Genomic DNA, 68,365 nt, shown 5'->3' on the forward strand with positions numbered 1-68,365 from the left:
TTCGTCCAGTGGAGAAGAACACTTCTTTGTTAGACCAAACATAGTCTTTGTTTAAAACATTGTCATAAAAACATCTTGCGTGCTTTGACGTACTTAAATGAAATTGCTGAATTGCTGAAATATTATTTTGCTTATGATTGAAGGTTTCATTCACACACACACATACATATGGAATTAAGATGTGATTTGCTGACCTAGCACATAGACACAGATATCAAAATGATGTCACTCACTCACACCCTCCCATAGACACACACACACACACCCCTCTCTGAGGTCACATACAAACACACACACATATTTGACAGACACAATAGCCGTTTGGAGAGATTATGATTTGTTATAAAAGGTGTTTGTAATCTTTCATCTTTGGCGAGAATACTGTGAATAAACAGCAGTTAAACCGATCTCTGGTTCTCTGTTTTTTTGCGGTGTTCCATCCCAGACGTCTGGGTGGTACGAGGGCGGGGATCCCGATTGACTGTTTCAGACTGGGTTGAACCCCAACATCGTCCGTCAAGCTATCCATCACTATGGCAAACAAGAAAGGACTCAAAGCAGATCCTTGATGGAGTCCCACCTTCACCTTGAACCATTCAGTTGTTCTAACTGCACACCTCACTGCTGTTTCACTGTTCTCATACATGTCTTGCACCACTCTAAAATACTTCTCCTTCACTCCACTCTTTCTCATACAATACCATAACTCATCTTTTGGCACTCTATTGTATGCTTTCTCCAGGTCTACAAACACACAATGTAGCTTTCTCTGGCATTCTCTGTACTTCTCCATTAACATTCTTAAAGCAAAAATTGCATCCGACGTGCTCTTCCTTGGCATAAACCTGTACTGCTGTTCACAGATTGCTACCTCTCTTCTCAATCTCGCCTCCAATACCCTTTCCTATAGCTTCATGGTGTGGCTCATCAATTTTATTCCTCTGTAATTACTGCAGCTCTGTACAACTCCATTATTCTTGTATATTGGGACTAGCACACTCTTGCTCCATTCATTTGGCATTTTCTCATTCTCTAGGATCTTATTAAACAATCTCGTTAGGAACTCCACAGCCGTCTCACCCAAACGTCTCCAAGCCTCAATCAGGATACCATCTGGTCTGACTGCTTTCCCAGTCTTAAATCTTTTCATGGCTGCCCTCACCTCATCCTGACTAACCAACTCTGCTTCCTGATTTGCTGTCTCCAATGAATCTGACCTTTTCTCTCTTGGATTCTCCTCATTTAATAAATCCTCAAAGTACTCTTTCCACCTTCTTAATACACTCTCTTTTTTTTGTCAGCACATTTCCATTTACATCTTTCATCACTCTTACCTGCTGTACATCCCTCGCTTCCCTGTTTCTCTGCCTATCTAGTCTGTACAAGTCTTTCTCTCCTTCTTTGGTCTCCAGTCGTTCATACAACTCCTGGTATGCATCTGCTTTCACCTTTGCTACTGCTCTTTTTGCCTTCTGTCTCATCTCTCTGTATAACTGCCTGCTTTCCTTGTCTCTCTGATCATCCCAATTCTTCTTTGCTAGCCTCTTCTCTTTTATAATTTCCTGCACTTCTTTGTTCCACCACCATGTCTCCTTGTCTTCCTTCCTCCTTCCCGATGACCACCTTCCTTGCTGCCTCTCTTACAGCAGTAGTATTCCAATCTTCTGGCAGACTTCCATGACCACTCAATGCTTGTCTCATTTCTTCCCTAAACTCCTTCTGATGTTCAACCTCTTTTAGTTTCCACCACTTAATCTTCAGCTCCACTATTTCACGCTTCTTCTTTTTCACTTTCAAGCTCATCCTGCACACGACCACTTGATGTTGTCTAGCTACACTCTCCCCTGCCATCACTTTATAGTCTCCAATCTCCTTCAGGTTACCCCTTCGGCAGAGTATGTAGTCCACCTGCAATGCCGGGGTGGCCCTATATTTAGCCGGGACCATCCCCGGCCCAAACCATCAATGGTGGCCTGCTTGGAGCATGGGGAAAATAATTTTCACTAATTTTGGTCACTGATCTTATTCTTGCATTAATCATCAATTCAACTGCACTCTGCATTTTCACATGGCAGCCCAGGCGCTGACAGCATCGCAGCAGATTAAATAGGCGCTACCAAATAAGGAAATTCTCCCCTCCCCTCTATTGCAGTTGGTTTGGTCCAAGACTCCTCCTCTGTATTGCGGGGAACTTAAACAACATTGGCGCGAAACAGCGCGCGTCAGTGATGGAGGGCAGAAAGAGGCCAGGTGGAACCGAAAGGGCGAAGCTTAAAAAAAGGAAGGAGGTGGGGTGGCAGCAAAATGTGCCAAATTGACAGATATGTTCTCAAGACCAGCTGGTAGGTTACGAAAGATATGGAGTATGATAACCCTGTTTGTCGATTTTATCAGTCTATGCTAGGCCTATAATGTGTCGATAGTTTGCGATGTCAATTCAGCTTTTTGATGTCATGTGAAATCTCGCAATTTACACGGTATAGATGTGGTGTATGTCTTAATTCTAAGAAGAACCGGACATTGCTTTACATCCCAGTTATTAACAATTTTAGATGAACAGGTCCCAAATGTGCTGTTGCGCGTTATTTCCTCATCCAGCCTATTTCATCTCGCTGTCACACCGTGCATTTCCACAGGCGTGCGCACATTGTGGTTATGAACACATAGGCCTAGAAGTCATATTTGATGTTAAATAATTGTTGTTAAATATATAACTTAGAGGAGGTGTATGCGTATGCCAATATTCTAAGCAGAATCGAACACTTGCTTTAGCCTACATTTCATTTAACCATTTTTGAGTTGCCTAATGCGCCCTCACGCTTTATCTGCCGGTTGCTGAGTACCCAGCATTGTTGATTTGCCATTATTTTCGAGGCGTATGCGGCATGTAATGCACAAGCATTGGTTCAAATGCACGCGAGATGGGTGCTTTCGTTATTTTAAGACTATGTGACTAAAAATGTGTTGTGTAATTCATCTTAAATAACGCGAAACAATCAGCCATACTCGCTGCTTTGCTATTTGGAGTGGCAGTCAGCTGGATTTCGCCCCCGACGTAAAAGTTCATTCCCACACCCGGGCCGAAGATGCCGATTTCTGAAGATGCATGTCCTTTGGATGTGTTTTCAAATATTTTCACTAAAGAACTTTGGGACATGTTGGTGACACAGATAAATGTATATGCGGATTAGACACGCGGCCACACACCATCCAATTTTAAGTGGAGCCCCGTCTCATACTAGATGAAATCGTTCGTCGGTCTCTGCATTACGTTTGTGGTCATTAAACTACCGTGTAATGGAAGTTTTATTAACCCTAAAGTAATGCAGAGAACGACGAACAACATACATTGTCACTACCTGAATTTAAACCAAATAAAAAGCATTGTGAAAGAACAGTTATTTGTTTTATCTTTTTTAATGTACTCAAATTCCTCCTCCATTTCAAAGTGGCCTGAATGTGAATTAAACTCCCGGACTGAAAACAGAGCCCACTCCGGCCCTGTCCACCTGTGTAGATCTTCCTCCACTCTTAAACATCACCTTGTGCTGCTCTTTCTTCTTGAAGTATGTATTGACTATTGCCAATTCATCCTCTTTGAAAAATCAGCCACCATTTGCCCTTCCACATTTCTCTCTCTTACACCATATCTGCCCATCACATCCTCATCTCCTCTGTTTCCCTCACTAACATGTCCATTGAAATCTGCTCCTATCAGCACGCACTCCTCCCTCTGTGTACTTTCTACCACTTGATCCATCTTTTCCCAGAAAGACTCTTTCTCTTCATTCTCACATTCAACCTGTGGGGCATATGCACACACAACATTGATTACCACTCCTTGAATCTCCAACTTCATGCCTATCACTCTATCTGACACCCTCTTCGCATCAATCACACTGTTGACCAACTCTCCCCTCAAAACAATACCAACATAATTTCTCTTTCCATCGACTCCATAATAAAACAACTTGCATCCATCTCCAATGTTCTTGGCCTTGCTTCCTTTCCACCTCATCTCCTGCACACACAAAATGTCCAACTTCCTTCTTTCCATCATACCTGCTAACTCTCTCGCTTTGCCAGTCAATGTTCCCACATTCAGTGTTCCTACCCTCAATTCTAAGCTCCTTCTGTTCCATCTTTCACGCTCTCTCCTAGTATGCCTCCCCCCCTTTCTCCTTCTCCGTTTTGGCGCAACAGTACCACACTTTCCACAGGCACCCTGTAGACCAACAGTACCAGAGGCGGTCGTTGGTATTTCTCTTTTCATTCTGCATGTTAGATTTGGCAGTTTTACGCTGGATGCCCTTCCTGATGCAACCCTCTCCAATTTGTCTGGGCTTGGGACTGGCACCAAGAGTATACTTATGCACCCCCAGTGGCTGGATTACTTAAAATATATTGAAATAATGTTGCTAAAATAACAGAAACAAAATGTATAATTGGTAATTACTTGGTGTAGTAGCTTTTCAATATTTTCCAAAACAGTGGACAGATTTTAACATGAATAACAATGATCAATCAATCCATTACAGATGAAAAGAGACATTTTAGAAACACATTATCACATGAAGTAAAACCTTAAAATATGTATTTGTAATCCAAAAATATTTCATTTCAGCAAATATTTTACACATTGAAAATATTTTTCTTATTTCAATTTGTCTTTTTTTCTCACTAAAGGTAGCATTGTCTAAAATTTAAAGGAATGGGGAAAGGAAACAACATCAGTTTGGATGAAAATGTTTTTATTGTCTCTATAATGTATCAACAGTTAGTAAAATCATATGTTATGACAACAGATATAGATAAAAAGAAAATCCAGGCCTTACAAATTTCAGGATATCAAAGTACTGTAAAGCAAATTATGAGGCAATTCTTAACCCACTCCCAAGGGTCTGATCAATTTGGGAGCTAAAGGGTCCTATAAAAGCCTAAACAGAGGTAATGGTATTTAGGGAGGGATGAGAATGAAGTTTCTGTACACATGGCTATTATTCACTCAGGTGAGAGCAGTTGATCTTTCATGCAGCTTATTAGGCCTGCACAATCCACCTCAACTCACCAAAGATGGTGATGTAATGATTGGTGGTCTTTTTTCCTTCCATGTCAAATGGGACCAGACAACAAATGTCTTTACATCTGAGCCAAGGCAGGCAAAATGCAGAAGGTGAGGGAACATTGGGGGAATTTGAATTTGTTGAGGAATGAGAGCATTGGTTTCAGATGTACTCATTTTAAGAAGATTGGAGATATTTTCTTGAATTATTTGCATTACAGCATACTACTGTATATATAAACGTCTTACTGTATGATGCTTATGGAATTCATTAGAAAGATGTGTAGTTTTGTTTTCTTGGCCTTGTAGTCTAAGCCTCCGTGAATTTCAAAGTGCACAAACAATGTTATTTGCCATTGAGGAAATCAACAACAGAACTGATATTCTTCCTGGTGTAAAAGTGGGTTATAGAATCTATGATGCATGTGGATCAGTAGAAATAACTACAAGATCTGCCTTGTCCTTGGTTAATGGCAATGGAAAAAATGAATCTCTAATGTCTTGCTCCAAGTCTGATACAGTTCAAGCAATCGTAGGTGAAACATCTTCCAGTCCCACTATTGCCATGTCTGCTACTGTGGGGCCATTGCACATTCCTGTGGTAAGACGTCAATAATAATAATAATAATAATAATAATAATAATAATAATAATAGAATGTACACTCTGGATGATAAATTAAGAATGTTTAATCATGAAAGTAAAATATTATATGTAAATTATATGTTATTAAAATCTATGAATTGCAGGTCAGTCACTTTGCAACATGTGCATGCTTGAGTGACAGGAAGAAATACCCATCTTTCTTCAGAACTGTTCCCAGTGATTACTACCAGAGCAGAGCTTTGGCTACATTGGTCAGGCATTTTGGCTGGACATGGGTAGGAGCCGTATGCAGTGATAATGACTATGGGAACAATGGCATAAATGAATTCATCATTGCAGCCAAAGAAGTGGGAATCTGTGTTGAATATTCCATGCCATTCTTTAGGACAGACCCCAGAGAAAAAATTCTGAAAGTAGTTGATATTATCAAGGCTTCAACCTCCAAAGTTATTGTAGCATTTGTCTCATATTCTGACCTTGGGGTTCTTCTAAAGGAAATGGCCTTACAGAACTTGACTGGGTTTCAGTGGATTGGAAGTGAGTCCTGGATTTCTGATATAAACCCAGCCATTGTGCAATGGCAGCATCTTCTGATCGGCTCGATGGGTTTTGCTATGCCAAAAGCTCAAATTAAGGGCCTAGGGCAATTTCTGACCAAGCTTAATCCTGCTTCTGATGCAGCTATTTACAAAGAGTTATGGGAGACAATATTTGAATGCAAGCTTCCCACCAAAGAAAATACTGAGATAAAACAAATGTGCAAAGGTAATGAAAGTCTCAGTCAAGTTCAAAATCTTTATACAGATGTTTCAGAATTACGAGTTGCAAATAATGTTTACAAGGCTGTTTATGCTGTGGCTTATGCCCTGCATAACAGATATAACTGTTCAAAGAGGGACAGTGGGAAAGAAGGTCACATTTCATGTGCAAACATAACAGATAACAAACCATGGCAGGTAAGTATAACAAGATAGCATGCTGAAAATTATGTACTTATAACTATGATGGGAAAAGTTTGCAATGCTTAATTTAGGTTGTCAATGAGTTGAAGAAACTCCATTTCACAACGGCAACTGGAGAGGATGTATTCTTTGATGAAAATGGAGACCCAGCAGCAAGGTATGAACTGCTGAATTGGCAACAAGGGAAAGAGGGTAAAATGGTGTTTGTTAAAGTGGGCTTCTATGATGGCTCATTGCAAACACACCTTCAGCTGTCATTAACCAACATCAGTGTAACCTGGGCCAACAACAAAACACTGGTAAATCACAATATTTTATGCAAAGCTAATATTTACGACATATTTTAGAATATATAATTATTTTTTTTTTTTCAGGTGCCAGTATCTGTGTGTAGTCCAAGTTGTCCCATGGGCACAAGGAAGGCTGTGCAGAAAGGAAGGCCAATCTGTTGTTTTGACTGTATTCCTTGTGCAGAGGGGGAAATCAGTAATGTCACAGGTATAATGAATAGTGGTTAGCTTCAATAATGCATGAAATTAAAAAAAAAATGTTTATTTGGTTAATAAACATAATGGAATTGAAAATGGCTCAACTGCGATTAACTCTATTTTTATAGATTCTCTCAGTTGTATGAAGTGCCCACCTGAACTGTGGTCTAATAACAGAAAAGATACTTGTATCATAAAGCTGGTGGAATTCCTGTCATTTGAGGAAATAATGGGAATCATTCTGGTATCCTTTTCTTTGTTAGGAGTGTCTTTCACCATCTGCATTGCTGTAATTTTCTTTAAACATAAGGACACACCAATTGTTCGAGCAAATAATTCTGAACTGAGTTTCTTGCTGCTCTTCTCTCTGACTCTCTGTTTCCTCTGTTCACTTACATTCATTGGTCAGCCTTCTGCATGGTCCTGTATGTTGCGCCACACAGCATTTGGGATCATATTTGTCCTCTGCATCTCCTGCGTTCTGGGGAAAACAGTAGTGGTGTTAATGGCCTTCAGGGCAACACTTCCTGGTAGTGATGTCATGAAATGGTTTGGGCCTCAACAGCAGAGACTCAGTGTACTTGCCTTCACTCTTGTACAGGTCATTATTTGTGTACTGTGGTTAACATTATCCCCTCCTTTTCCCTACAAAAATATGAAATACTATAAGGAGAAGATCATATTAGAATGTAATGTAGGCTCAGCTATAGGGTTCTGGGCCGTGCTGGGTTATATAGGACTTCTTGCTCTCTTCTGTTTTATTTTGGCTTTTCTGGCCCGGAAGCTGCCTGACAACTTCAATGAAGCCAAATTTATCACTTTCAGCATACTCATATTCTGTGCAGTTTGGATCACCTTTATTCCTGCTTATGTCAGCTCTCCTGGAAAATTCACTGTAGCTGTAGAGATATTTGCCATTTTAGCATCAAGCTTTGGTTTACTATTCTGCATATTTCTTCCAAAGTGTTATATAATCATACTGAAACCAGAGAAGAACACTAAAAAGCAAATGATGGCTAAGCCACCTGTTAAATGATTAAACTGTCTAGATAACCAATTTTCAAATGATTGAAGTTTAAAGTATGCACCTTATTTAAAGGCATATCCTAGTTTAAATGAAGGCCTTCAAAATGGGTTTGCACAAAGAGCTACAATTTCAAAAACTGTAGGAAATAAACTATCTATTGTCTGACTTTGTAGTAGGATTTGCATTTGATTAATGGTCCATGCATTCAGTATGATTTCATAAACATGGTGTATTTTTGCATGTTATTGGAGGCAGGTTTTCCCAGAAACTATTGCCTTTCTTTAAATTATTTTGTCCCCAGCTTAAGCCATAAAGTGACCCTGCTGACATCAACCATAATCTGAGCAACTGAAGAAAATACAGTTATCAAACCACACACCACATGTGCATTTCCATCTATTCTAAGTGTACTCTTAATTGCCTGTCATCAATAAAAGTGCCTATTCCCATGCAGGTTAGTGGACTGGTTTTTATAACCTTTGGTTTAATTTCCTACATGGAAATCTGATTTAATCTTTGACAAATTCAGCAACTGGGTCCTGTCCAATATTGCTGTGCTCTAACACACTTCATATGCATATATCCTGTGAAATTATTTGAGTGATGAGGTAAATTTAAAAGATCCAAAATCATACTTATTTCCACCAGTCGATTTCAGCTGAAACATATATTAATAAGTAAGACAAAGACCGAATAAAGTGTTCCGTCAAAGTTGTTTTTTGCTTGTCTTCGTAAAAATCCCCCAAACAAACTAAACAACTGGTTGAGCTGGTCAAGGACTGTGACCAGGTTTTATACATATTTATCATATCATATATTTATCATATAAATATAATGAGAAATAAATTGCATTGCCATATTTATTATTGCAGTACATAAGAAAGGGCACTGGAAGAAAAGCTACCCAACAGCAATGATGCCACTCTAACAGGTAACCATGCAGCATGCCACCGTCATATTATCTTATACTTCGTCCTCCAATTCTAAAAATCACATACACAATAGCTTTTGAATCTGTTCCTAATAAGCGAATGTGTTCACCTTGCAAAATAATAAATGATGGACCACAAAACCAGGGGTGGCACAGTGCTGTAGTGTTTAGCACTGTCACCTACCAGCAAGAAGGTCCTGGGTTCGAACCCAGTGGCTGATGAAGGCCTTTCTGTGTGGAGTTTGCATGTTCTCCCCGTGTCTGTGTGAGTTTCCTCTGGGTACTCTGGTTTACCCCACAGTCCAAAGACATGCAGGTTAGGCTAACTGGTTGCTCTAAATTGACTGTGGGTGTGAATGGTTGTTTGTCTCTATGTGCGATGACCTGGTGACTTATCCAGGGTGTACCCTGCCTCTTGCCCATTGTCAGCTGGGATAGGCTCCAGCTTGCCTGCGACCCTACACAGGATAAGTGGCTACAGATAATGGATGGATGGACCACAAAACCATGATCATTGTCTGCTACTAGGATGCAATCTGCCAGAAAGAGAGTCTTGTTTACAAAGTCCCTTTTGGTTTGAATTACCAAGTTGATGTTTAACCTGCAGGTCACTTAACTTTTCACAAATCCACATCACAAATATCTGAAAATGTCACATTCGAGTTTATTATTATTATTATCTATCTATCCATCCATTATCTGTAGCTGGTTATCCTGTTCTACAGGGATGCAGGCAAGCTGGAGCCTATCCCAGCTGATTATGGCTGAGAGGTGGGCCACACTCTGGACAAGTCGCCAGATCATTGCAGGGCTGATACAAAGAGACAAACAACCAGTCACACTCACATTCACACCTATGGTCAATTTAGAGCCACCAATTAGCTTTACCTGCATGCCTTTGGACTGTGGGGGTAACTGAAGCACCCAGTGGAAACCCACGCAGATACAGTGAGAACATGCAAACTCCACACAGAAAGGCCTCCTTCGGCCACTGGGCTCGAACCCAGAACCTTCTTGCTGTGAGGTGACAGTGCTAACCACTACACCACTGTGCTATTATTATTATTATTATTATTATTATTATTATTATTGCAGGACAAGTTTCCAGTCATGTTTGGCAAGTGCCTGTGTGTCTTTATGCTGTGAGAGTTGGCCCACAGGTGAATGGAAGCCTGTTTCGAAAAGATGCGAGTCTAATGGTTTGACTGCACACCATCCCCACCAGGAAAAATTATGAACAAAACAAAGAACAGAGTACTGCTTACCCTTTTGGTACTTTCAACCAAATAAAAAAAAAAAAAACACATTGGGGACATATATTATTTAAATACCATGTTCCTATTGAGACCTAATATATGTTTTGAAGTTTTATTTTCAGATAAACAGATATGGGAAATGTAGTGAACTCTATTTTCTCCTTTGGTCTTCCACTCTCATCCTGTAACTTGCAACAGTGCTTGGGGTCAAATTTGGTCCTATTCACAATTGCAGCTGGAAAGATAGAAGGAGTGATAACATTCCATGTTTGCCAGAGAGATTGTGTCTTCACATGAAAACAGAAATCACACAATGATGCAGGTTTTTATGCTAGGCTACCACTGACACTAAATGTTTTAGATTAAATGGAAATCAAATATCAAACATGTCACTTCAGATATTTTGAATCTGAAAATGTTGACAATTGATAAACGATGAATATACTGACAGTGAAATGATGCATGCAATTTAAAGTGCAGAATTTTTTTTTTTCTGCAAGAAAATATAAAGGAGTTGCTGAAAAATACAGATACAGAGGTGATTGGGGAAACATTGTCAATATCTCTTTTTTGTTGTTTTTTCATTCTTTAACATTCATGAGAAACAGTGTGAATATACACAATCATCATGTGGAATTTTAGCTATGTGGATAAAGTTTGGGTAATAGGCCTTCATTCCCTTCATCTTCATGTACACAGGCACAGATTGGTACAGCATGAGCACATAACTGGTAGCACTCCGATTACAGCTAGTGCTTGATTAAGTCCAATATAATCAAGTGCAGGACTACAAAGCTCTTCATGAACTTTAGAAATTATTCTCTGTCACGACAGAAAGGCACCATCCAGTGAAGAGTGTACTCACACCTCCCAAAAAAGGTGTTTTGGCGATGTTAATTACTCCTACGGTGTGTGTGTGTGTGTGTGTGTGTGCATGGTACCCTGTGAGGGATGATTGGCCGAATCAGGGCATATTCCTGTCTCACTTCCAGCGTTCCTGGGATAGACTTTGGATCCACCATGATCCTCAACAGAATAAAGAGTTCATAGAACATAAATTAACGTTTGAAAACAGAAGCTAAATACTAATTGAAAAAATGATGCTAAAAGAGCAGAAAAAGAAATGATAATTGTTAATTACTATATATTGGAGCTGTTTAATGTTTTCCAACATGACTCTTACCTGAATAGTAATGATCAATCAATCAATTACAGATGAAAAGAGAAGTCTTAGTACAAAACTTAATACATGTATTTTTAATAAAAAATATTTCAGTTCAGCAAACATTTTCACACTAAATGAAAATTTATATTTGTTTTTCCTATTTCAATTTGTCAAATAGCATCTGCTGAAAATTCAAGGAATGGAGAAGGAAAATAACATCATTGCTGAAACTCTTTATTATCTCTATATCAACATTTGGCAAAAATCAGATGTTATAACAACAGATATCAATTCCAATAAAATCCAGGCCTGTAAAATTCAAATATATCAAAGTACTGTAAAGCAAAGTATGAGCACATTCTTAAACCCGCTCCCAAGGGTCTGATCAATTTGGGAGTCAAAGGGTTCTATAAAAGCCTAAGCAGAGGTAATGGTATTGAGGGGGGATGAGAATGAGGTTTCTGCATACATGGCTATTTTTCACTCAAGTGAGAGCAGCTGATCCTCCATGCAGCTTATTAGGCCTGCACAATCCACCTAAACTCAGCAAAGATGGTGATGTAATGATTGGTGGTCTCTTTTCCTTCCATGTCAAATGGGACCAGACAATACATCTTTTTACATCTGAGCCCTGGCAGCCAAAATGCAGAAGGTGAGAGCACATTAGGGGAATTTGAATTTGTTGGGGAATGAGAGCATTGGTTTAAGATGTACTCATTTTAAGAATATCAGACATATTTTCTTTAATTATTTACATTATGGCATACAATATATAAACTTGTTAATGTAGTACTGCTTATGGAGTTCATGAGAAAGATGTGTAGTTTTGTTTTCTTGACCCTGTAGCATAAGTTTCCGTGAATTTCAAAATGCACAAACAATGTTATTTGCCATTGAGGAAATCAACAACAGAACTGATATTCTTCCTGGTGTAAAAGTGGGTTATAGAATCTATGATGCATGTGGATCAGTAGAAATAACTACAAGATCTGCCTTGTCCTTGGTTAATGGCAATGGAAAAAATACATCTGTAATGTCTTGCTCCAAGTCTGATACAGTTCAAGCAATCATAGGACAAGCATCATCAAGCCCTTCTCTTGCCATTTCTGCAACTGTGGGACCTTTGCATATACCTGTGGTAAGACTTAGAAAAAAACCCCTCATTTTTTGATGGTAAATTAAGAACATGTTTAATAAGGAAAGGAAAGTTTAATGTAAATGATAAGTGATTGAAATCTATGTATTGCAGGTCAGTCACTTTGCAACATGTGCATGCCTAAGTGACAAAAAGAAATACCCATCTTTCTTCAGAACTATTCCCAGTGATTACTACCAGAGCAGAGCTTTGGCTAAGTTGGTCAGGCATTTTGGCTGGACATGGGTAGGGGCCGTATGTAGTGATAATGACTATGGGAACAATGGCATAAATGAATTCATCATTGCAGCTAAAGAAGAGGGAATCTGTGTTGAATATTCCATGCCATTCTTTCGGATGGACCCCAGAGAAAAAATTCTGGAAATAGTTGATATTATCAAGGCTTCAACCTCCAAAGTTATTGTAGCATTTGTTGCATACTCTGATTTTGGGTTTCTTCTAAATGAAATGGCCTTACAGAACATGACTGGGTTTCAGTGGATTGGAAGTGAGTCCTGGATTTCGGATATCAACCCAGCTAGTGCTCAATGGCAGCATCTTCTGAAAGGATCCATGGGTTTTGCTATCCCAAAAGCTCAAATTAAGGGCCTTAGGCAATTTCTGACAAAGATTAATCCTGTTACTGATGCAGCTATTTACAAAGAGTTATGGGAGACAATATTTGAATGTAAACTTCCCACAAAAGAAAATACTGAGATAAAACAAATGTGCAAAGGTAATGAAAGTCTCAGTGAAGTTCAAAACCTTTATACAGATGTTTCAGAATTACGAGTCGCAAATAATGTTTACAAGGCTGTTTATGCTGTGGTTTATGCCCTGCATAACATACTTAACTGTTCAAAGAAAGACAGTGAACAAGCACGTCACATTTCATGCGCAAATATAACAGATAGCAAACCATGGCAGGTAAGTATAACAAGAAGATAGTATTGTGAAAATGATGTTCTTATATTTATGATGGGAGAGTTTGCAATGCTTTATTTAGGTATTCAGTGAGTTGAAGAAGCTCCATTTCACAACTACAGCTGGAGAGGATGTATACTTTGATGAAAATGGAGACCCAGCAGCAAGGTATGAACTGCTGAACTGGCAACAAGAGAAAGATGGTAAAATAGTGGTTGTTAAAGTCGGCTTCTATGATGGCTCTTTGCAAACAGATCTTCAGCTGTCATTTAACAACATCAGCATAACCTGGGCCAACAGCAAAGCACAGGCAAATTACAATACCTATATGCTCAGAATATATATCTCTCTTTGTCTCTATATACAGTATATACATACAGAGACTGGTACCTGAAAATAAGATATATATCATATTTGCAGGTACCAGTCTCTGTGTGTAGTCCAAGTTGTCCCCTGGGCTCAAGGAAGGCTGTGCAGAAAGGAAGGCCAATCTGTTGTTTTGACTGTATTCCTTGTGCAGAGGGGGAAATCAGTAATGTCACAGGTATAATGAACAATGTTTTGTATCAACGATGCATGCAAGTTTCAAAACTATTTTTTTCCATAAACACAATAGAATTGCAGACACCTAAACTGTTATTCCTTTTCTCCTTTCATAGATTCTCTAACTTGTACCATGTGCCCACCTGAACTGTGGTCTAATAACAGAAAAGATACTTGTGTCATAAAGCTGGTGGAATTCCTGTCATTTGAGGAAATAATGGGAATCATTCTGGTATCCTTTTCTTTGTTAGGAGTGTCTTTCACCATCTGCATTGCAGTAATTTTCTTTAAACACAAGGACACACCAATCGTTCGAGCAAATAATTCTGAACTGAGCTTCTTGCTGCTCTTCTCTCTGACTCTGTGTTTCCTCTGTTCACTTACATTTATTGGTCAGCCCTCTGAGTGGTCCTGTATGTTGCGCCACACAGCATTTGGGATCATATTTGTCCTCTGCATCTCCTGCATTCTGGGGAAAACTGTAGTGGTGTTAATGGCCTTCAGGGCAACACTTCCTGGTAGTGATGTCATGAAATGGTTTGGGCCTCAACAGCAGAGACTCAGTGTACTTGCCTTCACTCTTGTACAGGTCATTATTTGTGTACTGTGGTTAACATTATCCCCTCCTTTTCCTAACAAAAATATGAAATACTATAAGGAGAAGATCATATTAGAATGTCATGTCGGCTCAGCAATCGGGTTCTGGGCCGTGCTGGGTTATATAGGACTCCTGGCTCTATTCTGTTTTATTTTGGCTTTTCTGGCCCGGAAACTGCCTGACAATTTCAATGAAGCCAAATTCATCACATTCAGCCTACTCATATTCTGTGCAGTTTGGATCACCTTTATACCTGCTTATGTCAGCTCTCCTGGAAAATTCACTGTAGCTGTAGAGATATTTGCCATTTTAGCATCAAGCTTTGGTTTACTATTCTGCATATTTCTTCCAAAGTGTTATATAATCATACTGAAATCAGAGAAGAACACTAAAAAGCAAATGATGGCTAAAGCACCTATTAAATGATTAAACTGTTGAAGTAGCCCATATTCAAATGATTAAAGTATACACCATATTTAAATGCATGTTCTAGTTTAAATGAAAGCCTTTAACATGGATTTGCATAAACAGCTACTATTTCCATAATTGTAAATAATCTGCTATCTATAGTCTGACTTTGCAGCATCATTTGCATGTAGTTAGTGGATAATGCATTAAGTATTATTACATATCCATGGTTTGTGTTTTTGCATATCTTTTGAGACAGTTTTTATCACAAAATATTGCCTTTCTTTAAATTATGTTGGTCCCCAGCTTAAGCCGTAAAGAAACCCTGCTGACATAGACCATAATCTGAGTAACAAACAAACAAAGAAACAAACAAATAAATAAATAAATGAAAATTAAATAATTATCATACCACACACAACATGTGTATTTCCATACATTATAAGCATATTGTCAAAGGCCTGTTATCAATAAAAATAGCTGTACCCATGCAGGGTAATGGACAGGTTTATATACCCTTTGGTTTAAGTTTCCTGCATTGGAATCTGATTTAACCTGTGACAAATTCAGCAACTGGGCCCTGTCCAAATCCACTGTAATCTAACAAACTTCACATGTATATAGCCTAGGAAATTATTACAGTGATAAATTTAAAATATTCAAAATCAGACTTATTTTCACCAGTCTATTACAGCTGAAAAATATAATAATAATAATAATAATAATAATAATAATAATGTAGTGGGTCCCGGCTTGGTCTCCACTGACAGATATATAGATAATCCTCTGAAAGGAGCTGGAAATATAAGACAGAAATCAGCGAAGCAGGACAACTGTTGCCCATTCTCCATTCATCTGGATTATGTTTATTCTCACTTTCATTTAACCTTTTCACTGCAATCATGAATTATTTATGTTATTATGTCTGCATTAAAGCACTGGTATTAACCATTTTAGATAACATTCACATTAAATGTATATACTTTCATATTTTCAACAAATAAACGTATCAAAATTTGTATCAAACGAAAGATAAACATTTTCCCTTTTAATCATGTCATCCGTCCATCACCAATCATGTATACACTTTTCTCTCAAACACACATCTTCATTATCTCTCATCAAAAGAGTATTTTCTTTATCTGTACATAAAGTACATTAAGTGCTCACTTAATATAACAGAATAAATCTCTCTTGCAGTTAAACTAGTTCACATTTACACAACTGAACACAAACTGAAATAATAAACATGGCTGACTCATAGCTTGCCGCTTTAACCCGTGAACTTATTGTTTACAACTGACGTGTGCCCTTCACCAAGGCTGCAGCCTTAGCTGGCCTTAACCTGCACATTAGCATTAGCTTCAGCATTTCAAGCAATGCACTACACACACACAACTGGTTTTCACACAGTACAGTAATAGCCCACAAATGCCCAATTCGAATAATGTGCCACACACACACTGATTTTCACACATACAGTAATAACCTACAAATGCCCAGGAGCTGAAAGAAACAAAGGAAAGTAAACATTTGGCTACAGTGTCGGATGCCATTTTCCCCACTACAATAGTCACGTACCGTGACACTTTACTTTATTTACACTCTTAACAACCTTCTAGCTTATAGACCACACATCACCGGGGATTCATATTAGCTTATAAACATCTGAAGTCTCAGAAAAGGTGAGTAATTAACCTGGAAATATAAGACAGAAATCAGCGAAGCAGGACAACTGTTGCTCATTCTCCATTCATCTGGATTATGAGCCCCACTTTCACGATGCATTGCAAAGAGTCCCAGTGACGCCGCCGGTAAGTGCTGCCTCCCAGTGTCCATTTCACACAACAGTATGTCATTGTGTGTGTCTCTGTGTGACTTCTTATTCTGAATTAGACAGACTACAATAAAATAATACAAGTGATAAACCAACAAGTGACTCTCAGAGGAAATGAAACAATAATAATAATAATAATAATCTCAACAAAACACATATTTTGTGAGTATTACAATAATAATAATAAAAGAAATGTCTTATAAAATGTTCCTTCAAAGTTGTTTTCTGCTTCTCTTCATAAAAAAATTTGCCACACAAACTAAAGAACTGGTTGAGCTGGTCAAGGGCTGTGACCAGATTTTGAGTAGAGAACATAAGTAACCAATATGATTAGTAAATAAATGTCTGTAGAGTGAATCGCGTGTGGGTGGAGCACAGAGGACGGCAGGACAGAGATCAGGTTTGTTAACCGGCTTTATTGCCACACTTTTCAGAGTTGCAACGCTGTTTTCACTAGCGCGAGAGACACACACACACACACAGCGTCTCGTCCGGTTCTCCCTCTGCTCTCGCTCTCCCTCCTTAAATAGGGCGGTTTACTGGGGAGAACACACAAAACACAGGTTAATGACACTCAGGTGAAGCGATTCTGCCACTTACCTTCCCCAACTCCGCCCTCCTGTCACAGACCGGTGCTTGACCACGCCCCCGCTGCCACATACCCCCACCGCCCGACTCAGGCCGGGCGCCCGTCCGGCCCGCAGCCGACTCCCCCCCCCCCTTGACGGGAGAGGAAGTCCGCCACGACCATCTGCGCCCCCGGCCTGTGGACCACCTTGAAGTTGAAAGGTTGGAGCGCCAGATACCAACGGGTGATCCGCGCGTTGGCATCCTTCATGCGGTGGAGCCACTGGAGGGGCGCGTGGTCCGAACAGAGGGTGAAAGAGCGCCCCAGCAGGTAGTAACGGAGGGCGAGGACCGCCCACTTGATCGCCAGGCACTCCTTCTCGATAGTGCTGTAGCGCCCCTCACGCACTGACAGCTTCCGGCTGATGTACAACACTGGGCGGTCCTCTCCCCCCACCTGCTGGGACAAAACGGCCCCCAGCCCTCTGTCCGACGCATCCGTCTGCAACAAAAAGGGGAGAGAGAAGTCAGGGGAGTGCAAAAGTGGCCCCCCACACAGTGCAGCCTTTACCTCAGAGAAAGCCCGCTGGCACTGCTCCGTCCACTGGACCGGGTCTGGCGCCCCCTTTTTAGTGAGGTCAGTCAGCGGGCTGGTGACGTCCGAATAATTAGGTATGAACCTACGATAATAGCCAGCCAGCCCCAGGAACTGTCTCACCCCCTTTTTGGTCTTGGGTCTCGGGCAGGCCGCAATCGCTGCTGTCTTATTAATTTGGGGACGCACCTGCCCGTTACCCAAGTGGAAGCCCAGATACCGTACTTCCACCCGCCCAATCGCACACTTCTTCGGGTTGGCAGTGAGCCCCGCCCGCCTCAGCGACCTAAGGACGGCCCTCAGGTGTTGCAGGTGCCGCTGCCAGTCATTACTATAAATGATTATGTCGTCTAAATAAGCGGCCGCATAGGTGGCGTGGGGCCGGAGGATCCGGTCCATCAGCCGCTGAAACGTAGCGGGCGCCCCAAACAGCCCAAACGGAAGTGTGACGAACTGGTGTAAGCCGAACGGTGTGGAAAAGGCCGTTTTTTCCCGGGATAATGGAGTCAAGGGGATCTGCCAATATCCCTTCGTCAAATCCAGTGTCGAGTAAAAGCGAGCCGTGCCTAGTCGATCAAGCAGCTCATCAATACGAGGCATTGGGTACGCGTCGAATTTAGACACCGCATTGACTTTTCTATAGTCCACGCAGAACCGGACCGAGCCGTCGGCCTTGGGAACCAAGACCACCGGGCTGCTCCAGTCACTGTGGGACTCCTCGACGATGCCCATTTCGAGCATGGCCTGAAGTTCTTCCCGAACCACCTTTTTTTTGTGTTCGGGTAATCTATAAGGTCGGCTATGCACTACCACCCCCGGGGGCGTCTCTATGTGGTGTTCTATGAGGTTGGTGCGTCCGGGCCGGGGCGAGAACACATCCGAAAACTCGGCCTGCAACTGGGCGACCTCCGTGAGTTGGGTCGGGGAGAGGTGGTCTCCATAGGGGACCGGAGAGGTGCGAGATGCCAATGACCCTTTTTGGATCTCCGGCCCCAGCTCCGCCTTCTCCGGAACTACCGACACCAACGCCACGGGGACCTCCTCATTCCAGAGCTTCAGCAGATTGAGGTGGTAGATCTGTAGCGCCCCCTCCCTGTCCGTTCGCCTAACCTCATAGTCGACATCCCCGACTCGCCGTGTGACCTCGAAGGGCCCTTGCCACTTGGCGATTAATTTGGAGCTCGACGTGGGCAACAGGACGAGTACCTTATCTCCCGGAGTGAACTCTCTAAGGCGCGTGCCCTTGTTGTACAGGCGGGTTTGCCGTTCCTGGGCCTGCCGCAAATTCTCCTGAGTTAAGTGGGTGAGCGTGTGGAGTTTTGCGCGCAGATCCATAACGTATTGAATTTCATTTTTGCTCTGCGAAGGTCCCTCCTCCCAATTTTCCCGCAGTACATCTAAGATGCCGCGCGGCTTACGCCCATACAGTAATTCAAATGGGGAGAACCCCGTGGAGGCTTGGGGGACCTCTCGCACTGCAAACAACAAGGGTTCGAGCCACTTATCCCAGTTACGTGCGTCCTCACTTACGAATTTTTTGATAATATTCTTGAGGGTGCGGTTGAACCGTTCGACTAAACCGTCCGTTTGTGGGTGATACACGCTGGTGCGGATCGGCTTAATACCCAGTAGCCCATACAGTTCGGCCAGTGTTCGTGACATAAACGAGGTGCCTTGATCAGTCAGAATCTCTTTCGGGATTCCGACCCAGGAGATGACGTGGAAGAGAGCCTCTGCAATACTACGTGCGGAGATATTGCGAAGAGGCACCGCTTCCGGGTATCGCGTTGCATAGTCCACCAGAACCAATATAAAGCGGTACCCTCGTGTTGACCGATCTAATGGCCCGACGAGATCCATCCCAATTCGTTCAAACGGGGTCTCGATTAATGGTAGGGGGCGCAAGGGCGCTTTTGGAATGGCCGCTGGGTTTACTAACTGACATTCGCGGCACGCCGTACACCACTTACGGACGTCGCCGCGAATCCCCGGCCAATAGAATCGGGCCATTATCCGGGCGAGTGTTTTATCCTGCCTGAGGTGTCCCGCCATGGGGTTAAAGTGAGCCGCCTGGAATACCAATTCCCGACGGCTCTTTGGAATTAACAACTGGGTGACACGCTCCTTCGTCTGAGTGTCCTGCGTCACTCGGTATAACCTATCTTTTAAAATGGAAAAATAGGGGAAGGTCGGGGTGGCATTCGGCTGGAGCGTTTGACCATCGATTACTCTCACTTGGTCAAACGCGTGTCGCAGAGTTTCGTCTCGCGATTGTTCCAGTGGGAAATCCGCGAGGGATTCCCCAATAGGAAGAGGAGGAGCCGGGGGCCCCTCACTCTGTCGCGGAGATGACGTAGACGGCCCTGCGACCGCAGCTCCAGCCAAAACGACACCGGGACCCCCCCCGGCTAACCGGCAGGACCCACTCTTTACTAGGTGTGCCATCAACCCCCGGAATCCCGGCCAATCAGTCCCCAAGATTAAAGAGTGGGTAAGGCGAGGATTAACCGCCGCCTTCACTATAGATTTGTCCCCTCTGAAATGTATGTGGACCGACACCAACGGGTAGCAGTGAACATCCCCGTGTACACACAACACCTTCACCCCTTGTGCTCCCCCCAATGCCTCGTCTTGCACCAGGCTTTGGCGGATCGAGGTCTGGTTGCACCCCGAATCCACCAACGCCTGATAGGTCGCCCCTTGTACACTTACCGGTATACGATATGCTCCGGCCTGATCGAGGGCAGCCTCTGGCGCGTCGGGGATCCGCACCACCGCCCCCACCTCCATCGCGGCACACTGTTGCTGCAGGTGGCCCGGTTCCCCGCAGCGCCAGCAAACCGGCCCGGGCCTCCCCTCTGCAGCTGTGGACTGGGGGTCACTCACCTGAGGGGGGGGAGAGACAGACATAGAAGGGAGAAACGGGAGGGCACCACGGGTGCGGCGGGCCGGCTGGGGTGGGGCCGGCCCCCGCCTCCGTGGTGGGGGAATGGGGCGAGGACGGGACACGGGAGGAGGGGGAAGAGAGAGAGAGAGAGAGAGAAGAGGAGAGAGAAGAAGACATCCATTGTCCTGCCGCCGGGACAGCCGCCAGATGATCCTCCGCCAGTCCTACGGCCTGATCCAGCGACGCCGGGCGGTGGCACTGGACCCACTCCGCGGTTCCGGCGGGTAGGCGGGCGATGAACTGCTCCAGCGCCACCTGGTCGATGATCCCCTCGGCGTCGCGATCTTCGGCCCTCAGCCACCGCCAGCAGGCGTCCCGGAGCTGCTGGCCGAACGCAAACGGGCTGCCGACTTCCTCCATTCGCAGCGCGCGGAAGCGCTGGCGCTGCTGCTCCGGCGTGCGCCCCACGCGCTGGAGGACAGCCCGGCGAAGGTCGGCGTAGGCCAGCCGGTGGTCGGCGGGGAGCTGTAGTGCGGCTAACTGCGCCTCTCCCGTCAGGAGGGGGAGGAGGCGCGCCGTGCGCTGTTCCATCGGCCACCCCGAGGCTTCGGCGACCTGTTCGAATAATGCGATGAACGCCTCGGGGTCGTCCTGCGGGCCCATCTTAGTCAAGGTGATGGGAGATGGGCCCGCGGCCGGGGCGCTGGTGGACCCCGCCGACGCGAGGAGGCGCCGGAACGCCTCGCGGTCTTCCTGTTGAGCCAGTACCAGGGCTTCGAAGCGGCGCTCCTGCTCCTTCCGGAGTGTGACGAGCGCCTGGTGCTGGCTCTGCTGGGCCGTGGCGAGGGCGTGGACCAAGTCCGCGAACGGGGAGGATTCCATGGGGCTGCAGGACAGGTGCTCCACGGTTCCGGGTTTCGGCACCACTGTAGAGTGAATCGCGTGTGGGTGGAGCACAGAGGACGGCAGGACAGAGATCAGGTTTGTTAACCGGCTTTATTGCCACACTTTTCAGAGTTGCAACGCTGTTTTCACTAGCGCGAGAGACACACACACACACACACACACACACAGCGTCTCGTCCGGTTCTCCCTCTGCTCTCGCTCTCCCTCCTTAAATAGGGCGGTTTACTGGGGAGAACACACAAAACACAGGTTAATGACACTCAGGTGAAGCGATTCTGCCACTTACTTTCCCCAACTCCGCCCTCCTGTCACAGACCGGTGCTTGACCACGCCCCCGCTGCCACAATGTCATTGGCACATTTATTATTGCAATACATAAGAAAGGGCACTGCATTAAAAGCTATATACAGATGTTCATTTCACAGCATTGGAGTGGTTGTCATCTGCTACTGTGATGCAATCTATCATAAAGAGAGTCTTGTTTCCAAAGTCACTTTTGGTTTTGACCTGAATTATCAAGTTCATGTCGAACGTCCAGGTCACTTATCTTTTCCCAAATCCACATCACAAATATCTAAAAATGTCCCATTCTGGTTATTATTATTATTATTATTATTATTATTATTATTATTGTTGTTGTTGTTGTTATGTGTATATTTTATTTATTTTAAGTAAAAACTAACATCAACTAAATAAATCTAGTAATTATGTATTTGTTTTCTAAGTGGCTTATCCAAGTCATGTGATTGTAAATCAAAATGATTTAGCAAATTCAGATAGATAGATAGATAGATAGATAGATAGATAGATAGATAGATAGATAGATAGATAGATAGAAACATAATTAGCTCCCTGCTCATTGGGCAAAAAAGTAAACTTGATTGAGTGTGAAGCTAATGGGATCAAAAGAGTCTCCAAGAACTTTTGGACAAAAATGGAGGAAAGGGGCACAGCATCTGTTTGGCAATGCATTTTGCAGCCTTTCTTTAATATGTTATTGTAGTGGTTAGTTGGATGATGCCAAGTTGCATTGCTTCACTTTACACAAAGGATACAATGCCATTATATTGACATATTGACAAAGCTCTGCATGCTGTAAGGGTCGGGGCTTGATGGAGGAACAAACTTTCATACCATTGGGAAATGGTCATCAAGATCACCTGGTCTGATGTAGTCCATGTCCATATTCTTCTTGAATATTCTTGTAGAGTGATTAAATGTATTCATTTAATCCATTTTAAGGGAAGAAAAATTGAGGGTGGTCAGGAATGTTTGTAGTGCATATACTAGTGCATCTAAAAAAATTAGAATATTTTGAAAAAGGGTTTTTTTTGTAATTTAATTCAAAAGGGGAAACTTTCATATATTTTATTTACATTGCATGCAAAATTAAATATTTCAAGTCCTTTTTTGTTTAAAGTTTGATGATTATAACTGATAGCTCAAGGAAATCAGAAATCCAGTATCTTAACTTATTTGAATATTTCATTTCATGTATGTGTGTGTGTGAAAATACAGTTATCAAACCACACACCACATGTGTATTTCCATATATTCTAAGTGTACTCTTAATTGCCTGTCATCAATAAAAGTACCTCTTCCCATGCAGGTTAGTGGACTGGTTTTTTAACCTTCGGTTTAATTTCCTACATGGAAATCTGATTTAATCTTTGACAAATTCAGCAACTGGGTCCTGTCCAATATCGCTATGCTCTAACACACTTCCTATGCATATATCCTGTGAAATTATTTGAGTGATGAGGTAAATTTAAAAGATCCAAAATCATACTTATTTCCAGCAGTCGATTTCAGCTGAAACATATATTAATAAGTAAGACGAAGACCGAATAAAGTGTTCCGTCAAAGTTGTTTTTTGCTTGTCTTCGTAAAAATCCCCCAAACAAACTAAACAACTGGTTTAGCTGGTCAAGGACTGTGACCAGGTTTTATACATATTTATCATATCATATATTTATCATATAAATATAATGAGAAATAAGTTGCATTGCAGCGGCACGGTGGTGTAGTGGTTAGCGCTGTTGCCTCACAGCAAGAAGGTCCGGGTTCAAGCCCCGTGGCCGGCGAGGGCCTTTCTGTGCGGAGTTTGCATGTTGTCTGCGTGGGTTTCCTCCGGGTGCTCCGGTTTGCCCCAAAGACATGCAGGTTAGGTTAACTGGTGACTCTAAATTGACCATAGGTGTGAATGGTTGTCTGTGTCTGTCTGTCAGCCCTGTGATGACCTGGCGACTTGTCCAGGGTGTACCCCGCCTTTTGCCCGTAGTCAGCTGGGATAGGCTCCAGCTTGCCTGCGACTCTGTAGAACAGGATAAAGCGGCTAGAGATAATGAGATGAGATGAGATAAATTGCATTGCCATATTTATTATTGCAGTGCATAAGAAAGGGCACTGGAAGAAAAGCTACCCAACAGCACTGATGCCACTCTAGCAGGTAACCATGCAGCATGCCACTGTCATATTATCTTATACTTTGTCCTCCAATTCTAAAAATCACATACACAATAGCTTTTGAATCTGTTCCTAATAAGCGAATGTGTTCACCTTGCAAAATAATAAATGATGGACCACAAAACCAGGGGTGGCACAGTGCTGTAGTGTTTAGCACTGTCACCTACCAGCAAGAAGGTCCTGGGTTTGAACACAGTGGCTGATGAAGGCCTTTCTGTGTGGAGTTTGCATGTTCTCCCCGTGTCTGTGTGGGTTTCCTCTGGGTTCTCTGGTTTACCCCACAGTCCAAAGACATGCAGGTTAGGCTAATTGGTTGCTCTAAATTGACTGTGGGTGTGAATCGTTGTTTGTCTCTATGTGCCAGCCTTGCGATGACCTAGTGACTTATCCAGGGTGTACCCTGCCTCTTGCCCATCATCAGCTGGGATAGGCTCCAGCTTGCCTGCGACCCTACACAGGATAAGTGGCTACAGATAATGGATGGATGGACCACAAAACCATGATCATTGTCTACTACTAGGATGCAATCTGCCAGAAAGAGTCTTGTTTACAAAGTCCCTTTTGGTTTGAATTACCAAGTTGATGTTTAACCTGCAGGTCACTTAACTTTTCACAAATCCACATCACAAATATCTGAAAATGTCACATTAGAGTTTATTATTATTATTATTATTATTATTATCTATCCATCCATTATCTGTAGCTGGTTATCCTGTTCTACAGGGTTGCAGGCAAGCTGGAGCCTATCCCAGCTGATTATGGCCGAGAGGTGGGGTAAACCCTGGACAAATCGCCAGATCATTGCAGGGCTGATACAAAGAGACAAACAACCAGTCACACTCACATTCACACCTATGGTCAATTTAGAGCCACCAATTAGCTTTACCTGCATGCCTTTGGACTGTGGGGGTAACTGAAGCACCCAGAGGAAACCAATGCAGATATGGGGAGAACATGCAAACTCCACACAGAAAGGCCCCCTTCGGCCACTGGGCTCGAACCCAGAACCTTCTTGCTGTGAGGTGACAGTGCTAACCACTACACCACTGTGCTGCTATTATTATTATTATTATTATTATTATTGCAGGACAAGTTTCCAGTCATGTTTGGCAAGTGCCTGTGTGTCTTTATGCTGTGAGAGTTGGCCCACAGGTGAATGGAAGCCTGTTTCGAAAAGATGCGAGTCTAATGTTTTGACTGCACACCATCCCCACCAGGAAAAATTATGAACAAAACAAAGAACAGAGTACTGCTTACCCTTTTGGTACTTTCAACCAAATGAAAAAAAAAACCACATTGGGGACATATATTACTTAAATACCATGTTCCTATTGAGACCTAATTAAATATGTTTTTAAGTTTTATTTTCAGATAAACAGATATGGGAAATGTAGCGAACTCTATTTTCTCCTTTGGTCTTCCACTCTCATCCTGTAACTTGCAGCAGTGCTTGGGGTCAAATTTGGTCCTATTCACAATTGCAGCTGGACAGATAGAGGGAGTGATAGCATTCCATGTTTGCCAGAGAGATTGTGTCTTCACAAGAAAACAGAAATCACACAATGATGTAGGTTTTTATGCTAGGCTACCATTGACCCTAAATGTTTTAGATTAAATGGAAATCAAATATCAAACATTTCACTTCAGATATTTTGAATCTGAAAATGTTGACAATTGATAAACGATGAATATACTGACAGTGAAATGATGCATGCAATTTAATGTGCAGAAATGTTTTTTTTTTTTCTGCAAGAAAATATAAAGGAGTTGCTGAAAAATACAGATACAGAGGTGATTGGGGAAACATTGTCAATATCTCTTTTTTTGTTGTTTTTTCATTCTTTAACATTCATGAGAAACAGTGTAAATATACACAATCATCATGTGGAATTTTAGCTATGTGGATAAAGTTTGGGTAATAGGCCTTCATTCCCTTCATCTTCATGTACACAGGCACAGATTGGTACAGCATGAGCACATAACTGGTAGCACTCCGATTACAGCTAGTGCTTGATTAAGTCCAATATAATCAAGTGCAGGACTACAAAGCTCTTCATGAACTTTAGAAATTATTCTCTGTCACGACAGAAAGGTACCATCCAGTGAAGAGTGTACTCACACCTCCCAAAAAAGGTGTTTTGGTGATGTTAATTACTCCTACGGTGTGTGTGTGTGTGTGTGTGTGTGTGTGTGTGTGTGTGCATGGTACCCCGTGAGGGACGATTGGCCGAATCAGGGCATATTCCTGTCTCACTTCAGGCATGCAAACTGGTCAGGGGTGAAAAAGGTGAGAAGGATGCACGGGGACACGGCACGCGCGCAAAAGTACATTTCGTAGTCTATGTTACAAAAAAAATTGCAACCAGTGACATCTTGAATTTAATACAGTACAAAATAACTTTCCATAAACATGTCTTAATAAGTTACTGTTGAGTGGCCGGTAAATTGTACCATTTATTTGTCAGTGGCCGGTAAAGTTTGATATTTTGTGAAGTTAATTTTCACCCCTGTGTACAAAACAGTGGGCTATTTACAAAAAGGTATATATTACTGCCTGTGCTATCTAACAGACGTACCCCAGAGGACACACCTGGCCAATCCCTGTCTGTCAATTTTCTTAAAGACATCACCTATGTGAAATCAGGGGCGGATCTAGAAAAATATTTATGGGGTGGCAAGAGGGGGGCAGGAATTTTTGAGGGGTGTCAACGTATTACAGACATGTATATATACTGAATTTAATCACAGTTTGACGACAAATAGTATGTACACACTACAAAAGGGCACAGACTGCCATTTACAAACTCATACAGATAAACTTAATCTCATGCCTTTATTGTTCACGAAGAACACACATTCTCAGATGAGGTCTATACCGTTTCTGGACAGTTTTATACTGTATATGCAAAAGAAGAGACGCTAAAAAACAACAATAACAACACTGCTTCAAGTTCAGCATGATTTAAACCATTTACACCAGTGTCACATTTTATAGTTTTTTTTCCTCACGCTTTGTAAAGGCTCACCAGTGAGCATAACATGAACTTGTCATGCCTACAACAGCTGAATGCGGCGATTTCCATGTTGCTCAGCAAAACGCTTCACAAATTTATCAAGATCTAATGCTTTTGTGTGCTTTGATTCAATGCTGAGTACAGCCAAACTTGATAGTCTCTTTTCTGTCATAGTCGACCGCAAATAAGTCTTTATGAGCCTGAGAGATGAAAAACTTCGTTCACAGGATGCACTGCTCACAGGCAAGACAACCGCTATTTTACACAACCTGAACAACTCAAAAAAAAAAAAAAAACAACATCATCTCGGTATGGGTCCAAAAACAGTGAACTCCATGAGAGTGGTAGGACTCTCCTGTTCCCCCTTTTTTCTGTCTAGTACTCTCCTCGTCTGATGTAACTCATGTTTAAGATCCTCAATATTTGAATCATAAGCTTCAGCCAATAGCAATGTTTTCCTTGACAGACGGTGAATCAATATTAACTTTTGTGGCCGACTTTACACAAAACTAATGTCAGACCTAGCTAACATTAGGCCAAAAAAAAAAAAAAAGTGTGTTTCAGGTAACATGAAATACTAAAATAAGGTCGGTAGGTAGGAATTTTTTTTTCTTAATTTGTTTTATTTTGTTCGAAAAAATTAACACAAGTAAACATCTTACAAAATAGCATTTTGGCACAGAATCCTTTATACCACACATCATAATAAAATAAGTGTTTTAAATCTTTAAACGAATAAAAAAAAAATATCGCAAGAGTTCGAGTTATGATCTGCGGAAGCGTATTGCTGCCACACACACAAAAAAATAAATTGGCTTAGACTCAAGTAATTACGTGAAAAGATATTAACAGAGTTATCACGTTTTTACAATATATTTATCATGTAATAACATATCACGTAATTTCATGATACGAAATTATCACGTTATTTCATGACATTTTCATGTGATAATGTGAAAACACCTTATCAAGAAATAACGTGAAAATATGGTTTAACGTCCTAGGCTAGGCTACTTCCATTAAAAGCAGACGGCCTCGCCTAGCCTACTGTAGAACTTGGGTCGAGCAAAAACACGGAGCAAAAACATGGCTGAATCCTGAATGACTCCTATTTGTATAAATAGGGGACTACATAGGCGGCAAAATGTAGTGTTTTTCCCTGCCATGGAAGTGCACTTGTATACTGAAGAGGAAGCAATTTGCATTACAGCCAGGAGGGCTGATAGAAGTGGCAAAACATTTTACTTTTTATCGTTTCTTTCACAACTTGAATGCGTTGAAACAAAAAATTATGACAAACTAACGCCACTTACACTAAAATATCGAGGGAAATTTGTAATAAAAACTTTACGGTCGGCAATTTCGACGCGGAAATTCTCGATCGGTCGGGTTACCGGAAACACTTTTTTTTGCCTTACATGTATAGTTAGCTAAATAACCTTCTCCAACCTGATTTTTATCCTCTCAAAATCAGCATCGCAACTATGCTAGCACTGTTCATTCATTATAATTTCATTTTTTGATAGATAGTTAATCAGCTTTTACCCCTTTCCTCCCGTGTCTCCTTTCCTCGCGACTCCTGGCTCCCTCGCTTCGCGCCTCTCAATTTTCCAAAACAACCAATCTCTGGCGTTATCTCGTGCTGCATTCGCCGCAGTCGGACATTGGAAATTCGCGCACGTAAATGTCAAATTGGCCGTAATTTTTCTTTGAATTCGTCGCTGCCAACTGGGGTAGCAGCAGGGGTGGCAAGGCTTTCTTTTAGAGTGGCATATGCCACCCCGGTAGATCCGCCCATGGTTATTCACCCCCGAGCGCGCTGGAAACTGTTCCATTGGTATTCAGATTCAGTCGCGAGATGAGGTTGCCAGATCTCTCTATAAAAAGGTGACTTTGCGGTCTGAATCTGTGGAATTTCGTAAGCGAGGACTGGCAACCAGCAGTGGGTTGCGCACCAGCTGATCAGAACTCCAATGGAAAAGAAGCGTGTTAGTAACTGTTTATCTCGATTGGCTGTAACCTTGTAAGTGAAATGTTTGGCAACAATAGCGTTGTAGCCTGCCTACCCCCCCCCCCCCCCCCCCCCAAAAAAAAACTCTTTGGATCTACACGATTCACACAAGTGACCTATTTTGGGACCAAAACGGCGAATTTCGCCGAAAGGTGAGGAGTTTGCATGTGTGTCACTTCCAGTGTTCCTGGGATAGACTTTGAATCCACCATGATCCTCAACAGAATAAAGAGTTCATAGAACATAAATTAACGTTTGAAAACAGAAGCTAAATAGTAATTGAAATAATGATGCTAAAAGAGCAGAAAAAGAAATGATAATTGTTAATTACTATACAGTATATTGGAGCTGTTTAATGTTTTCCAACATGACTCTTACCTGAATAGTAATGATCAATCAATCAATTACCGATGAAAAGAGAAGTCTTAGTACAAAACTTAATACATGTATTTTTAATAAAAAATATTTCAGTTCAGCAAACATTTTCACACTAAATGAAAATTTATATTTGTTTTTCCTATTTCAATTTGTCAAATAGCATCTGCTGAAAATTCATGGAATGGAGAAGGAAAATAACATCATTGCTGAAACTCTTTATTATCTCTATATCAACATTTGGTAAAAATCAGATGTTATAACAACAGATATCAATACCAATAAAATCCAGGCCTGTAAAATTCAAATATATCAAAGTACTGTAAAGCAAAGTGTGAGCACATTCTTAAACCCGCTCCCAAGGGTCTGATCAATTTGGGAGTCAAAGGGTTCTATAAAAGCCTAAGCAGAGGTAATGGTATTGAGGGGGGGATGAGAATGAGGTTTCTGCATACATGGCTATTTTTCACTCAAGTGAGAGCAGCTGATCCTCCATGCAGCTTATTAGGCCTGCACAATCCACCTAAACTCAGCAAAGATGGTGATGTAATGATTGGTGGTCTCTTTTCCTTCCATGTCAAATGGGACCAGACAATACATCTTTTTACATCTGAGCCCTGGCAGCCAAAATGCAGAAGGTGAGGGCACGTTAGGGGAATTTGAATTTGTGAGGAATGAGAGCATTGGTTTAAGATGTACTCATTTAAAGAATATCAGACATATTTTATTTAATTATTTACATTATGGCATACAATATATAAACTTGTTAATGTAGTACTGCTTATGGAGTTCATGAGAAAGATGTGTAGTTTTGTTTTCTTGACCCTGTAGCATAAGTTTCCGTGAATTTCAAAATGCACAAACAATGTTATTTGCCATTGAGGAAATCAACAACAGAACTGATATTCTTCCTGGTGTAAAAGTGGGTTATAGAATCTATGATGCATGTGGATCAGTAGAAATAACTACAAGATCTGCCTTGTCATTGGTTAATGGCAATGGAAAAAATACATCTGTAATGTCTTGCTCCAAGTCTGATACAGTTCAAGCAATCATAGGACAAGCATCATCAAGCCCTTCTCTTGCCATTTCTGCAACTGTGGGACCTTTGCATATACCTGTGGTAAGACTTAGAAAAAAACCCTCATTTTTTGATGGTAAATTAAGAACATGTTTAATAAGGATAGTAAAGTTTAAAGTAAATGATAAGTGATTGAAATCTATGTATTACAGGTCAGTCACTCTGCAACATGTGCATGCCTAAGTGACAAAAAGAAATACCCATCTTTCTTCAGAACTATTCCCAGTGATTACTACCAGAGCAGAGCTTTGGCTCAGTTGGTCAGGCATTTTGGCTGGACATGGGTAGGGGCCGTATGCAGTGATAATGACTATGGGAACAATGGCATAAATGAATTCATAATTGCAGCTAAAGAAGAGGGAATCTGTGTTGAATACTCAATGCCATTCTTTCGGATGGACCCCAGAGAAAAAATTCTGAAAGTAGTTGATATTATCAAGGCTTCAACCTCCAAAGTTATTGTAGCATTTGTCTCATATTCTGACCTTGGGGTTCTTCTAAAGGAAATGGCCTTACAGAACTTGACTGGGTTTCAGTGGATTGGAAGTGAGGACTGGATTTCGGATATCAACCCAGCTAGTTCTCAATGGCAGCATCTTCTGAAAGGATCCATGGGTTTTGCTATCCCAAAAGCTCAAATTAAGGGCCTTAGGCAATTTCTGACAAAGATTAATCCTGTTACTGATGCAGCTATTTACAAAGAGTTATGGGAGGCAATATTTGAATGTAAACTTCCCACAAAAGAAAATACTGAGATAAAACAAATGTGCAAAGGTAATGAAAGTCTCAGTGAAGTTCAAAACCTTTATACAGATGTTTCAGAATTACGAGTCGCAAATAATGTTTACAAGGCTGTTTATGCTGTGGTTTATGCCCTGCATAACATACTTAACTGTTCAAAGAAAGACAGTGAACAAACACGTCACATTTCATGCGCAAACATAACAGATAGCAAACCGTGGCAGGTAAGTATAACAAGAAGATAGTATTGTGAAAATGATGTACTTATATTTATGATGGGAGAGTCTGCAATGCTTTATTTAGGTATTCAGTGAGTTGAAAAAGCTCCATTTCACAACTACAGCTGGAGAGGATGTATACTTTGACAAAAATGGAGACCCAGCAGCAAGGTATGAACTGCTGAACTGGCAACAAGAGAAAGATGGTAAAATAGTGGTTGTTAAAGTCGGCTTCTATGATGGCTCTTTGCAAACAGATCTTCAGCTGTCATTTAACAACATCAGCATAACCTGGGCCAACAGCAAAGCACAGGCAAATTACAATACCTATATGCTCAGAATATCTCTCTCTCTGTCTCTCTCTGTGTGTATATACATATTTCTTATTTTCAGGTACCAGTCTCTGTGTGTAGTCCAAGTTGTCCCCTGGGCTCAAGGAAGGCTGTGCAGAAAGGAAGGCCAATCTGCTGTTTTGACTGTATTCCTTGTGCAGAGGGGGAAATCAGTAATGTCACAGGTATAATGAACAATGTTTTGTATCAATGATGCATGCAAGTTTCAAAACTATTTTTTCCATAAACACAATAGAATTGCAGACACCTAAACTGTTATTCCTTTTCTCTTTTCATAGATTCTCTAACTTGTACCATGTGCCCACCTGAACTATGGTCTAATAACAGAAAAGATACCTGTGTCATAAAGCTGGTGGAATTCCTGTCATTTGAGGAAATAATGGGAAACATTCTGGTATCCTTTTCTTTGTTAGGAGTGTCTTTCACCATCTGCATTGCAGTAATTTTCTTTAAACACAAGGACACACCAATCGTTCGAGCAAATAATTCTGAACTGAGCTTCTTGCTGCTCTTCTCTCTGACTCTGTGTTTCCTCTGTTCACTTACATTTATTGGTCAGCCCTCTGAGTGGTCCTGTATGTTGCGCCACACAGCATTTGGGATCATATTTGTCCTCTGCATCTCCTGCATTCTGGGGAAAACTGTAGTAGTGTTAATGGCCTTCAGAGCTACACTTCCAGGGAGTGATGTCATGAAATGGTTTGGGCCTCAACAGCAGAGACTCAGTGTACTTGCCTTCACTCTTGTACAGGTCATTATTTGTGTACTGTGGTTAACATTTTCCCCTCCTTTTCCCTACAAAAATATGAAATACTATAAGGAGAAGATCATATTAGAATGTCATGTCGGCTCAGCAATCGGGTTCTGGGCTGTGCTGGGTTATATAGGACTCCTGGCTCTATTCTGTTTTATTTTGGCTTTTCTGGCCCGGAAACTGCCTGACAATTTCAATGAAGCCAAATTCATCACATTCAGCCTACTCATATTCTGTGCAGTTTGGATCACCTTTATTCCTGCTTATGTCAGCTCTCCTGGAAAATTCACTGTAGCTGTAGAGATATTTGCCATTTTAGCATCAAGCTTTGGTTTACTATTCTGCATATTTCTTCCAAAGTGTTATATAATCATACTGAAATCAGAGAAGAACACTAAAAAGCAAATGATGGCTAAAGCACCTATTAAATGATTAAACTGTTGAAGTAGCCTATATTCAAATGATTAAAATATACACCATATTTAAATGCATGTTCTACACAGCAAATTCCTCAGTGTTGAATTAACACTTTCAGAGTTAATTTGTGTCCAATTGGACCTATATAAACACAGTAGGGTGTTAAATCAACACTCTGGGTGTTAATTCAACACTGGGGATTTTGCTGTGTAGTTTAAATGAAAGCCTTTAACATGGATTTGCATAAACAGCTACTATTTCCATAATTGTAAATAAACTGCTATCTATAGTCTGACTTTGCAGCATCATTTGCATGTAGTTAGTGGATAATGCATTAAGTATTATTACATATCCATGGTTTGTGTTTTTGCATCTTTTGAGACAGTTTTTATCACAAAATATTGCCTTTCTTTAAATTATGTTGGTCCCCAGCTTAAGCCAGAAAGAGACCCTGCTGACATAGACCATAATCTGAGTAACAAAGAAAGAAAGAAAGAAACAAATAAATAAATTAAAATTAAATAATTATCATACCACACACAAGATGTGTATTTCCATACATTATAAGCATATTGTCAAAGGCCTGTTATCAATAAAAATAGCTGTACCCATGCAGGGTAATGGACAGGTTTATATACCCTTTGGTTTAACTTTCCTGCATTGGAATCTGATTTAACCTGTGACAAATTCAGCAACTGGGCCCTGTCCAAATCCACTGCAATCTAACAAACTTCACATGTATATAGCCTATGAAATTATTACAGTGATAAATTTAAAATATTCAAAATCAGACTTATTTTCACCAGTCTATTACAGCTGAAAAATATAATAATAATAATAATAATAATAATAATAATAATAATAATAATAATAATAATGTAGTGGGTCCCGGCTTGGTCTCCACTGACAGATATATAGATAATCCTCTGAAAGGAGCTGGAAATATAAGAGGTCCAGAGGTCACCAACTGTTTGGGGTGTTTTGTTTTTCAAAGCTAGCACTGCGTCGAGATCTTTGGGGTCAACTCGAACTCCCTCGGCCAACACCAAGCGTCCAACATAGCGAACCTCCTTCTGGAACATCTTGCACTTCTCCGCCCGTAGCTTCACCTCATGGTGCTGCAGTGCTTGGAGAACCTTTTGAATCACCTCCACGTGGTCACGGAAGGATCTGGAGTAGCACAGTAAGTCATCCAGGTACGGAATGCAGCACTCATCTCTCAGGGAGCCCAACATCATCTTCATGCTCCTCTGGAAAGCTGCAGGTGCATTAGAAAGTCCAAATGGGATCCTTATCCACTCATAAAGCCCCCAGGGGGTGATGAAGGCAGTGAGATGGTGCGACCCTTCTGCTATAAACCCCTGGTGGTAAGCTCTACCTTGGTCAAGTATGCTGAACATTGAATACCCACCCAGCATGTCTGTCAAATCCTGTATTTGCAGCAGTGGATGCCTGTCAGGTACAGTTTTTTGGTTTAGGAGGCGATAATCTATACAGAGGCGCAGGGTGCCGTCCTTCTTCCTCACACACACCACTGGGGCAGAGTAGGCAGACTTAGATTAATCACTATCCATCCCTTTACAATAAAATCTTGAATGTACTCCTTTACCTCTTTAAACAGTGGTTTGGAAATGGATGTGTATGCTCTCTGCACAGGGACATCGTCTTTGAGGTTGATCACCATTTGCAGATTTGGGATACAGCCAATGTCATCTCCATCCCTTGCAAAGGTGTTTGACTCCTCATACAGCATCTTTCTAGCAGCCTCCTGCTGTTCTTCCTCCAGGTGGTCGAGGTTTACAGGGGGGTGCCACAGAGGTGAGTCTGAGCAGCTGACATGAACGGTGGTGACCTCACTGACAATTGCTGCAGGCTGTGATTTGTCCAGGATATCTGCCTCCACAACATTTCCAACATGCTGCAGGATCCCTAGAGTTGTTTTACGTGGTATTGTGATGTCATGATTAGTGTTGTTACCAATTGGGATTGTGACATAGGGCTTGGTTGGGTTCTGGATTTGTAACAAACCTGGCCCTGCATCCCACTGTCCAGACGACAGACTGTCTTCATCTGTTTCAAACAACACTAATCGGGTAGAGGCATCCATGTTTGATGGGACCGGGCACTTCACCCACGATACTTGACCAGCTGGGAGTACGATGTCTTTGGCCCCTGTTCTCATACGTCCCTGCTGCATGACCAACTTTGACGTCTGAACAAAGTTGACAAGAGCTTCAGTTGTTTCACTGGGGACAGATATGGCATTGCTAAGAAGGCTAACAAGTATTGGCATTAGCTTCTCTGGTTGGCCACAAATTAACACTTCCAAAACGTTAAAGCCAATCAATGGTCTGTCCATGGAGTAGCTGCTGATGAGGAATGGGACACTAATGGACAGGTTGGGGTCCAAATTTCCCAGTAAGTTCACTGTAATAGCTACCCATCCATCATATGGAATGAGACCACCATTTGCTGCAATGATCTTCAGTTCCTCCTCCCCTAAGATCTCAGAAACTGGGTGAATGCTGAGGTCAGGTAAGTATTCATCTTTCCAGGGATGGCTGACTATACTGACTTGTGACCCAGAGTCAAGCAATGAGGTGACTGCTGAGCCATTTAGATAGCTCTGAACTAGTGCCTTTTCACCAACAGCTCTAGCTTTAGCTACACGTGGTAGTTGAGGAGGGGGCTGAGCTACCTGGGTGCAGTGACTTTGTGTGCTTGTCATTACTGGGGTCGAGGGTGAGGAGGGGCATGTTTTGTCATTCTTGGCCTCACTTACTGGTTGGGACTTACTTCCAGACTCGGCCACTAGATGTCCCCCTCCAGTGGCCGGTTGAAGTTTCCCTGTCTCTTTGGCCGTTTCAGACAGCCTGCTGCACGGTGTCATTCATCTCCACATATGAAACAATGTTTACAGTCCTGTCTGTCTTGTTCCACACAGCTTGGACAACCATAGTTGTTTCCACATTTAGATTGTGTCCTATTTTGACTGTACTGGCGCCCATTGTGAGTTAGCTGTTGGTTTTGTTTTTGCATGGTCATAACCAGTCTGGTGAGTTCCTCCACTTTGGTCGTGAGGTCTCTCAGGGGATCCGGTTTTGTTTGGTTTAACTTGGACTCTAAACTCCCTGACTTTGTGCTAGGTTTCTTTCCCACATCAGGCTCAAGCTGTGCGCTGTGTGCATTTGTTGCAGTCTGTTGGCGGGTAGAGCCAAGTCTTTTCATTCTCTCATTTTCTTCACTGGTGATTTTCACCACATGACAAAGGATCATCTCATCGGTGACTCCACTGCTTGACAACAAAGGTTTGAGTTCTCTGCGGATGTCAGTGTGTTTGTGTCCAAAACCTTGGTATACTGTATGCAGGAAAACATCTTGTACTGCAGCTGCCGAGTATTTAATGTCAGTGTCAGCCAGTTTTGATGTGAATTGGATGCGTTGTTTTAAACCTATGACCCGGTAGAGAAATTGTTGTGGTGTCTCGTTCTCATCCTGTTTCATGCACATCAACTCTTGGAATAACTCTGTGCTGTCTTTTTCTCTTAGGTGAGTTTGGAGAAACCCCTTGAGTTCAGTCACTGTTATGTCATCTTTGTTTATCAACATCTCTTTGAAGATGCCTGGTCTTATGATTTTGAGCACCCCACGAACAATCTGAGTCGGAAAATCCCTCCCCGATTCCATCATCAATTTGCTTGCAGACATTATTGTAACTGATGTCAGAGGATTGATCACCGACCTGACCGCCTTGCACTTTAAACTCTCTCCTGGGTAGGTAACTGAGTTCCCTCAAGGACACCATCCCCTCACGAGCTGACTGGGAGGCAGGCTCACCCGGTGGATTGCTGCTCGGCTGACCTGGCAAGACAGAGGGTGGGGGCATATGTGTCTGTGGCAGTGTGGCACGTGCTGGTATACACTGTATGAGTTTCTTGCTCAGCTCTTCGTAGCTAGCGAGCACTTTAAGCAGATCATTGTTCGCTGTGTCAGGTGCATTTAACACTGTAGCTTTAACTGAGCCTAAATCTGGTACAGCAATATCACTAGGTGATGCAGTACTGACTGAAATAGGTGTGTGGTGACTCTGAATGCGAGTGTCTGTGGTGATTTCAGGAGGTGTTTGGATAATGACAGAACCATCAGAAGAACCAACAAGGTCAACAAGCTTTTTACCACTCTGCTCAGTATGTAACTCAGAATCGCTCTTTACATTTAGCAGTAACAAATCATCATCACGACATTTCACTATATCATCAGTAACATCTTTTAACATCAGCAACTGTACCATTCCCTCGTCCTCTGTTTCGAGTAACCGCTTACTATACATGAACGAGTTGATGTAGTCGTAACATCCCTCCTGGTCCCCCTCCTTAAGCTCTGACTGGTCCGCATCCAACTCTGGGTCCACCGCTCTGGCAACCCGAAGAAGCTCTTTAGCTGACAAGGTGAGCAGGCCCTTCCTGATGTCCCACACCAGGCTCTTCCTCCCACCCTTAGACATGATGGCTCCTCGTTTCCCTCACGGCTGGCAACACCACTCGAGGATGGCACAGTCGGCTCTGGCTCACAGACCTCCACTCGTCCATGGTCACAGTCCCCACAGCTGGATAGGGTTGTTGGTCTATGGCTGGATGATGCAGCCCTCCCTCCTAGTTGTTGATCAGCATTGTCATTGACATCACTCAACTTCCGATCCAATAGATGGCACTGAAGACTATCCCAGATGAGCCCCCAAGAATCTGTAGCAGGTCCCGGCTTGGTCTCCACTGACAGATATATAGATAATCCTCTGAAAGGAGCTGGAAATATAAGACAGAAATCAGCGAAGCAGGACAACTGTTGCTCATTTTCCATTCATCTGGATTATGTTTATTTTCACTTTCATTTTAACCTTTTCACTGCAATCATGAATTATTTCTGTTATTATGTCTGCATTAAAGCACTGGTATTAACCATTTTAGATAACATTCACATTAAATGTATATACTTTCATATTTTCAATAAATAAATGTATCAATGTATTCTGCCCACCAACTTTTTTAAGTCTGTTCTTCATCTTATAATTACAGATGTGCTTCAAATTATAAATACATCCTTGGAGACTGGCGTTGTTCCTGTGTCCCTAAAAAAGGCTGTTGTAAAGCCCCTTCTTAAAAAAAATAATCTGGATCCTTCAGTGTTAAATAACTACAGGCCAATATCAAATCTACCATTCATCGGGAAAATCCTGGAAAAAATTGTCTTCAATCAATTAACTGCCTTCTTGATATCAAACAGCCGTTTTGATAATTTTCAGTCAGGATTTCATGCCAATCATAGCACTGAAACAGCGTTGATTAAAGTTATAAATGACATACGTCTTAATACTGATGCAGGCAAAACATCGGTCCTGGTATTACTGGACCTCAGTGCAGCTTTTGATACTGTTGATCACAACATACTGCTATATCGACTTGAACACTGGGTTGGATTGACTGGTAAAGTTATCAATTGGTTAAAATCGTACTTAAAAGATAGAAGCTTCTTTGTTACCCTGGGAAATTGTTCCTCAACGTCAATGCCCTTGACCTGTGGTGTCCCCCAGGGGTCGATTCTTGGACCATTACTTTTCAACCTTTATATGCTCCCACTTGGGCAAATTATCAATAAAAATTCAATTTTGTATCACTGCTATGCAGATGATACCCAAATTTATTTTGCTCTATCACCAAATGACTATGCCCCCCTTGAATGTCTCTACCAGTGCATCGATCAAATCAATAGCTGGATGTCATAAAATTTTCTTCAGTTGAACACAGATAAAACAGAAGTAATTCTATTTGGAAAAAAAGATGAAAGACTCAGGATTACCACTATTCTTGACACAAAAGGGATTAAAACTAAAGAAATGGTTAAAAATCTTGGTGTTTTCATTGACAGCGAGCTAAACTTTGACAGTCACATGAAAGCAATCACTAAAACGGCATTTTATCACCTAAAAAACATTTCCAAACTAAGAGGACTTATGTCAAAAAATGATCTGGAAAAACTAATACATGCCTTCATCTCTAGTAGGGTTGATTACTGCAATGGCCTTTTCACAGGCCTGCCAAAAAAGACCATCAAACGACTTCAGCTGGTTCAAAATGCAGCGGCTAGGGTTCTCACACGAACAAAAAGAACAGAGCACATTACTCCAATTCTAAGGTCCCTTCACTGGCTTCCAGTAAGCTACAGAATTGACTTTAAAGCATTGCTGCTGGTGTACAAATCTCTAAATGGTACAGGGCCCAATTACCTCTCTGATATGTTGCAGCGGCCTAACCCAATCAGATCTACCAGATCGCAACAGAAAAATTTACTATTAAAACCAGTTGTTAAAACAAAGTGTGGTGAAGCAGCTTTTAGCTACTATGCAGGACATCTATGGAACCAACTGCCAGAGGACATTAAAAATGCTCCTGCTGTTGGCAGCTTCAAATCGAGGTTAAAGACCAAGCTGTTTTCAGATGCTTTCTGTTAAATAATTAATATTTTTACATTTTTTATAATCTTTACTTTCTCTGCATGTTTTAAATTTACTTTAATTTTATTCTATTTTATTCCGCTGGTTTCTTTTTCTTTTTCTCCTTTTTTTCTTTTTGGCATTTTATTATTTTATTTCTACTGTTGTTTAATTCTTATTATTTTCTTTTAATTCTTTTAATTAATTGTTTTAGATTAAAAATAAAATTATTTTATGTAATTTTATTTCTCTATTGTTTACTGTTTTTGTTTTTGCTTCTGTAAAGCACATTGGACTGCCATTGTGTATGAAATGTGCTATATAAATAAACTTGCCTTGCCTTGCCATCAAAATTAGTATCAAACCAAAGATAAACATTTTCCCTTTTAATCATGTCATCTGTCTATCACCAATCATGTATACACTTTTCTCTCAAACACACATCATTATCTCTCATCAAAAGAGTATTTTCTTTAACTGTACATAAAGTACATTAAGTGCTCACTTAATATAACAGAATAAATCTCTCTTGCAGTTAAACTAGTTCACATTTACACAACTGAACACAAACTGAAATAATAAACATGGCTGACTCATAGCTTGCCGCTTTAACCCGTGAACTTATTGTTTACAACTGACGTGTGCCCTTCACCAAGGCTGCAGCCATAGCTGGCCTTAACCTGCACATTAGCATTAGCTTCAGCATTTCAAGCAATGCACTACACACACACAACTGGTTTTCACACAGTACAGTAATAGCCCACAAATGCCCAATTCGAATAATGTGCCACACACACACTGATTTTCACACATACAGTAATAACCTACAAATGCCCAGGAGCTGAAAGAAACAAAGGAAAGTAAACATTTGGCTACAGTGTCGGATGCCATTTTCCCCACTACAATAGTCACGTACCGTGACACTTTACATTATTTACACACTTAACAAGCTTCTAGCTTATAGACCACACATCACCGGGGATTCATATTAGCTTATAAACATCTGAAGTCTCAGAAAAGGTGAGTAATTAACCTGGAAATATAAGACAGAAATCAGCGAAGCAGGACAACTGTTGCTCATTCTCCATTCATCTGGATTATGAGCCCCACTTTCGCGATGCATTGCAAAGAGTCCCAGTGACGCCGCCAGTAAGTGCTGCCTCCCAGTGTCCATTTCACACAACAGTATGTCATTGTGTGTTTCTCTGTGTGACTTCTTATTCTGAATTAGACAGACTACAATAAAATAATACAATAGCAATAAACCAAAAAGTGACTCTCAGAGGAAATGAAACAATAATAATAATAATCTCAACAAAACACATATTTTGTGAGTATTACAATAATAATAATAATAATAATAATAATAATAATAATAATAATAAAAGAAACGTCTTATAAAATGTTCCTTCAAAGTTGTTTTCTGCTTGTCTTCATAAAAAAAATTCCCACACAAACTAAAGAACTGGTTGAGCTGGTCAAGGGCTGTGACCAGATTTTGAGTAGAGAACATAAGTAACCAATATGATTAGTAAATAAATGTCATTGGCACATTTATTATTGCAATACATAAGAAAGGGCACTGCATTAAAAGCTATATACAGATGTTCATTTCACAGCATTGGAGTGGTTGTCATCTGCTACTGTGATGCAATCTATCATAAAGAGAGTCTTGTTTCCAAAGTCACTTTTGGTTTTGACCTGAATTATCAAGTTCATGTCTAACGTCTAGGTCACTTATCTTTTCCCAAATCCACATCACAAATATCTAAAAATGTCCCATTCTGGTTATTATTATTATTATTATTATTATTATTATTATTATTGTTGTTGTTGTTGTTGTTGTTATGTGTATATTTTATTTATTTTAAGTAAAAACTAACATCAACTAAATAAATCTAGTAATTATGTATTTGTTTTCTAAGTGGCTTATCCAAGTAATGTGATTGTAAATCAAAATGATTTAGCAAATTCAGATAGATAGATAGATAGATAGATAGATAGATAGATAGATAGATAGATTATTAGCTCCCTGCTCATTGGGCAAAAAAGTAAACTTGATTGAGTGTGAAGATAATGGGATCAAAAGAGTCTCCAAGAACTTTTGGACAAAAATGGAGGAAGGGGCACAGCATCTGTTTGGCAATGCATTTTGCAGCCTTTCTTTAATATGTTATTGTAGTGGTTAGTTGGATGATGCCAAGTTGCATTGCTTCACTTTACACAAAGGATACAATGCCATTATATTGACATATTGACAAAGCTCTGCATGCTGTAAGGGTCGGGGCTTGATGGAGGAACAAACTTTCATACCATTGGGAAATGGTCATCAAGATCACCTGGTCTGATGTAGTCCATGTCCATATTCTTCTTGAATATTCTTGTAGAGTGATTAAATGTATTCATTTAATCCATTTTAAGGGAAGAAAAATTGAGGGTGGTCAGGAATGTTTGTAGTGCATATACTAGTGCATCTAAAAAATTAGAATATTTTGAAAAAGGTTTTTTTTTTTGTAATTTAATTCAAAAGGGGGAACTTTCATATATTCTATTTACATTGCATGCAAAATTAAATATTTCAAGTCCTTTTTTGCGGGCGGCACGGTGGTGTAGTGGTTAGCGCTGTCGCCTCACAGCGAGAAGGTCCTGGGTTCGAGCCCCGGGTCCGGGGAGGGCCTTTCTGTGCGGAGTTTGCATGTTCTCCCCGTGTCCGTGTGGGTTTCCTCCGGGTGCTCCGGTTTCCCCCACAGTCCGAAGACATGCAGGTTAGGTTAACTGGTGACTCTAAATTGACCGTAGGTGTGGGTGTGAATGGTTGTCTGTGTCTATGTGTCAGCCCTGTGATGACCTGGCGACTTGTCCAGGGTGTACCCCGCCTTTCACCCGTAGTCAGCTGGGATAGGCTCCAGCTTGCCTGCGACCCTGTAGAAGGATGAAGTGGCTAGAGATGAGAAGTCCTTTTTTGTTTAAAGTTTGATGATTATAACTGATAGCTCAAGGAAATCAGAAATCCAGTATCTTAACTTATTTGAATATTTCATTTCATGTATGTGTGTGTGAAAATACAGTTATCAAACCACACACCACATGTGTATTTCCATATATTCTAAGTGTACTCTTAATTGCTTGTCATCAATAAAAGTACCTCTTCCCATGCAGGTTAGTGGACTGGTTTTTATAACCTTCGGTTTAATTTCTTACATGGAAATCTGATTTAATCTTTGACAAATTCAGCAACTGGGTCCTGTCCAATATTGCTATGCTTTAACACACTTCATATGCATATATCCTGTGAAATTATTTGAGTGATGAGGTAAATTTAAAAGATCCAAAATCATACTTATTTCCACCAGTCGATTTCAGCTGAAACATATATTAATAAGTAAGATGAAGACCGAATAAAGTGTTCCGTCAAAGTTGTTTTTTGCTTGTCTTCGTAAAAATCCCCCAAACAAACTAAAAAACTGGTTGAGCTGGTCAAGGACTGTGACCAGGTTTTATACATATTTATCATATCATATATTTATCATATAAATATAATAAGAAATAAGTTGCATTGCGGCGGCACGGTGGTGTAGTGGTTAGCGCTGTTGCCTCACAGCAAGAAGGTCCAGGTTCGAGCCCCGTGGCCGGCGAGGGCCTTTCTGTGCGGAGTTTGCATGTTCTCCCCGTGTCCGCGTGGGTTTCCTCCGGGTGCTCCGGTTTCCCCCACAGTCCAAAGACATGCAGGTTAGGTTAACTGGTGACTCTAAATTGACCATAGGTGTGAATGGTTGTCTGTGTCTGTCTGTCAGCCCTGTGATGACCTGGCGACTTGTCCAGGGTGTACCCCGCCTTTTGCCCATAGTCAGCTGGGATAGGCTCCAGCTTGCCTGCGACCCTGTAGAAGGATAAAGCGGCTAGAGATAATGAGATGAGATGAGACATACACAATAGCTTTTGAATCTGTTCCTAATAAGCGAATGTGTTCACCTTGCAAAATAATAAATGATGGACCACAAAACCAGGGGTGGCACAGTGCTGTAGTGTTTAGCACTGTCACCTAGCAGCAAGAAGGTCCTGGGTTCGAACCCAGTGGCTGATGAAGGCCTTTCTGTGTGGAGTTTGCATGTTCTCCCCGTGTCTGTGTGGGTTTCCTCTGGGTATTCTGGTTTACCCCACAGTCCAAAGACATGCAGGTTAGGCTAATTGGTTGCTCTAAATTGACTGTGGGTGTGAATGGTTGTTTGTCTCTATGTGCCAGCCCTGTGATGACCTGGTGACTTATCCAGGGTGTACCCTGCCTCTTGCCCATCATCAGCTGGGATAGGCTCCAGCTTGCCTGCGACCCTACATAGGATAAGTGGCTACAGATAATGGATGGATGGACCACAAAACCAGGATCATTGTCTACTACTAGGATGCAATCTGCCAGAAAGAGTCTTGTTTACAAAGTCCCTTTTGGTTTAAATTACCAAGTTGATGTTTAACCTGCAGGTCACTTAACTTTTCACAAATCCACATCACAAATATCTGAAAATGTCACATTAGAGTTTATTATTATTATTATTATTATTATTATTATTATTATCTATCCATCCATTATCTGTAGCTGGTTATCCTGTTCTACAGGTTTGCAGGCAAGCTGGAGCCTATCCCAGCTGATTATGGCCGAGAGGTGGGGTAACCCTGGACAAGTCGCCAGATCATTGCAGGGCTGATACAAAGAGACAAACAACCAGTCACACTCACATTCACACCTATGGTCAATTTAGAGCCACCAATTAGCTTTACCTGCATGCCTTTGGACTGTGGGGGTAACTGAAGCACCCAGAGGAAACCCACGCAGATACGGGGAGAACATGCAAACTCCACACAGAAAGGCCCCCTTCGGCCACTGGGCTCGAACCCAGAACCTTCTTGCTGTGAGGTGACAGTGCTAACCACTACACCACTGTGCTGCTATTATTATTATTATTATTATTATTGCAGGACAAGTTTCCAGTCATGTTTGGCAAGTGCCTGTGTGTCTTTATGCTGTGAGAGTTGGCCCACTGGCACGGTGGTGTAGTGGTTAGCGCTGTCGCCTCACAGTAAGAAGGTCCTGGGTTCGAGCCCCCGGGCCGGCGAGGGCCTTTCTGTGTGGAGTTTGCATGTTCTCCCCGTGTCCGCGTGGGTTTCCTCCGGGTGCTCCGGTTTCCCCCACAGTCCAAAGACATGCAGGTTAGGTTAACTGGTGACTCTAAATTGACCGTAGGTGTGAATGGTTGTCTATGTGTCAGCCCTGTGATGACCTGGCGACTTGTCCAGGGTGTACCCCGCCTTTCGCCCGTAGTCAGCTGGGATAGGCTCCGGCTTGCCTGCGACCCTGTAGAAGGATGAAGCGGCTAGAGATAATGAGATGAGATGAGATGAGTTGGCCCACAAGTAAATGGAAGCCTGTTTCGAAAAGATGCGAGTCTAATGTTTTGACTGCACACCATCCCCACCAGGAAAAATTATGAACAAAACAAAGAACAGAGTACTGCTTACCCTTTTGGTACTTTCAACCAAATGAAAAAAAAGCACATTGGGGACATATATTACTTAAATACCATGTTCCTATTGAGACCTAATTAAATGTGTTTTTAAATTTTATTTTCAGATAAACAGATATGGGAAATGTAGTGAACTCTATTTTCTCCTTTGGTCTTCCACTCTCATCCTGTTACTTGCAACAGTGCTTGGGGTCAAATTTGGTCCTATTCACAATTGCAGCTGGACAGATAGAAGGAGTGAGAGCATTCCATGTTTGCCAGAGAGATTGTGTCTTCACAAGAAAACAGAAATCACACAATGATGCAGGTTTTTATGCTAGGCTACCATTGACCCTAAATGTTTTAGATTAAATGGAAATCAAATATCAAACATGTCACTTCAGATATTTTGAATCTGAAAATGTTGACAATTGATAAACGATGAATATACTGACAGTGAAATGATGCATGCAATTTAAAGTGCAGGAATGTTTTTTTCTGCAAGAAAATATAAAGGAGTTGCTGAAAAATACAGATACAGAGGTGATTGGGGAAACATTGTCAGTATCTCTTTTTTTTGTTGTTTTTTCATTCTTTAACATTCATGAGAAACAGTGTGAATATACACAATCATCATGTGGAATTTTAGCTATGTGGATAAAGTTTGGGTAATAGGCCTTCATTCCTTTCATCTTCATGTACACAGGCACAGATTGGTACAGCATGAGCACATAACTGGTAGCACTCCGATTACAGCTAGTGCTTGATTAAGTCCAATATAATCAAGTGCAGGACTACAAAGCTCTTCATGAACTTTAGAAATTATTCTCTGTCACGACAGAAAGGCACCATCCAGTGAAGAGTGTACTCACACCTCCCGAAAAAGGTGTTTTGGCGATGTTAATTACTCCTACAGTGTGTGTGTGTGTGTGTGTGCATCAGTGATGGGAATAACGGCGTTAGAATAAACGGCGTTACTAACGGCGTTACTTTTTTTAGTAACGAGTAATCTAACTAATTACTTTTTACATCGTTATAACGCCGTTCCCGTTACTTACAATAAAATACTATGCGTTACTTTATTAAAGCTGTTCTCATCTGGCACGCTGCTCGCTCAGCCTTTCTTTACTCTGCTTTAGTGTGGGGCGGGGAGACGCGAGACAACGGCACAGTAAGCCAATCAGAGTAGATTTGGACAACATATGTAGGTAGGCCACGCCTACTGCACTACTGCGCACGCTTTCAATCGGAAGAGCCAGCGATGGCGAGCGGTCAGCCCAGCACTGCGCTTTCACACTGGAAATACAGCCAGCACTTTTCATTACTTGAAATAAAAGGCAAGAGTGTTTACGTGCAATGCACATTATGTCGAGGAACAAAGCGTTTGTCCTCGTCAGTGGCCAGTAATTAGTAACATAATTTTAATAACTGCAAAAATATATTACATTTGATAGATGTCTTATCTCACATTGTCATATATTAATATAGTGTAGATAATGTTACTAACTGGTTCTGTTAAGTGTCCATTTCAGTCATTAAACACATTTAACATTCACTTTTATTATGATTACACTAATTGAATTTGATTTTTTTTTGGGGGGGGGGAACAAAATGTAACGGAATAATTACTTTCCCTGGTAATTAGTTACTTTTATGACAAAGTAACTCCGTTACTAACTCAGTTACTTTTTGGGAAAAGTAACTAGTAACTATAACTAATTACTTTTTGAAAGTAACGTGCCCAGCACTGGTGTGCATGGTACCCCGTGAGGGACGATTGGCCGAATCAGGGCATATTCCTGTCTCACTTCCAGCGTTCCTAGGATAGACTTTGGATCCACCATGATCCTCAACAGAATAAAGAGTTCATAGAACATAAATTAACGTTTGAAAACAGAAGCTAAATAGTAATTGAAATAATGATGCTAAAAGAGCAGAAAAATAAATGATAATTGTTAATTACTATATATTGGAGCTGTTTAATTTTTTCCAACATGACTCTTACCTGAATAGTAATGATCAATCAATCAATTACAGATGAAAAGAGAAGTCTTAGTGACATATTATTGCATGAAGTAAAAACTTAATACATGTATTTTTAATAAAAAATATTTCAGTTCAGCAAACATTTTCACACTAAATGAAAATTTATATTTGTTTTTCCTATTTCAATTTGTCAAATAGCATCTGCTGAAAATTCAAGGAATGGAGAAGGAAAATAACATCTTTGCTGAAACTCTTTTTATTATCTCTATATCAACATTTGGTAAAAATCAGATGTTATAACAACAGATATCAATACCAATAAAATCCAGGCCTGTAAAATTCAAATATATCAAAGTACTGTAAAGCAAAGTATGAGCACATTCTTAAACCCGCTCCCAAGGGTCTGATCAATTTGGGAGTCAAAGGGTTCTATAAAAGCCTAAGCAGAGGTAATGGTATTGAGGGGGGATGAGAATGAGGTTTCTGCATACATGGCTATTTTTCACTCAAGTGAGAGCAGCTGATCCTCCATGCAGCTTATTAGGCCTGCACAATCCACCTAAACTCAGCAAAGATGGTGATGTAATGATTGGTGGTCTCTTTTCCTTCCATGTCAAATGGGACCAGACAATACATCTTTTTACATCTGAGCCCTGGCAGCCAAAATGCAGAAGGTGAGGGCACATTAGGGGAATTTGAATTTGTGAGGAATGAGTGCATTGGTTTAAGATGTACTCATTTTAAGAATATCAGACATATTTTATTTAATTATTTACATTATGGCATACAATATATAAACTTGTTAATGTAGTAGTGCTTATGGAGTTCATGAGAAAGATTTTTTGTTTTCTTGATCCTGTAGCATAAGTTTCCGTGAATTTCAAAATGCACAAACAATGTTATTTGCCATTGAGGAAATCAACAACAGAACTGATATTCTTCCTGGTGTAAAAGTGGGTTATAGAATCTATGATGCATGTGGATCAGTAGAAATAACTACAAGATCTGCCTTGTCCTTGGTTAATGGCAATGGAAAAAATACATCTGTAATGTCTTGCTCCAAGTCTGATACAGTTCAAGCAATCATAGGACAAGCATCATCAAGCCCTTCTCTTGCCATTTCTGCAACTGTGGGACCTTTGCATATACCTGTGGTAAGACTTAGAAAAAAAACAACTAATTTTTTGATGTTAAATTAAGAACATGTTTAATAATGAAAGTAAAGTTTAAAGTAAATGATAAGTGATTGAAATCTATGTATTACAGGTCAGTCACTTTGCAACATGTGCATGCCTAAGTGACAAAAAGAAATACCCATCTTTCTTCAGAACTATTCCCAGTGATTACTACCAGAGCAGAGCTTTGGCTCAGTTGGTCAGGCATTTTGGCTGGACATGGGTAGGGGCCGTATGCAGTGATAATGACTATGGGAACAATGGCATAAATGAATTCATCATTGCAGCTAAAGAAGAAGGAATCTGTGTTGAATACTCAATGCCATTCTTTCGGATGGACCCCAGAGAAAAAATTCTGAAAGTAGTTGATATTATCAAGGCTTCAACCTCCAAAGTTATTGTAGCATTTGTCTCATATTCTGACCTTGGGGTTCTTCTAAAGGAAATGGCCTTACAGAACTTGACTGGGTTTCAGTGGATTGGAAGTGAGGACTGGATTTCGGATATCAACCCAGCTAGTGCTCAATGGCAGCATCTTCTGAAAGGATCCATGGGTTTTGCTATCCCAAAAGCACAAATTAAGGGCCTTAGGCAATTTCTGACAAAGATTAATCCTGTTACTGATGCAGCTATTTACAAAGAGTTATGGGAGACAATATTTGAATGTAAACTTCCCACAAAAGAAAATACTGAGATAAAACAAATGTGCAAAGGTAATGAAAGTCTCAGTGAAGTTCAAAATCTTTATACAGATGTTTCAGAATTACGAGTCGCAAATAATGTTTACAAGGCTGTTTATGCTGTGGTTTATGCCCTGCATAACATACTTAACTGTTCAAAGAAAGACAGTGAACAAACACGTCACATTTCATGTGCAAACATAACAGATAGCAAACCGTGGCAGGTAAGTATAACAAGAAGATAGTATTGTGAAAATGATGTTCTTATATTTATGATGGGAGAGTCTGCAATGCTTTATTTAGGTATTCAGTGAGTTGAAAAAGGTCCATTTCACAACTACAGCTGGAGAGGATGTATACTTTGATAAAAATGGAGACCCAGCAGCAAGGTATGAACTGCTGAACTGGCAACAAGAGAAAGATGGTAAAATAGTGGTTGTTAAAGTCGGCTTCTATGATGGCTCTTTGCAAACAGATCTTCAGCTGTCATTTAACAACATCAGCATAACCTGGGCCAACAGCAAAGCACAGGCAAATTACAATACCTATATGCTCAGAATATCTCTCTCTCTGTCTCTCTCTGTGTGTATATACATATTTCTTATTTTCAGGTACCAGTCTCTGTGTGTAGTCCAAGTTGTCCCCTGGGCTCAAGGAAGGCTGTGCAGAAAGGAAGGCCAATCTGCTGTTTTGACTGTATTCCTTGTGCAGAGGGGGAAATCAGTAATGTCACAGGTATAATGAACAATGTTTTGTATCAATGATGCATGCAAGTTTCAAAACTATTTTTTCCATAAACACAGTAGAATTGCAGACACCTAAACTGTTATTCCTTTTCTCTTTTCATAGATTCTCTAACTTGTACCATGTGCCCACCTGAACTATGGTCTAATAACAGAAAGGATACCTGTGTCATAAAGCTGGTGGAATTCCTGTCATTTGAGGAAATAATGGGAAACATTCTGGTATCCTTTTCTTTGTTAGGAGTGTCTTTCACCATCTGCATTGCTGTAATTTTCATTAAACACAAGGACACACCAATCGTTCGAGCAAATAATTCTGAACTGAGCTTCTTGCTGCTCTTCTCTCTGACTCTGTGTTTCCTCTGTTCACTTACATTCATTGGTCAGCCCTCTGAGTGGTCCTGTATGTTGCGGCACACAGCATTTGGGATCATATTTGTCCTCTGCATCTCCTGCATTCTGGGGAAAACTGTAGTAGTGTTAATGGCCTTCAGAGCTACACTTCCAGGGAGTGATGTCATGAAATGGTTTGGGCCTCTACAGCAGAGACTCAGTGTACTTGCCTTCACTCTTGTACAGGTCATTATTTGTGTACTGTGGTTATCATTTTCCCCTCCTTTTCCCTACAAAAATATGAAATACTATAAGGAGAAGATCATATTAGAATGTCATGTCGGCTCAGCAATCGGGTTCTGGGCTGTGCTGGGTTATATAGGAGTCCTCGCTCTATTCTGTTTTATTTTGGCTTTTCTGGCCCGGAAACTGCCTGACAACTTCAATGAAGCCAAATTCATCACATTCAGCCTACTCATATTCTGTGCAGTTTGGATCACCTTTATACCTGCTTATGTCAGCTCTCCTGGAAAATTCACTGTAGCTGTAGAGATATTTGCCATTTTAGCATCAAGCTTTGGTTTACTATTCTGCATATTTCTTCCAAAGTGTTATATAATCATACTGAAATCAGAGAAGAACACTAAAAAGCAAATGATGGCTAAAGCACCTATTAAATGATTAAACTGTTGAAGTAGCCCATATTCAAATGATTAAAATATACACCATATTTAAATGCATGTTCTAGTTTAAATGAAAGCCTTTAACATGGATTTGCATAAACAGCTACTATTTCCATAATTGTAAATAAACTGCTATCTATAGTCTGACTTTGCAGCATCATTTGCATGTAGTTAGTGGATAATGCATTAAGTATTATTACATATCCATGGTTTGTGTTTTTGCATATCTTTTGAGACAGTTTTTATCACAAAATATTGCTTTTCTTTAAATTATGTTGGTCCCCAGCTTAAGCCATAAAGAGACCCTGCTGACATAGACCATAATCTGAGTAACAAACAAACAAACAAACAAATAAATAAATGAAAATTAAATAATTATCATACCACACACATGTGTATTTCCATACATTATAAGCATATTGCCAAAGGCCTGTTATCAATAAAAATAGCTGTACCCATGCAGGGTAATGGACAGGTTTATATACCCTTTGGTTTAACTTTCCTTCATTGGAATCTGATTTAACCTGTGACAAATTCAGCAACTGGGCCCTGTCCAAATCCACTGTAATCTAACAAACTTCACATGTATATAGCCTATGAAATTATTACAGTGATAATGTAAATTTAAAATATTCAAAATCAGACTTATTTTCACCAGTCTATTACAGCTGAAAAATATAATAATAATAATAATAATAATAATAATAATAATAATAATAATAATAATGTAGCGGGTCCCGGCTTGGTCTCCACTGACAGATATATAGATAATCCTCTGAAAGGAGCTGGAAATATAAGACAGAAATCAGTGAAGCAGGACAACTGTTGCTCATTCTCCATTCATGTGGATTATGTTTATTCTCACTTTCATTTTAACCTTTTCACTGCAATCATGAATTATTTCTGTTATTATGTCTGCATTAAAGCACTGGTATTAACCATTTTAGATAACATTCACATTAAATGTATATACTTTCATATTTTCAATAAATAAACATATCAAAATTTGTATCAAACGAAAGATAAACATTTTCCCTTTTAATCATGTCATCTGTCCATCCCCAATCATGTATACACTTTTCTCTCAAACACACATCTTCATTATCTCTCATCAAAAGAGTATTTTCTTTAACTGTACATAAAGTACATTAAGTGCTCACTTAATATAACAGAATAAATCTCTCTTGCAGTTAAACTAGTTCACGTTTACACAACTGAACACAAACTGAAATAATACACATGGCTGACTCATAGCTTGCCGCTTTAACCCGTGAACTTATTGTTTACAACTGACGTGTGCCCTTGACCAAGGCTGCAGCCATAGCTGGCCTTAACCTGCACATTAGCATTAGCTTCAGCATTTCAAGCAATGCACTACACACACACAACTGGTTTTCACACAGTACAGTAATTGCCCACAAATGCCCAATTCGAATAATGTGCCACACACACACACTGATTTTCACACATGCAGTAATAATAATAATAATAAGTTCAATTTATGTAGCGCCTTTCACAAACCCAAGGATGCTTTACAAAAGAGTTACCACCAAAAAAAAAAAACTAGGAAGAATAATGTGAGGTAAAGAGAAAAGTTTTCAAGTTGGCTTTGAAGGAAGAGAGAGTGGAACAGTCATGAAGTGATTGTGGTAACAAGTTCCAAAGTTTAGGAGCAGCAACACTAAATGATCTGCCACCCATAGATGCCAATTTAAAACGTGGAACAGTCAGAAGTCCACAGACAGAAGATCTGAGGGAGCAGGAGGGACAGTACAAATGAATTAGCTCACAGAGATAGGAAGGAGCGAAACCATGAAGAGTTTCATAGGTTAAAAGCAAGATTTTGTATTTGATCCGGGAGATAACTGGCAACCAGTGCAGTTGCTGTAAAACAGGATTGATGTGAGCAGTACACTTGGTGAGTGTGAGGACTCTTGCTGCTGAGTTTTGGATGTACTGCAGGCGATTGAGCAATGTGGCAGGGAGACCATAAAAGAGAGAATTGCAATAGTCAAGGAGAGAAAAAATAAATGCATTGATCAACATATTGGCATCAGTTTCCAAGAGAAAAGGGCGGAGACGTGCAATATTGTGGAGGTGAAAGAAAGCATTCTTAGTAATTAGTTTAACCCTCATCCTACCATGCTATTTTACACCTTAATCTTACCATGTGGGGTCCGTTTGGACCCCAATACTTTTCTTTAAAATTAAAGCTTATAAAGACAAAATCACCAGATAAGTTTTGTTCAGAACATCTTGTATTAATAACAGCAATACACTAAAGGGCCCAAGGCATAAAGAACACACTTAACCTTCATCCTACCAGCCAATTTTACATACACAAACTACCAGGCGGGGTCCGTATGGACCCCAGGAGGGAATACCTTGAAATCAATGCAGTAAGAACCAATTCAATGCAGCAAACAGACATAACTTTATTGAAGAACAAAATCCACTATGGTTGAATATCAATGATGTATTATAAATGCAATAACATTGCAATAATATTGCAATAACTAGCATACATGTAGCAAATTATAGCACCACAAAAAAAAATTGGCATTATATACATGATTTTTGCAGCTCATGCAGCTGTAGAACATTCTGGATTACAACTTAGGTCTTTTCTTACAGAATTTAAAACAAAAAAGTAATTGTAAAATAATTTAGGGCTTTTGTTTTGCAGCCTGTGCTTATTGCAGCAGTGGGGTCCACACGGACCCCAAGAAGGAATGCCTTGGTAGTTTCATTATGGAACATAAAAGAAATAAAAGAAGTTAACTTTCAGTGTGCTATTCAATTATAAAATGAAAGACAGATAAACTTTACTCTGGGGTCCGGTTGGACCCCAGTAACAAATTAATTATACCTTCACAATGCAAAAAGCTGATCTTCCAGTGCTTTAGTGTTTTAATTAAGACATAAATTCAGACAAATTCATAAAACGGTGAGGCAGTATGTCACATATTTTTAAAATGGCAAACAAACATATAGGTGCGGGGTCCAGATGGACCCCACTTGGTAGGATGAAGGTTAAGATGGGGTTCAAACGTAAGGGTGGAGTCAAAGATAACTCCAAGGTTTTTTATAACTTGGGAAGGATGAATAGACACACCATCTACATCAATAGTAAAACTGGAGAAATTCTGAACCTGTCTTTTGGTACCTACTAATAGAACCTCCGTTTTGCCAGCATTAAGTTTAAGGCAGTTCTTACGCAGCCATTGCTTAAGGTCAGTGATGCAAGTCCTTAGCAGCTGAACAGAGGCTATGGAAGGGGTGATAGTGATGTAGATTTGAATATCATAAGCATAACAATGAAAGTTAAGGCCATGCTTACGAATAATCTGGCCTATAGGAGAAACATAGGCCAGGTGCTTTAGTGTTTTAATTAAGACATAAATTCTGACAAATTCATAAAACGGTGAGGCAGTATGTCACATATTTTTAAAATGGCAAACAAACATATAGGTGCAGGGTCCAGATGGACCCCACTTGGTAGGATGAAGGTTAAGATGGGGTTCAAACGTAAGGGTGGAGTCAAAGATAACTCCAAGGTTTTTTATAACTTGGGAAGGATGAATAGACACACCATCTACATCAATAGTAAAACTGGAGAAATTCTGAACCTGTCTTTTGGTACCTACTAATAGAACCTCCGTTTTGCCAGCATTAAGTTTAAGGCAGTTCTTATGCAGCCATTGCTTAAGGTCAGTGATGCAAGTCCTTAGCAGCTGAACAGAGGCTATGGAAGGGGTGATAGTGATGTAGATTTGAATATCATCAGCATAACAATGAAAGTTAAGGCCATGCTTACGAATAATCTGGCCTATAGGAGAAACATATAATATAAAAAGAAGGGGACCAAGGACAGAACCCATGAGGCACACCTTGAGCAACAGTAGCAGTGGATGATTTATGAACACCAATAGAAATAAACTGTTGCCTGTTTGCTAGATATGACTGAAACCAGGATAAAGCTAAGCCAGTAATACCAAAAGAAGATAGTCTGGAAATGAGTCTCTCATGATGTACAGTGTCAAAGGTGGCTGTGAGGTCCAAGAGAACAAGGACATTGAGATGACCAGCATCGGTTGAGAGCAGGAGGTCATTAACAACTCTCAAGAGAGCAGATTCAGTGCTATGCATATTGTGAAAGCCTGACTGAAAGGGTTCATAGAGATCATTATGAGCAAGGAAAGTATGAAGCTGAGAGGCTACAACTCGCTCCATTACTTTAGCTAGAAAAGGGAGATTTGAAATGGGTCTGTGATTGGACAGTGAAAGTGAAATCTAGACCAGGTTTCTTTAGTATTGGTGTAACTGAAGCAATTTTGAGGGAGATAGGAACAGTGCCTAAAGCAAAACACTGATTAATCAAATGAGCAATATAAGGGGAGATAGCAGATACACAAGATTTAAGAAGTGCAGTGGGTGCAGGGTCCAACAAACATGAGGAGGAGGAGGACTTAGTCATAATTTCCGATACTTTAAAAGAATCAACAGGAGAGAAAGCAGAGAGACAGCAGTCAGCTTTATGAGAAAGAGATACTAGTGGGACAGAAGAATGAATTTCAGAATGAAAGTGTTGGTAAATACTGGCAATTTTATCATTGAAAAAATCCAAAAAAGCCTGACACTGAGCAAGAGAACTGGGAGTGGTTGAGGAAGGAGGCTGAAGAAGTTTATTTATTGTATTAAACAAAGTTTTGGGTCTATGATTGCCACTCTTAATGATGTTAGGAGGATCGAGCAGCATTAAGAGCATCCTTATATTTTGTGATGTGTTCAGAGAAGAGTGAAAGATGAATAGTAAGGCCAGTTTTCTTATAAAGGCACTCTAGCCGCCTTCCCTTGGCCTTCATGGCCCTAAGCTCAGAGGTGAACCAAGGAGAGGCGCGATTTGCAGAGACCTGTCTAGTTTTAAGGGGAGCGAAAGTGTTAAGTGTGTTAGATATAGTATTATTGTAAATAGCAACTGTATCATCAGGAGAGGAAACCTCAGGAAATTTACAAAAAGAAGAAAGGAGAGAGGCAGAGAAAGAATGCACATCAATAGAAGAAAGATTACGGAAAGAGACAGTAGAATGCAGAGGAAGTTTAGAAGGTGGCACACTGAGACAACACTCAATCAACTTGTGGTCAGTAAAACCTACATCAGAACCCGATACAGATACAATTTTTGTACCAGTAGAGCAGAGCAAGTCAAGTATATGACCATGATTATGTGTGGGAAAGTCAACATGCTGAGTTAAATCAAAACATTCAAAGACAGTCAAGAGCTCATCAGTAAGGGAGCAACTAATGTCAACATGAATGTTAAAGTCACCCAGAAGAATGACGGCAGGACAGACAGATGAGGCTACAGTTAGCAGTTCATTCAGTTCAGAGAGAAAAAGAGATGATGTTGATTTGGGAGGTCGATAGATTAAGATCAGCAACATCGGTGTGGGAGTGGAAGTTTTCAAAGCCAGATATTAACAGGATGTAACATCATTTGTGGGTAATAACCCACAAATGCCCAGGAGCCGAAAGAAACAAAGGAAAGTAAACATTTGGCTACAGTGTCGGACGCCATTTTCCCCACTACAATAGTCACGTACCGTGACACTTTATTTACACGCTTAACAAGCTTCGAGCTTATAGACCACACATCACCGGGGATTCATATTAGCTTATAAACATCTGAAGTCACAGAAAAGGTGAATAATTAACCTGGAAATATAAGACAGAAATCAGCGAAGCAGGACAACTGTTGCTCATTCTCCATTCATCTGGATTATGAGCCCCACTTTCGCGATGCATTGCAAAGAGTCCCAGTGACGCCACCGGTAAGTGCTGCCTCCCAGTGTCCATTTCACACAACAGTATGTCATTGTGTGTTTCTCTGTGTGACTTCTTATTCTGAATTAGACAGACTACAATAAAATAATACAATAGCGATAAACCAAAAAGTGACTCTCAGAGGAAATGAAACAATAATAATAATAATCTCAACAAAACACATATTTTGTGAGTATTACAATAATAATAATAATAATAATAATAATAATAATAATAATAATAATAATAAAAGAACTGTCTTATAAAATGTTCCTTCAAAGTTGTTTTCTGCTTGTCTTCATAAAAAAATTTGCCACACAAACTAAAGAACTGGTTGAGCTGGTCAAGGGCTGTGACCAGATTTTGAGTAGAGAACATAAGTAACCAATATGATTAGTAAATAAATGTCATTGCCACATTTATTATTGCAATACATAAGAAAGGGCACTGCATTAAAAGCTATATACAGATGTTCATTTCACAGCAGTGGAGTGGTTCTCATCTGTTACTGTGATGCAATCTATCATAAAGAGAGTCTTGTTTCCAAAGTCACTTTTGGTTTTGACCTGAATTATCAAGTTCATGTCTAACGTCTAGGTCACTTATCTTTTCCCAAATCCACATCACAAATATCTAAAAATGTCCCATTCTGGTTATAATAATAATAATAATAATAATAATAATAATAATAATAATAATACTTATTATTATTATTATTATTATTATTATTGTTGTTGTTGTTGTTGTTGTGTGTATATTTTATTTATTTTAAGTAAAAACTAACATCAACTAAATAAATCTAGGAATTATTTATTTGTTTTCTAAGTGGCTTATCCAAGTCATGTGATTGTAAATCAAAATGATTTAGCAAAGATAGATAGATAGATAGATAGATAGATAGATAGATAGATAGATAGATAGATAATTAGCTCCCTGCTCATTGGGCAAAAAAGTAAACTTGATTGAGTGTGAAGATAATGGGATCAAAAGAATCTCCAAGAACTTTTGGACAAAAATGGAGGAAAGGGGCACAGCATCTGTTTGGCAATGCATTTTGCAGCCTTTCTTTAATATGTTATTGTAGTGGTTAGTTGGATGATGCCAAGTTGCATTGCTTCACTTTACACAAAAGATACAATGCCTTTATATTGACATATTGACAAAGCTCTGCATGCTGTAAGGGTCGGGGCTTGATGGAGGAACAAACTTTCATACCATTGGGAAATGGTCATCAAGATCACCTGGTCTGATATAGTCCATGTCCATATTCTTCTGGAATATTCTTGTAGAGTGATTAAATGTATTCATTTAATCCATTTTAAGGGAAATAAAATTGAGGGTGGTCAGAAATGTTTGTAGTGCATATACTAGTGCATCTAAAAAAAATAGAATATTTTGAAAAAGGTTTTTTTTTTGTAATTTAATTCAAAAGGGTAAACTTTCATATATTCTATTTACATTGCATGCAAAATGAAATATTTCAAGTCCTTTTTTGTTTTAAGTTTGATGATTATGACTGATAGCACAAGGAAATCAGAAATCCAGTATTTTAACTTATTTGAATATTTAATTTCATGTTTGTGTGTGTGTGTGCTCATTACTCACTTCTGTGTGCATGTGTGTGTTCACTGCTTCAGATGGATTAAATGCAGAGGTTAAATTTCACTGTGTGGTTAAGTCTGTGCTTGAGTGTATGTGTGACAAATAAAGGCTTCTTGGCTTGGCTTGAATTTCAAGTTTGAGGAAAACAATATAAATAACGTCTATCTCTTGGTCTAATTCAGTACACATAATCAGAATCATTGGGAAAACTGCTGATTTGACAGTTGTCCAGAAGATGATCATTGACATCCTCCACAAGGAGGGTAAGCTACAGAAGGTCACTGCTGAAAAGCCTGGCTGGAAAAGGTGCACAAGCAACAGGGATGGCTGCAATCTTGAGAGGATTGTCAAGAAAAGTCAATTCAAGAACTTGGGAGAGCTTCACAAGGAGTGGACTGAGGTTTGTGTCAGTGCATCAAGAGCCACTATGCAGAGACATCTTCAGGAAAGAGGCTACAACTGCCCCATTTCTAACATCAAGCCACATCTGAAACAGAGACAATGTCAGAAGCATCTTACCTGGGCTAAGAAGAGAAAGAACTGGACTGTTGCTCAGTAGTCCAAAGTCCTCTTTTCAGATTAAAGTAAATTTTGCATTTCACTTGGAAATCAAACTCCTAGAGTCTGGAGGAAGAGAGGAGAGGTACAGAATCCAAGTTGTTTGAAGTCTAGTGTGAAATTTTTGCAGTCTGTGATTATTTGGGATGACATGTCATCTGCTGGTGTTGGTCCATTGTGTTTTATCAAGTCCAAAGTAAATGCAACTAGGAGATTTTAGAGCACTTCATGCTTCCATCTGCTGACAAGTTTTATGGAGATGCTGATTTCCTTTTCAAGCAGGAGTTAGCACCTTCCCACAGTGGCAAAACTACTACCAGTCCTGGGGCAGCGACCTGACAGCAGGAGGCGTGGACTACCTGTCATATTGGGCAGGACGTTCACGCCTCCATAGAGTAACATCAGCTGATAAGGCACGTCTACCACTCGACATCTGGTGACTGTTTTGAAGAAGGCGGAAGTGTTCGCCAAAACGGTCAACAAACGAGGTAACATACTAAAAAATATGTGTCTTAAGAAACGAACTTAAAGAATAGTTACAATAATCAGACATAATGAATTTTCACTACATGGAATACTTGAATGATTGGATGATACATGGACCGTTCTAGGATTACATTCCATCGGAAGCATTGGTGTGTGCAAGGCGCCGTTTCTCTTTCTGATGGGGTAAGTTTATTAATCTAAGGCTGTGTGGTTATTTTTGCATGTAACGGAGAGTGTTGTGGTTTGGTTAAGCCTAGGTCACAACCGGACGTACGATTTTTTGGCCGTGTGATTTTTGGCGTTTCCCAAATCGCTGTGGGGTTTTTTTTGTTCATGGAGAAAGACGCGCGTTGGCCGTAAGTTTGTCTTGCAACCTGAAAAAAACGTAAGCGCCCGTAGAGTTTGTTTGACATGACAAAGAACCTCTGCGGCTCGAAAATCAGCACATCACACGTGCGCTCTCGTGCTTTTCACACGCGCGCTCTCGTGCGTTTCATGCGCACTCTACGTGTGTTTCTTGCGTTTTTTGCATGTAGACCGGCTGTAGGAGCGCGTACCGTACGGCCGGTTGTGACCGAGGCTTTACATGAAACTAGTGTTGTGTTAGTTGTGTCATCATCGTGCTATCTTTCTTTCTTACGGTGTGAGTAATTTTTCAACCACAAAACGTTAAAGTATACTTTAGGACTTATTTTTGTACTTCATAATTGTTTTGGGCATACTTTGCATGGAAGGAAAATTGACGTGGTGATCTTTGTTTACATGAAAGTAGTATCGTGCTAGCTCGTAGGGGGTAGGGCTTTCCTTAATGTCATGCAAATGAGCACCATTATGTGCCCGTCCTACACCCAGAGTAGCTGAGATGGAAAACTTTGAGGGCGATTTTCTCCCTTTTCTGTTTTAAGAAGTATACACTTTCAAAAGGCCATACATTCTTCAAATATTGTCAGATCTCCACATGGAAGGCATCATTGGAAAGCTTAGAAACTGTACTTTCTGAATCTGTCAATAACTCAAAATGCCCCCGGGCTGACATGTGTCCCTGGATTCTGTGATCTGCCATATATATATATATATATATATATATATATATATATATATATATATATATATTCTTCTTCTTCTTTTTTGTTTAATGTCCTTTTGTTCCCATATTTCATGGGGTTGGATGAGCTATGAGCATTCTCCATCTCAGTCTGTTATAGACCATCTCTTCTTTGAGGTTAAGTTCCCTCAGATCTTCCTCTATTGAGGTATTTCACCTGACGTCACAGGGTCACGTGACGCCCCAGTGTCCGCCATTTTGGATGGCAAGCTAGCTAATGTCAACATCATAGTACCTAGTATGTTGCTGTAGCAACGTTTATGTTCAGTCATTTGGATGACTGTTAAAACCTTTCAGTCTCAAGTTTTTCCTTTACTGTATTTACTAGTTTACTGAGTCAGCCAGCCCCGGAGCGCTAGCTAGCGCCGGCCGGCCCCGGAGCGCTAGCTAGCCCTGGCCGGCCCCGGAGCGCAAGCTAGCCCCGGCCGGCCCCGGAGCGCTAGCTAGCCCCGGCCGGCCCCGGAGCGCTAGCTAGCCCCGGCCGGCCCCGGAGCGCTAGCTAGCGCCGGCCGGCCCCGGAGCGCTAGCTAGCGCCGGCCGGCCCCGGAGCGCTAGCTAGCCCCGGCCGGCCCCGGAGCGCTAGCTAGCCCCGGCCGGCCCCGGAGCGCTAGCTAGCCCCAGAGCACGCTCAGTAAACTAGTAAATACAGTAAAGGAAAAACTTATAACGGGCCATGTCTCAACAGACTAAGAAGTTATTTCAATGACATTTAATAACATTTTGTTTATCCTGAGGACCGAAAGTAAATGAAAATGCGAACAAATCTTAGCTGTCAGTGAACAGTCCTGGTGGAAGCAGGTAAACGTCGTTCTCTGAGCCTGCTAACCTCAATTTTTGCAAATACCTCTCCCTCTGCTCGCCCTGTAAATGCCCTACGTCACTGGATAGTGAAGGTGTTTTTTGCATCTCGCTCCTTTTTCTTTTATGTTTTTCGTTTGTCGCCTTCCTCGCATTCAAACTGATTCAAGCCGTGCCGTCCAAAATGGCAGCGCCACATGACTTGGTCACGTGAGTGAAATACCTCAATACACTTCTTCCATGTTTTCAGGGGCCTTCCTCGGGGGCGTCTTCCATCAATTACAGCTTCTGCTGCTCTCCATACCACACTACTCTCTTCTTTTCTTTTGATATGCCCGAGCCATCTCAAATGTTGTCTTCTCATTAAATTCTGTATGCTTTCCACTTGACATCTCTCTATTTGCCATATATTGGAGCATCCAGCAATCACATCTCTTCACTATGTTTTCAAGGTTCCTAGTCATCAGCCATGTTTCTGCTCCGTATATAAGTACAGTACGGGCCTAATGCATGCACAGTATGTTTGTACTCTACTTTTTAGGGGAATTCCTTGATTTGTCAAAAGGCTAGATATCTGTCTCCATTTTGACCAAGCAGCTGATATTCTATTTCGAACTGCTCTCTTTGTACCTTGACCACAATCAATAGTGTCGCCTAGGTAACAGAAGCTTTCGACTTCTTCGATAATACTATCATCAACCCTTATTCTGTCACATCTTCTTATCTCAGCACCTTGTTCTCTTCTTTCTCCTCTTCTTGTACAGGCAGAGCAGACAAAGTTTTTGCCTGCTTGATTTACTCTCCTTAGTCCAGAACATCTCATGTACTGTAGCACCACTTCCTGGATTCTGTACATAGTTGGCACCTACTCCCATTCCACAAATACTGCATGGATATCTACCACAATCCCTGATCTCAACCTCCTCCTTTCCCGATATCATCATCTTTGTCTTTTCTAAGTTTACCTTCATACCTCACCTTTCCATCTTTCTTCTCCAGTCATTGAACATTCTTATTACTTCTTCTTCTGTCTCTGCTGTTAACACCACATCGTTGGCATACAAGAGTTCCCAGAATTCATCACTGTGCCCTTCCTTTGTTACTTCCTCCATGACGATTATGAAGAGAAGTGGAGAGAGAGGGGATCCTTGGTGGACTCCCACTCTGATATCAAACTCGTCAGGGATTCCAGCCTTAGACTTGACCTTTGACCAAGAGTTTGTATAGCGTGCCTGTATCATATGCTCAAGTACAAGTTGCCTTCTTAAAGCCCAGACAATTACATCCCTAGGCACCCGGTCAAAGGCCTTTTCAAGGTCCACGAAGACGTGATAAAGTTGCTGTAAGAGACCCTACGTGTGGGTGGAGCACAGAGGACGGCAGGACAGAGATCAGGTTTTATAAATGGCTTTATTGCCACACTTTTCAGTATAACAATAACGTTCACAGACACACAACCGGCGTCTGGTTCAGGGCTGAGCTTGTTCTGCTCTCGCTCTCCCTCCTGATATAGGGCGCAGTCACTGGGAAAACACACAAACAGGTTAATTGCTCTCAGGTGACGTGATTCTGCCACTTACCTTCCCTGACTCCGCCCTCCTGTCACAGACCGGCGCTTGACCACGCCCCCGCTGCCACATACCCCCACCGCCCGACTCAGGCCGGGCGGCCGTCCGGCCTGCAGCCGACTCCCCCCCCCCTTGACGGGAGAGGAAGTCCGCCACGACCATCTGCGCCCCCGGCCTGTGGACCACCTTGAAATTAAAGGGTTGGAGCGCCAGATACCAACGGGTGATCCGCGCGTTGGCATCTTTCATGCGGTGGAGCCACTGGAGGGGCGCGTGGTCCGAACAGAGGGTGAAAGGGCGCCCCAGCAGGTAGTACCGGAGGGCAAGAACCGCCCACTTGATGGCCAGACACTCTTTCTCTATGGTGCTGTAGCGCCCCTCACGCACCGACAGCTTCCTGCTGATATACAGGACAGGGCGGTCCTCCCCCTCCACCTCCTGGGACAAAACCGCCCCCAGCCCTCTGTCCGACGCATCGGTCTGCAACATAAAAGGGAGAGAAAAGTCAGGGGAGTGTAGAAGTGGCCCCCCACACAGTGCAGCCTTTACCTCTGAGAAAGCCCGCTGGCACTGCTCCGTCCACTGGACCGGATCTGGTGCCCCCTTTTTAGTGAGATCAGTCAGCGGGCTGGTGACGTCCGAATAATTAGGTATAAACCTGCGATAATAGCCAGCCAGCCCCAGGAACTGTCTCACCCCCTTTTTGGTCTTGGGCCTCGGGCAGGCCGCAATTGCTGCCGTCTTATTAATTTGGGGACGCACCTGCCCGTTGCCCAAGTGGAAGCCCAGATACCGTACTTCCACCCGCCCAATCGCACACTTCTTTGGGTTGGCTGTGAGCCCCGCTCGCCTCAGCGACCTAAGGACGGCCCTCAGATGTTCGAGGTGCCGCTGCCAGTCATTGCTATAGATGATTATGTCATCTAAATATGCTGCCGCATATGTGGCGTGAGGGCGGAGGACTCTGTCCATCAGCCGCTGAAACGTTGCGGGGGCCCCAAACAGCCCAAACGGAAGGGTGACGAATTGGTGTAAACCAAACGGTGTGGAAAAGGCCGTTTTTTCTCGGGATAGTGGAGTCAAGGGGATCTGCCAATATCCCTTCGTTAAATCCAGTGTCGAATAAAAGCGAGCAGTGCCGAGTCGATCGAGCAACTCATCAATACGAGGCATTGGGTACGCGTCGAATTTAGACACCGCGTTGACTTTTCTATAGTCCACACAGAACCGGACCGACCCGTCGGCCTTGGGTACCAAGACCACCGGGCTGCTCCAGTCACTGTAGGACTCCTCGATGATGCCCATTTCGAGCATGGTCTGAAGTTCTTCCCGAACCACCTTTTTTTTGTGTTCAGGTAGCCTGTAAGGGCGGCTACGCACTACCACCCCCGGGGGCGTCTCTATGTGGTGCTCTATGAGGTTAGTGCGACCGGGCAGGGGCGAGAACACATCCGAAAACTCGGTCTGCAACTGGGCGACCTCCGTGAGTTGGGTCGGGGAGAGGTGGTCTCCACAGGGGACCGGAGAGGTACGTGATGCCAATGTCCCTTTTTGAACCTCCGGCCCCAGCTCCGCCTTCTCTGGAACTACCGACACCAACGCCACGGGGACCTCCTCGTTCCAGAGTTTAAGCAGGTTGAGGTGGTAAATCTGTAGCGCCCCACCCCTGTCCGTTCGCCTCACCTCATAGTCGACGTCCCCGACTCGCCGTGTGACCTCAAAGGGTCCTTGCCACTTGGCGATCAATTTGGAGCTCGACGTGGGCAACAGTACGAGTACCTTATCTCCCGGAGTGAACTCTCTAAGGCGCGTACCCTTGTTGTACAGGCGGGCTTGCCGTTCCTGGGCCTGCCGCAAATTCTCCTGAGTTAGGTGGGTGAGCGTGTGGAGTTTTGCGCGCAGGTCCATAACGTACTGAATTTCGTTCTTACTTTGTGAAGGTCCCTCCTCCCAATTTTCCCGCAGCACGTCCAGGATGCCGCGCGGCTTACGCCCATATAATAATTCAAACGGGGAGAACCCCGTGGAGGCTTGGGGGACCTCTCGCACTGAGAACAGCAAGGGTTCGAGCCACTTATCCCAGTTACGTGCGTCCTCACTTACGAATTTTTTAATAATATTTTTGAGGGTGCGGTTGAATCGTTCCACTAAACCGTCCGTTTGTGGGTGATACACGCTGGTGCGGATCGGCTTAATCCCCAATAACCCATACAGTTCGCGCAGTGTTCGTGACATAAACGTAGTGCCTTGATCAGTCAGAATCTCTTTCGGGATTCCAACTCGGGAGATGACGCGGAAGAGTGCCTCTGCAATACTGCGTGCTGAGATATTGCACAGAGGCACTGCTTCCGGGTATCGCGTTGCATAGTCCACCAGAACTAATATAAAGCGGTACCCTCGTGCTGACCGATCTAATGGCCCGACGAGATCCATCCCAATTCTCTCAAACGGGGTCTCGATTAACGGTAGAGGGCGCAAAGGCGCTTTTGGAATGGCCGCTGGGTTTACTAACTGGCATTCGCGGCATGCCGTACACCACCTACGGACATCGCCGCGAATCCCCGGCCAATAGAAACGGGCCATTATTCGGGCTAGTGTTTTATCCTGCCCCAAGTGTCCAGCCATGGGATTAAAGTGAGCCGCCTGGAATACCAATTCCCGGCGGCTCTTCGGAATTAAAAGCTGCGTGACTCGCTCTTTCGTTTGAGTGTCCTGCGTCACTCGGTATAATCTATCCTTCATAATCGCGAAGTAGGGGAAGGACGCGGTGGCGTTCGGCTGGAGCGTTTGACCATCGATTACTCTCACTTGGTCAAACGCATGCTGCAGAGTCTCGTCTCGCGACTGCTCTAATGGGAAATCCGCGAGGGATTCCCCAATAGAGAGAGGAGGAGCCGGCGGCTCCTCACTCTGACGCGGAGATGACGTAGATGGCTCTGTGACAGCTGCTCCCGCCAAAGCGACACCGGGACCTCCCCCTGTCAAATGGCAGGACCCACTCTCGACTAGGCGTGTCATTAAACCCTGAAATCCCGGCCAATCAGTCCCCAAAATTAGAGAGTGGGTAAGGCGAGGATTAACCGCCGCCTTTACTATGAATTTTTCCCCTCTGAAAATAATGTGGACCGACACCAAAGGGTAGCTGTGAACATCCCCGTGCACACATAACACCTTCACCCCTTGTGCTCCCCCCAATGCCTCGTTTTGAACCAGGCTTTGGCGAATTGAGGTCTGATTACAACCAGAATCCACCAACGCCTGATATGTAGCCCCTTGGATACTCACCGGTATGCGATACGCTCCGGCCCGATCGAGGGCGGCCTCTGGCGCGTCGGGAATCCGAACCACCGCGCCCACTTCCATTGCCGTGCACTGCTGTTGAAGGTGGCCCGGTTCCCCGCAGCGCCAGCAAACCGGCCCGGGCTTTCCCTCTGCACCGGTGATCTGGGGCTCACTCACCTGAGGTGGGGGAGAGACAGACACAGAAGGGAGAAACGGGAGGGCACCGCGGGTGCGGCGGGCCGGCTGGGGGGGTGCCGGCCCCCGCCTCCGCGGAGGGGGAATGGGGCGAGGACAGGACACAGGAGGAGGGGGAGAGAGAGAGAGAGAAGAGGAGAGAAGAGATGCCATCTGCTGTCCTGCCGCCGGGACAGCCGCCAGATGATCCTCCGCCAGCTCGACTGCCTGATCCAGCGACGCCGGGCGGTGGCACTGGACCCACTCCGCGGTTCCGGCTGGTAAGCGGGCGATGAACTGTTCCAGTACCACCTGGTCGACGATTCCCTCGGCGTCGCGATCGTTGGCCCTCAGCCACCGCCAGCAGGCGTCCCGGAGCTGCTGGCCGAACGCGAACGGCCGGCCGACTTCCTCCAGTCGCAGCGCGCGGAAGCGCTGGCGCTGTTGCTCCGGTGTGCGCCCCACGCGCTGGAGGACGGCCCGGCGGAGGTCCGCGAAGGCCAGCCGGCGGTCGGCGGGGAGCTGTAGCGGGAGCTGTAGCGCGGCCAGCTGTGCCTCTCCCGTGAGCAGGGGGAGGAGGCGCGCCGCGCGCTGCTCCATCGGCCACCCCGAGGCTTCGGCGACCTGTTCAAACAATGTGATGAACGCCTCGGGGTCGTCCTGCGGGCCCATCTTGGTGACAACGAGGGGAGACGGGCCCGCGGCCGGAGCGCTGGTGGACCCCGCCGACGCGAGGAGATGCCGGAACGCCTCGCGATCTTCCTGCTGGGCCAGCACCAGGGCTTCGAAGCGCTGCTCCTGCTCCTTTCGGAGTGTGACGAGTGCCTGGTGCTGGCTTTGCTGAGCCGTGGCGAGGGCGTGGACCAGATCGGCGAACGGGGAGGATTCCATGGGGCTGCTGGTTTGGTGCTCCACTGTCCCGGGTTTCGGCACCACTGTAAGAGACCCTACGTGTGGGTGGAGCACAGAGGACGGCAGGACAGAGATCAGGTTTTATAAATGGCTTTATTGCCACACTTTTCAGTATAACAATAACGTTCACAGACACACAACCGGCGTCTGGTTCAGGGCTGAGCTTGTTCTGCTCTCGCTCTCCCTCCTGATATAGGGCGCAGTCACTGGGAAAACACACAAACAGGTTAATTGCTCTCAGGTGACGTGATTCTGCCACTTACCTTCCCTGACTCCGCCCTCCTGTCACAGACCGGCGCTTGACCACGCCCCCGCTGCCACAGTTGCTTTTTCTTTCTTGATACTTTTCCTTTAACTGTCTAACGATAAATATCCCTTTTCGTCTGTTTTGCTACTTTGAACATTTTCATCCTTCCTTCTGCAGATTCTATGGCCTCTGACCATTCTTACCATGCCTTGATCTTTGCTCTTCTAATTTCTCATTTAACAATTCTCTTTTTCTCCTTATACAGCCTCTTCTGCACTTTGTCTCTTCCATCTTCTAAAAGCTCATTTCTTTTCAACTATTGCCTCTTGAACCTCTTCACACCACCACCACCATGTTTCTCTTTCTTTCTGTCTCCTTCCTGATGTCTCTCTGCAAACTTGTCTGGCCGCTTCTATGCAGGTGTCACGAAAAGTTTCCCACCTTCTTTCTTCTTGGTTATGAAATAGTTCCTCTAGTTTTCTCTAGTACTTTTGTTTCACTTCTGGATTCTTTAAGTTCGAGCTTTTTATTTTCTTCTCTCTTCTCTCTGCCTTTGGCCTGTGTTAACTTTTAACACAACATCTGCACAAAGAATTCTATATTGTGTTACACAATCTTTTAACACAACATCTGCACAAAGAATTCTATGTTGTGTTACACAATCTTCCGCAGGTATTACTTTGTAGTCCTTTGCTCTGATTTCACTATCTCTCCTCAGTAAAATAAAATCTATTTGAGTACAGTTTTCACCACTTTTGTATTTTAGTAGGTGCTCCTCTTTCTTCTTGAACCATGTATATACTATTTGAAGGTTTAGTTGTTGGCAGAATTCCAACATATCATCCCCTTTTTGGTTTCGTTTGCCAAATCCAAAATTGCCTATAACTTCCTCGTAGCCACCCC

General features: G+C 42.0%; 4 protein-coding genes across 4 annotated transcripts; all 4 read left to right on the forward strand.

Moving 5' to 3' along the window:
• Nucleotides 1-5,015: 5,015 nt before the first annotated feature.
• Nucleotides 5,016-8,153, forward strand: LOC132888410 (extracellular calcium-sensing receptor-like). Its single transcript, XM_060924461.1, has 6 exons — nt 5,016-5,173; nt 5,372-5,663; nt 5,811-6,623; nt 6,701-6,928; nt 7,004-7,127; nt 7,246-8,153. The coding sequence occupies exons 1-6, from the start codon at nt 5,085-5,087 to the stop codon at nt 8,151-8,153; spliced, it is 2,454 nt and encodes an 817-aa protein (XP_060780444.1). The 5' UTR covers nt 5,016-5,084.
• Nucleotides 8,154-12,047: 3,894 nt separating this feature from the next.
• LOC132888411 (extracellular calcium-sensing receptor-like) lies at nt 12,048-15,122 on the forward strand. Its single transcript, XM_060924462.1, has 6 exons — nt 12,048-12,148; nt 12,343-12,634; nt 12,746-13,558; nt 13,638-13,865; nt 13,976-14,099; nt 14,215-15,122. Exons 1-6 carry the CDS (start codon nt 12,060-12,062, stop codon nt 15,120-15,122), a joined length of 2,454 nt encoding a protein of 817 aa, XP_060780445.1. The 5' UTR covers nt 12,048-12,059.
• Nucleotides 15,123-30,605: 15,483 nt separating this feature from the next.
• LOC132888413 (extracellular calcium-sensing receptor-like) lies at nt 30,606-33,340 on the forward strand. Its single transcript, XM_060924463.1, has 5 exons — nt 30,606-30,884; nt 30,995-31,807; nt 31,887-32,114; nt 32,195-32,318; nt 32,433-33,340. Exons 1-5 carry the CDS (start codon nt 30,627-30,629, stop codon nt 33,338-33,340), a joined length of 2,331 nt encoding a protein of 776 aa, XP_060780446.1. The 5' UTR covers nt 30,606-30,626.
• Nucleotides 33,341-47,866: 14,526 nt separating this feature from the next.
• On the forward strand, nt 47,867-50,905 carry LOC132888414 (extracellular calcium-sensing receptor-like). Its single transcript, XM_060924464.1, has 6 exons — nt 47,867-47,967; nt 48,156-48,447; nt 48,560-49,372; nt 49,452-49,679; nt 49,760-49,883; nt 49,998-50,905. The coding sequence occupies exons 1-6, from the start codon at nt 47,879-47,881 to the stop codon at nt 50,903-50,905; spliced, it is 2,454 nt and encodes an 817-aa protein (XP_060780447.1). The 5' UTR covers nt 47,867-47,878.
• Nucleotides 50,906-68,365: the final 17,460 nt, after the last annotated feature.

The sequence above is a fragment of the Neoarius graeffei genome, chromosome 6 (genome assembly GCF_027579695.1).
Source record: "Neoarius graeffei isolate fNeoGra1 chromosome 6, fNeoGra1.pri, whole genome shotgun sequence".
NCBI lineage: Eukaryota > Metazoa > Chordata > Actinopteri > Siluriformes > Ariidae > Neoarius > Neoarius graeffei.

Bases quoted from the DNA above. Each gene is read 5' to 3' on its own strand.
- LOC132888411 (XM_060924462.1), top strand. From the start codon at position 12,060: ATGATTGGTGGTCTCTTTTCCTTCCATGTCAAATGGGACCAGACAATA. The intron at 13,559-13,637 runs GTAAGTATAACA...TGCTTTATTTAG, and splicing joins CAGATAGCAAACCATGGCAG to GTATTCAGTGAGTTGAAGAA. The intron at 14,100-14,214 runs GTATAATGAACA...CTCCTTTCATAG, and splicing joins GGAAATCAGTAATGTCACAG to ATTCTCTAACTTGTACCATG.
- LOC132888414 (XM_060924464.1), top strand. From the start codon at position 47,879: ATGATTGGTGGTCTCTTTTCCTTCCATGTCAAATGGGACCAGACAATA. The intron at 47,968-48,155 runs GTGAGGGCACAT...TTGATCCTGTAG, and splicing joins TGGCAGCCAAAATGCAGAAG to CATAAGTTTCCGTGAATTTC. The intron at 48,448-48,559 runs GTAAGACTTAGA...TATGTATTACAG, and splicing joins GACCTTTGCATATACCTGTG to GTCAGTCACTTTGCAACATG.
- LOC132888413 (XM_060924463.1), top strand. From the start codon at position 30,627: ATGTTATTTGCCATTGAGGAAATCAACAACAGAACTGATATTCTTCCT. The intron at 30,885-30,994 runs GTAAGACTTAGA...TATGTATTACAG, and splicing joins GACCTTTGCATATACCTGTG to GTCAGTCACTCTGCAACATG. The intron at 32,319-32,432 runs GTATAATGAACA...CTCTTTTCATAG, and splicing joins GGAAATCAGTAATGTCACAG to ATTCTCTAACTTGTACCATG.
- LOC132888410 (XM_060924461.1), top strand. From the start codon at position 5,085: ATGATTGGTGGTCTTTTTTCCTTCCATGTCAAATGGGACCAGACAACA. The intron at 5,174-5,371 runs GTGAGGGAACAT...TTGGCCTTGTAG, and splicing joins AGGCAGGCAAAATGCAGAAG to TCTAAGCCTCCGTGAATTTC. The intron at 7,128-7,245 runs GTATAATGAATA...CTATTTTTATAG, and splicing joins GGAAATCAGTAATGTCACAG to ATTCTCTCAGTTGTATGAAG.